Raw genomic sequence first — 72,089 nt, 5'->3', positions numbered from 1 at the left:
AGGGCTGTTGCTTGAACTCATGGATGTTTAAAGATAACTTTTCAAATACAAACCGATAATATGTTTCCTTATTTCTTATTTCTCCGCTAAAATATCCTCAGAAATATAGGCTACTTTAATGCAGTGTTTGGCAGTATTACAAGTATATCTACAGGGGGCAGGTTCCATACTACTTGTTGTATTGTAAAAATGGAAGCTCAAAAAACAAAGTAAACAAGTAAACTGTAAAAGTAAGTACTTCTGATAAAATATAAACCGAGATTACTTAATGCATTGCTTGTTTGTCACCTAAAATGTTTTCAGAAATATATTTTAGCTTAGATTTTGACTGTAATTTGTGATAGTTTGTTACCAGCTGGTGGCCTTTCTACAGCGACCTTGCACTCTGGTAGTTGTAGGTTGTTGTTTTTTGTTGTTTTTTTTTATCTCTAAGGAAAAGCAAACACAGTTTTTTTCTTCATTTTCTCTGATCACACTGTACCAATATTGAAAATATTTGTGTATTTCTATTGCATAGACAGCCTAATTTCACGAAAAGACCACCTTTCCAGCAGTGTAGTACTTCTTTGAGGTAAATAAGGTACCAATTTTCTACTTTTATTTTGAAAAGTATAGGCGGTGGTTGTAACTTTTGTTCATACTGACTTGCCGTAGTTGTTTCGTTTCCTCGGTAACGATACCAAACAACGGTGCAAATCACTTGCTATTAGCTAGGTGAAAGTAGTCCTAATTTACTGTATAATTATTTTTCTTGCTAATAGTTTTGCTAATAGATTTCTTAGAGTAAAATGTCTGCCCAGCCTGAGCCTCCGGAGCAGGAGGACTTTGATAAATTCTTCACCGTGTTTGACGGCTCTTCTCCGGAGGATGTGTCCCACGCCCGGCAGCTGTGGCGCTCTCTGTCCCTCCTGCCGCCGCAGGAATCCCGGCTGGTGTCCGCAGACATCCGTCAGAGACTACCGGTGTCCCGGCCGCAGCGCAGCAGCAGCAGCGGTCCCAAATTGTCCGCCCCGGAGCCGCCGAGTGTCCATGCTCTCCGGCAGAGACGGGAGGAGAGGCAGCGGTACGTGGCCATGGCCGATCAGAGGAGGGAGATCCTGGCTCTGCTGAAGAGGCAGAGGGAGCAGAGGATCCAGAGGGAGCTGCTCTCCGTGGACTTTAAACCCAAGGTGAAGCTCGGCCGAGACAAAGTGGATGAAAAATCCCCAGAGTCTGAGATGGACGAGGAGCTGGTGAGGCAGCTACAGTAAAAACACCGCAATAAAGTGACAATGTTGATTCAAAAAGGTGGTGTAAAGGCTTTTTATAACAGTTAGACGCCACATAGCCTCACTATAATATGGACTGGAAATGTTCAACTACATAGCCTACTGTATTACCACTTGTTGCAATGTCTTCCATGTCAACACTCTTTTGATTAAAATTTGCTTATTTGTTCTAAACACAATGTTAAGGCTGATGGCAATAATTAGAACTCCAGATTATGGCACCAGATAAAAAAGCAGAGGATCACCAAAGTCAGTAATGCTTTTGGGCTATTTTAAAGGCCCTGACATGTAGTCATGTGTAAGTTGCCTGGAGCTATATAGCCTATGTATTGCTGTAAATGGGCTACAGGAAAAGCACAGGTGTACCTGATTATATCGAAGCAGCTGCATTCAATTTAGCTGAGCTGACTAACTCAACTAACTGACAGAACACACAATAGCCACGATCTAACCTATTTATACAGTCTATGGATTGAACTGAGCCACCAATAGTGAAATACAACAACAATAACAATTTGTTTTCACCTTTTCAAAATGTCTGCAATGAAAAATCAGAATCCTAATTAAAATCAGGTTTATTGCCGAGTAGGTTTCCACCTACAATGAATTTGTCTCTGTGTTTTGGCGCATAACAATTGTCTATAAACATAGAAAGAATCAAGTCAAAAATCATTTAAAAAAGAAAAGATGAAGACATAGAGTCTTTCATGAGATGTCACCCAATTCTGTATGATTAACAGGATAATGATAGTATACAATTACAAGTTAACCACCAAAATACACATAGTGACATAAATGAAAGCACCTGCATGAGTCCTGTACAAAGGCTTCCATACATACATACATTTTTTTTTTGCCATGCTTTTGGTGTCTGTTGGTTTATTTCCAGCTTCTTTATTGGGAATTTGCTGCTTTCGTTTGAGTCAAGACATCTGAAGACGAGTCACCTTGGGCTCTGAGAAATTTTTATCTTTACTTTTTGAGACAAAACAATACACTGCAAAAAGGAGAGTCGGAAATATTAAGATCATATGCACTACATACTTATATTTCTCATATTTAGACTGGAATGCAGTTAAAGGAGCTGTGTGTACGTTTTGGGAGAATAGTGGCATCTACTGGTGAGGACCGGAGATTTTTCCAACTTTAAGTTCCTTTAGTGTTTATCGTTGAGGTGATTTTTAAGTGGAAATATCTGCAGAGGTTTTCTTTCCAAAATGAATGGATCAGGTGATTAAACAGGTAAAAACACTGAATAAAGCAGTTTTACCTTACAAATCAGTGTTTCTCAGATGCTGTTTTTGGCATGTCGGAGATGGCCTGCTAATCTGTGTTCACCTTTATTCTCTGATAACCTAAGACATTCAGGAGGTCGTTACTGTGAGCCAATTTATCCATAGAGGTCTCTTCCTCTCCAAAACAAACTGACCCGCTGATTTAAATTAGTAAAACAAAAAAGCAGTTCCATGATTAAAAAAAAAGAAATCAGTGTTTTTTCTCGTAATCTCATTGTGGAGGGGCTGCTAACTATGGTGGGCAATGCAAAAACACTAATGGCCCTAACTAGAGTGTTTGGTTTGTCCATTCTGGGTATCTGTACATACATGACGGTGCACAGCGATCTCCATAAATGTGGACCTGCTCCCTATGTAGATAAATATCTCATTCTAAGGCAATAAAAAGACATGGTTCTTAACCCTGTATGGTACAATGTTGCCTCTAGGCAACATATCCATTTTTGGCCTTTTACACTCACATAATACATCCCCAGTTATGATGCAAAACTTTAAAAAAAGAGGTAGGACCATAAGGAACCAATAGCGGTGTTTAAATTTGTCACATTACTCTCTGGAGGCCATGCTGATCCCTTTCTGCAGGCTTTCTCATAAGGATCAGGTAAGTGATTTCTCTCCACAAAAATTGTCTGAAAGTGTCATTTCTTGGCCTTTTTCAGTCTGGAAAAAAATTATTCACAATAATATATGAGTAAAACTTTATTTGCTAATTACCTATTAGAAACTTGTTAAAATGCAAATGTTGCCTTAAGGCAACAATGTACCATTATGGATTCACCATGACATTTTGGTATTGTGTTTTTAAGTATACATATATACGGTTCAAAAGCATACCAGTCATCATAATTTTCCATCGTTACAATTTAACATATATCAATTTGATGTTGGTTGTGTCAGGAAGGACACAGGAGACTTGACAAATCAACATGTTCTCACTCTGAACTCATCACGCTCCGAAACTTATGAAGTTTCAGATATCCTGCGTCAGCTGTATACGCACTGGGATGCTGTTACAGTGATGTCAACAAATGCATATGGTGGGATGACACAGCATAGTCTTTATGATTACACACCAACGCAGACTGTCACGATGGTTGGGATCAGGCACCAAAGTCACAGAAGGGTAGGTGGCAAAAAGGCACATGGTAAAGTGTAGAAAAACACACATCCATACAGAAAGCGAACTCCAAACTCCTGCATGAAAGTTAGTTGTTTGTTGGACCCATCCACTTCCCCCCTCACCCACCCTATAAACACACTTATGCTCCTTATCTTATGTGGTTACTGGCAGTGTTATTACCTGATGCTGTCCTTCAGTGTTTCAAGTGTTTGTCAAGTGACGCCGCCCAAGCGCGTTGCATGTGGATGCGAAAGGTGGCTTTTTGCGTTGCAAAGCACCGACGGAGAGGCAGTATTTGACAACTCAGAATGAGAACAGGTTGACACTTATGAAACTGAAAACAAGCATTTAAATGAAGCACCAGCAATCAAATACTGGAATTTGATGTAACGTTCTTATGTTGCATAAGGTTATGATAGTTTGCTTTGTAAAATGGTTCATGTTAAGTTAAATAAAACATGCTTAGACTCTTCAACGCTTTCATTCCAGTAGGATGATGGTATGATTCCACAATGGTATGATGTTACCTGCAGGCACATTCAGACATGCAATCTTATAAAAGCAGTTATTTTTCAATTTTTTACATTTCAATTGCATTGTAACCTGTTGAGGTTACTGAGTATATTCCAGGTTTTCTTAAATATACTTTGTTCAAAATTTAAGTAATAACTCTATTTTCATAACTTAACATAATGGTACAGTGTTGCCTCAAGGCAATGCACCCCAAAAAGTTTCCCAAAAAATGTTTTCTTGAAAATTTATTTAGATTATGTTTATTTGGTCTATTTTATGACAAAAAACCCTACTCCAAACATTTTTTTCCCAACTGGCATCACAGTATGTACCATGGAGGGGTGATTATGCCCTGAAGAAAACATACTTATTTTATTGTATTCTATTTTTGCCAATATATCAGCCTAAATCCTACACACTTGACCTTCAACTCTCATCATGTTTATATATACAGTCTTTTAATTACAATAATAGGTTTTGGCTGCAAGCCACATATTTTAGATTTAAATCGAGTATTTCTACCTGCCTTTTTTAGCATGACTGCACTATGATTCCAAGAATTATCAGATTGTAATTTATGTCTTTAACTCTTCCTGGTGTCAGCTGGAGACAGTACACAGTAGTTTGCCTCAAACGGCGTTGCATAACGTGAAGCGAAGCCTGTGTGGATATTCAAATTCCAAATATCCAGTGGAGACGGCCCAACCATAATAGGATAAGAAGAGACCTGCTGACTGTTGACTTTAGCTAATTTGGTTAAAGTTTTCAAAGCACAAAGAGCACACAGAAGCCCGCCGTCTATAAACGCTCTTTAACCTCTCAAACCCCCAGTATCAGTCTAATTCACCCTTAAGTAGCTTTAGAGTGATCCTCCACCTTAAATCCATCCATGTTAAGTATCAACAATCCGTTTTCGTGCCGGCTGTAATAACTTTAGTCCTCGTTGATGAAGGACAGCATGCAATTATCTCAGTTACAATGGATTGGTGACAGGTTTTCATGGGAACAGGGGTATACTTAGTGATATTCTGACAGAAACATGACGGTATGGAACATAATGGCAATATGGACAGGCAGAAAAGTGCGTAACAGCCTAAGAAACTTTTTCCATTCATCCTTTAATGCCAAATTTGTAATCGGAATATGTATGAACAGGTCACTGTTGATTGAAATCCATAATAATAATTTGAGATTAAGCATCAAAACGTCCACGGAAACTTCTTAAATTGTTTTCAATTTATTAACCCTTTAAAACCTGGAGCAACATCACTTTTCTTGTGCTGCTTTCAGATACTTTTCACAAGTATTTTCACCTCTGAACCTTGAAACTGCAAATGTGGACCTGCTGGTGGTGCTTGAGGAAAAAATATTGAGGTACTTCAGCGTAGACTGTCCGCTGAAGTTGTGGACTGACACTGTCATTTAGTCTTTACAGTACGACCAATAATGCGTCATTCTTAACCCTTGTGATGTCTTAACTTTCTGTACACACCACTAAGGGTAAAAAGATGACCCACCTCCACTTAACCCTTAAAATAAAGCAGCTTGATTGAATTTTAGACACCACATCTATTTTGCATGAATAAACAACCTTATTCATCACAAACACAGGAAAAATTCTAGGTTTTCTCTCTTCAAGTGCAGAAAGAATGCATCATAATTGTTTTATTTATTAAAGTACAGGTTTATTATTATTATTAGTTATTATTATTGTTATTATTATTATTATTATTATTATTATTATTATTATTATTATTATTATTGCTAAAGGTATTGCATAGGTGTAAATATAATTTTTAGCAAGATATATCACTTGTGTTGCCTGAAAAAGTAGAAGAAATGTGCATAAAGTAGTTTTGAATGCATTTAAAAAAAAAAAAAAAGAATAGAGAAACAGTAACAGTCTTTAGCAGCATAGTACATTATACTGTAAAATGAGGACAGTTTGCACATTTGTGTGTGTGTGTGCGTGTGGTTTTTGTGGTATCAGAAATGACCCCTAAGATTTTTGCCCAGTAGATGTAGCCTACAGCTACGATATAAGGATATAAGGAAGATATTTACAAAGGCAATGTTTCATTTTTTCTCATGTTGGGGTCATTCTAGGAAAGGTCATTGAATTTCAAGTTGACAAAAGATCATTAAAAGGGTTTTTCTATGCTGTTAAACATCGTGGCGGGTCATTTTTGACCCTTAAGACAACATAAGGGTTAAGATCGTGATACCCTTGAGACCAATAAATATACTGGTCTAGTGCACATACTGGTCTATTTTTTATCATGCCTAGTCTGTGCTGAAGGTTAGTGTAATGATAAGAATTTGCCATAGGATGTCAGTAAAAGCTCAATCTCGGATTCCACTATATCTACAAAAACCTCAGGGTGTGTGTGAATAGATGCCTCGAAGATTGAAACTTTATTCCACAAATAAAAAGGTAAATTCGACTTGTTTACCCTCCAATACATCTGGGGGCTATTAGTGCTCCTGAGTTGAACCCAGACACCCAAATAATTCAGCGTGAAATCCAGAAGCTCTCAGGCTTTGTTGGTGTCTGATATCTCAGCCCAGCAGTCTCTTTTCTCAGGGGTGAAAACAGATCGCTGTAATATCTGTACGCCAGCTGTTGCTCGCTCAGTTTGCTGCACTTCATCACCGCTCATATGAGGGACGGGAGCGCTGGGGGAGTATTATGGTCAGCAGGAACTGATGTTCCTGATATTTAACTGACATTTCATCCAGAGCCTCGGGAGACTTTATGGTCTGATACAGAGCTGATCAGATGAATGTTCAGCTGCACGTTGGCAACATGTTGCTGAAAGTCCGGCAATATCTCTTCTTCTCTGTCGACCTCTCTGATGAAAGAGTTTTTAAAAAATAAATCAGGGTTTCATTAATTCGTAAAAACTTTATAAACAGCATTTGCAGACAAGTCAGATGTTGAACTCCATATAAATATTGTCTGATGTTTTGGATCAATGATGTTTTCTATTCTCTTTTATGTGTGTATGTTGGATGAATGCATGCAATCTGAAATTCTCACTCAATAAAATATACAATGACATAATAATCAAGCTAGTGTTATTTTATATATTTTTTATAGTTAAAAAATCTCATGTGCAGATCCAAACCAGCAAAGTGTTAATCCATCTTGCAATACTTTTACTTTCCTATGTGTGGTTCTCAGCTCTAAGCCCACTGGTTCCTGCAGAATATTTAAATCTTTAAAAACACTGTTCAAATATATTTCATTTTTTAAATTAAAAAAACAAGTTCAGATGACTTCCTGAAACAGCTGGTCACTGTAGTTTTTATCAAACAAACAGGAGGAAATATTGCATTTGTTGGGAACTATATTCAGTAGTGGATTCATCCACAGTAGGTGCTCTGGTGAGCATTTGGGGCACAGGATGGTGTGTGCAGGGTCGAGTCGAAATGCAGTGTATTTCACCCAGTACAATAGTGTTACTTATTGGTGTTTTTTAAAGTTCCTCTCCTGGCTCCTCTCTCCTCTCCTGACCTACCTTAAAATGTCTAAGGTGTAACTTTACGCCTTTATCTTATTTAGTATGTGCTCATATATGAATATGCATATAAGATCTGATATGTAGCTACACCAGGTTTCTCATCTGATATCTCTTATTTTGCAGATTGACAAGACTGGTTCTAGATGTGATGTATGAGACATATGAAGTCACTGATGCACTGCAGGCAGAAATGCTCAAATATGTTGTTGACTGCTTATTTTGCTCATGACATGTCTTGTACAGTAGCATGTAAAAACTAAAGATCATCTTGCAATGGGATGACACAGCCAATTCTCATGCCAAACTTTTTCATATTTGTCAGTGATGTCAGTGGTGGAATGATACACACCTGGAGTGTCAGTTTTAGAGGCAGTGGGCAGCAACACAACTCTTCAAATTCAGCCACATTTTGTAGTCAGCATCAGATACCCTTCACGGTGGTATGATACGCACCAGACAACGGCAGTAATGCCACCAGCAACTACTGTAATATAAGAGTGGGCAAGTCCGTATAGGACAGGCAGGAAGTGTGGCTGATGGGTCAAACAAACTCTGGACTTTCACTGCAGAGCCCAATGTTCACTTCAACTGCTTAACCTGATAAACCAATTCCTATGTAGTTTTAACAAAAATGCATTCTAAAAAATTTTTTTCTAAAAACTCAGTTAAAATTTGTACTATATTTGGATGGGAACCTATAGAATATGGGCTGAAAGCGTTTAAAACAGTCATTGTGTAACAATTTAGTACGAAACTGGGGCTCAGATGCAGAGAAAAGCACCACACACAGTTTGTCAATTCCAAATCTCTTTTTAGGAGATCAGGGGTCATACACGTGTGGGTGGTTAGAAATATTCATTCAGTGAAGTCACACAAGAAACAAAGTCAATAAATCCAAGTAGAATCAAAAACCAGGTTGGCAAACACGAGGAAAAGGCTGGAGAGCATGAAAACATGATGACCACAATGAGTCTGACAACTGAATGGAGGAAAAACAAGGGCTGATTACTAACTATGCACAGGTGAGTGAAACAAGACAGGTGAAACACACGTGGTGATCAAAAAAGGCGGGAAAACTCTGGAAGTACAACTAAACACAATGAGAACACATTTCAAAATAAAACAGGATGTGGACACAAACACATGAACAGAAACTTGACAGAAAATCACACTGGCTGTTACATAAAAGGCAATGATCCATACATCTACATAAACACTACGCCGCTTTGCACACAGTAGTTGTAATTTTTTATTCTGTCTAAATTATTTGTCGTAGGTATTTATTCTGTTTTTAGGAATACATGCTGTATGTCTACTGCCTGAGGCTGTTTTGCACTGTATGTTGAGCCACGTCTGAGATGATTTTCTGTCATGACAGACAATAAAATTTTATAAATCTGAATCTGCCTCCACATAGCCTTTGCAACAAAACAATTTGCAAACAAATGAGTTGCATTAAAAAATCTGTTGCATTTGCAGATGCCCATGATGAACAATAAATGCTGATCAGTGAATGTTGTAGAAATTTATTAACTCAGCTACTTTTTTTTTTAAATCAAATCACTCTTGACTTTATTATGTGATGAACATTAGCAGTGGGGGTATCAGTGTATTTGTTCTATGATCACTTGTTTCTGGCATCTTCACCCCTCAGGGACATGCAGAGAACAATAAGGACCAGGCGGGAAACAGGAAAAAGAACAACCCTGTTGATCACAAACCCTTGATTCCTAAACAAACCCTTGATTCCCACCACAGCAATGGGGCTGTAATTAAAATGGATGGTGTGTGTGAGAGTGTGTGTGTGTGTTTGTGTGTGTGTGCATGTGTGTGTGTTTTGGTGTAACAGTGCTAGCTGTTACTCTGTATATATGATGGTGTGGCAGCTGGTCTTCCAACTGACACTGAAGGGAAAAAAACACATTTGCTGTTATTTATTTTGTTTTTTATAAAGTAAACTCTTGCATATAGTTGTGCGTATCCAATAGACACAAACAAACACATACAAACACACCAATCAGGTATTCAGACCGCCATCTGAGAGACTCCACACAATCAGCTGGTTTTGTTTAGAAATGACAATCAGGCAGTCAGAAGAAACACACACATCTGCACTTCCATACTTGTGAGGACCCTGATTTACATGATGCATTAACTTTCCCTTTATCTTGAGGAAATAAGGACAAAATGTTACCCCCCCCCCAAAAAAAAAGTCCTCACTGTCAAGGTCTAAAGCTCAAATTGGTCCTAAACAAAGGTGGAAGGACAAGAACACACACAAACACAACCACAAGGCTGACAATCAGTCCCTTTTGTGTGCGCTCAATTGATTTATTTGGCTGTGAAGGGAGTGAGTGTTATTTGTTAATGTCACAGACAGAAGACTCTGATTAACAAACTGCCACTTCTCTCCACTTACACACAGTTGAAGAAAATTTCGTAAAAGCACGTAAACACTTCAGTGCCATCAGTGGCTGCAAAATATTTCATTTTAAATTCTAGCTGATGTTGAAAGGAATACGCCACCCACAAAATGATCATTTGTATATCAGTTATTCAACATTACCTTGACTCCATAAAGAAAACTTTGTTTTTTTGCACGCCTCCTTGGTGAGCAAAGAATCCAAAATGGAGAAAATTCTTGATAAATTGAAGGAAATGGGAACCATGTTAACCAACAACAAAACTATATCAAAACATTTGTTATCAATCTCTCAAACAATTTGTGCAACATAATTCAAATCTTATGTATTCAGCCGTATGCTCAGTCAATTGCTCTCAGTCCTTTGGCATCAGGTGGTCACTGGCCTTCAGCGTCTGATTCCGATGCACTAGGCACCATTCAGCGTCTATGAGAGACACACTGGACTTTCAACTAACCCTGATGTGAACTAATCTGCAGAAATGACGCAGTAAAAACACAAAAGTCTGAACAGATGGGTCAAGCAAACACAGGACTTTCACCCAGGGGAATGCTGTTTGGGTCCTGTATGAAATGTTGTATCTTTTTGTGTTACCCAGATGATGTCACATCACATGTGTCAGGTAACATAGTTGTTATCTTATGTCACATCACATGTGTCAGGTAACATAGTTGTTATCTTACTTAAGTTACATAACAAATGTAGTTATTTTATCCCAAACCATGATTTTTATTTATTTATTTTTAAAAACTTCTAATTTTGCTGCCTTAACATATTAATAGTAATTTTGGTGACAAAGCCTGGGTGAACATGGAGGTTTATTTTGAAAAGACATAATGTGTAACGAGAAAAAAAGTGACATGCTGTCCGTAAACATCCAAAACTGACACTAAAAGGGGTACCAAGAGTGTTATAGATTAAAACAGAGGGCCACTGACTTGGTAGTGAGAACATGTTGACTCAGTACTTCCAAACGTGCATTTTCACTTAAACATTACTATTTAAGACACTTCTGCATACGCCTGGACAAGCATGTGTATTTGAATTACTCACCCTCACCACAGGCTACCTTTCGGTGCTGCAGACTGTTTATGCTGAAGTGTTTTTAAAAGTAAGGTTTTAGTGAAAATGCATGCGTTTGGGAGGTACTGAGCATAGAGCTGTATAAATATGTCTTGGAGTGTATGCTGCACGAGCTGAGAGTTTATAGGCACATGTTTGATATAGCTGTTGTTAAACATGGACCTAATTTACTTCAATTCACCAAGAAATTTCTCCATTTCTGGATTTTAGTTCACCATGGAGGATGCAAGAAAAACAAAGTTTTCTTCATTCAGTTCAATGTAACTCTGGATAAGTAATTGATATACAAATTATCATTTTGTGGGTGAACTATTGCTTTAAGACCTGAAAAGGAAATAATGTGTAACACAAACCAATACAGCTTATTTGGAAAAAAAAAGAATTGTTCATTAAATATAACTTACTTCTGTCTTTGTGAAACTTTAATTGTCCAGCTTTCATCCCATCCTCATTACCTACTGGTCCCAACTGCCAAACAGGAAGTGAAAGCATCCAATGGGCTTTTCTGTAGAGTGAATGCAGACTGTACCATGTTAACAAGTATACAGAGAGGGGTTTTCTGTTAGGACATTTAGAACTTTGATTTAGATATAGGATATAGGATAGGATATAGGAGTTGAAGATGCTTCATCTGTCAGCTTTTAAAGCTCTAGTGGCCCAGCTACATATTTGCAGCTTTAAAAACAGCTTTTATTTGTCTGAATCCTATTCTGTCAAGTTTTTTGGATACTGACTTTATGCATTTTCTCTTTTTGACCTTTAATGCTCGTCTGCGTTTAAATAATACAACACTTAGAGCATCAAAGGGCCACTCCCTGATGCAACCTCACAGTAATAGTCCAGTTAAGAAGCTGCTAAGATCTCTGAAGAGTCCAGACTGTTGGCCAGGGAGGCACTGTTGGTCAACTTTTGGGGTTGAGGCCATCTGTTGGGTGACTGGATAGGCAGATGGGGTCATTTGACAAATTTTGAGATGTTTGTTTAATGTATTTTTGATTAAAGAATATTGACTTATATAGTGGATTCAAGCATCTAAGCATGTAAAGGCATGACCATTATCAGTAAAATACTCACAGTTGAAAACAGGGATATATGATGCAAGGGACGAAGGAGCAGGTGTGCAGTTGGATGGGGAAGGTCAGATGATGGGAAATGGTGAGAACGCAGGGGTTACTTTAGGGCAAGAGGGAGTGGAAGGATCTGAAAGGAAAGCAGAGTTAATACATGGCAGAGGAAAACAGCAGACAAAGGAAAATGTGAGGCTAATATTATGACAAAGCAGCAGTAACAAGTGTTTACCGTTTAATATTAACATACTCCTGCATGCACCAGCGCACTGAAGTGCTTTATTTGATCAGGTGGTGGAGAAGACCACTGAGCACTGTCTGTGACAACCTGTTGTGTAACACACAGACGCGTGGGAAAAAAACAAAAAAAACAGTGGCAGTGTCAGTGGCATTAAACTGAAGAGGGACACAAATCACAGGGACACATAAGCTTTCCAGAGGCACATCCCTAAGGTTGAGTTTAAAGGAAGGTGATATACAACTGTCTCCTCTCTCCAATAAAAGCCACGCACCCAGCGGGATGTTTTACAGTTGATAAGTACCAAGAGCAGTCTTGTAAAAAGTCTCACTTTTAATGAACAAGCTTCGTGGCTCCACTGTGACTTTGAAACGTCCTCTGGGATTCACCAGGATGCTCTCATCGCTGTGTTAAAGTGCTTCACTGCTCTTTTCTGTGCTGCATGTTTGATCCTGCAGCCTCACTGTACCTGCAGAGGGCTGTGACAGCGCGGAGACGTGCAGCCAGTAAAACATTTTACTGCTAATAAAGACACATCTTGATATTGTTTTTCTTGCTCTTGTCTCGCACAGTTAGAACTGGCTTTGGCAGAAAACACTTCTGTCTCTGAACAAATCATTTGCTCATTGTTAACATGAGAGCTTAGTGTTTAACAAGACATTTGCCTCCGCTCAAACTAGATTTAATTAGCTTACAACTTTAACTGACTGCCTAAATATAACCATCATGACACATCCTGAGCTCAATCACATGCACTTTTCATTACAGATGCAGGAGTGAGCTCATGTTTCTTTACCAGCACAGAATGCACCCAGGCACGAAGGCTAGCACTGTTCCCTTTCCTCTGAGGAAACTGTGGACTCCATGTCCTGCAGGCTGGAGTTTGTGCAACCCGCACACCATGTTGAAAAATGCAATGTAAAACTTTTTTTTAAAATTACAACCAAACCTCACTACCATCTAGCCCGCTGACCTGAGGCAGAGTCAGGGATATTGATTCTCTGTGTAAAGTTATGTGATGCAATGTGAGGGAGAAAAAAAAAAACCAAAAACATTTTCACAAACATTGCTGAAAATGTCTACTTTTTGCTCTGAATGTCTGGTCTCATGTCCTGTGAAGCATACAAAATCCTGCATTAACTTTTCAAATGTGCATTTCCAGGTGATGTTGAATGAATGAATGAATAAAAAATATATAAATAAATAAATTTAGTAGGAAATTCAACCTGCATATTGCTCTTTAAAATGTTGGGTCTCCTGCAGGACCATCATGCAGTTTTGCTGGTGGTTTGGAGCTCTGTGAGGTTGTGAACGGTCAATTAACAAACTTCATCCATAACTTTTTATCAAACAAAGTGGAGTTTAATAGTCAACAAATGCCAGAGGAGAGTAGTGGGGTTGACAGATTATCGGCATGGCCATAATCACATGACCAAAGTGCTGATGGGAGTCAAGAGGGAGCTCGTCCCAAGCAGTCAAATCAGGAGGCAGGTTGTGGTGGATGGGACACAAAAAAACAGGACTTTTCCCAGGAGACCGTTGTCCAGAACCAATGTGAACTTTTGAATGATTTTAAGGTACGAAGTCACTATTCTTTTGTTAAACCTGACATTATGTTGAGGATGTAACATCATTTGTGGGGCACTTATTTGTTGGATATCATACAAACTGTGGATTTATTGTATTAATACATCTAATATTCTTTGCTATGGTTTGTTTCCAACGTGTTTTCTTTCCCTATTACTGCACTCATCAATGAATTTTTCTCATTTTGAATAACTTCTACAACTGCTAAACTCTCCCAAATATCTTCTACTGGACTGAAGAGATCCAAGTGTTTTCTTTGTGGTCCATATTTTTTAGTTTGTGTTATTTTTGTTGCACAACAGCTTTAGTCGGAAACATTCAGCTCCCCTGACCAGATGCATAAAATGTCATCGTTAATGGGAACAGTTATGCATTGATCAACCTCTGAGAAGCCCAAGAAGAAGTGAATCCGGGGTGAGGGATGGGCAGTTCAATTCATGAGAATAAAGGGTATCGATTGGTGGGATGTCTCATTGGAAATGAATTGTATCATTATAAATGCCTCCTACTTTCTGATGAAAAAAATAACCCTTTTCCACTCCTTCTTCTGGATGTTTTTTGTGGCCTATTTATGAACATTACTCATGCCAGGTTCGCTGCAAACAAAGCCCAGTGATGTATATCCAACCTGCAGTGAATAAAAGCCGTTGTTTAATGCCGTGTTGTCATTAATAGAGAAGGTCATACAGTGAGCCTGTTTGTTCAGACTGAAAAATACAGGTCCACCTTGAGATGAAGCATTGCTATCATCAAGCCCCATTAAGCCCAGGAGCGGCACAGAAATATGCATCTAATGTATTCTCCAAGGACTGAGACGGCGCTGTAGCTCATTTAGTGCCAAACAAGAGGTTCGTGTCATTATTTGGACGCTGTGCAAGTGCATTATGTTCCAAAGAGAAATGTGCTCGGAAGTTAAATTAATTTTTACCCACGTCTCAACCAATATGTGATGTTTTTTTTTTTTAATTTGAAGCTGTACTAATGAAATCTTAAATAGTTTTACTATATGACTTGAAAATTAAACTCAGTAGAGTGCAGATCAGTGAGTTGATCGTGGCCACCCTTGACAGTTCTTGTTATTCTAGCAGATGCACAGCAGTGCATTTCAGAAGCCTAGAAGCTAATAAAAATATGCGTCCTGTCTATTTTTGATGGAGCTGCAGGGCGTTGCACAGAGCAGAGTTTGTTATCCTTCAAATAGGCAGCGTATGTAAAATAAACAGTAGATGATTATCAGGATGAATGCTTTTTTAGTGACTAAAACACCACCACACATCTTTGATCGATGTGGTTCATAACTGGTTTTTTGACGGTAATACCTTTGACTGCAGATGGTGAAATTGTTACTCTCAGCTCCCTTACTGTCAAGATAATGAAATTTGGGATTTATTGCCTAAGTTTAGACATAACATATCAGGTATGGAATTAATCCACAGATAGTCTGGACCAAAAGAAAACTACATTTTTCTATATTTTTGAGCCATGACATAGGCTGAAATGTGGCCTGCAACACACGGCAAGGCTTGTTGTTTTTGACTGATCTGATTTCTTGTGGCCTCATACAAGACAGAATATGAAAACAAATGTTCTTTTATTTTTGCTCATATCCAGGATTTGTTCTTATTTTGTTAGTACCAATTGATTTTTGGGATTCACCAGTGTGTCTTATTTTTGCTTTTTTTGTAGGTAAGAGAACATTTTAGTCCAGAGCACTTGTATCAAAATAAGAGAAAAATATCTCGCTTTCATAGTAAACAAATTATTGTCCAATACAAGGTAAAATACTTTTTATATTTGAGGAACATTTTAAAATGCATTCATTTCATTAATCAAATTTAGATGGGGTTTTAGAGGAATAATAGTGATTTATAGTGTATTATTAAATTTCAGGGGTAAAGGGATACTGTACTCTGTCTATTGATCCAGATTACTGTAATTTCAGTTACTGTGCGTCCCTCCGCTGACCAGAGCTGAACAGTAATAAACATTTAGTCAAATACAGTACTTAAGTACAAACTGAGGTTTCTTTTAGATGATTTGATAATCTTAATCTCACGCCACTTTCTTTTTCTACTCCTCTACACTTCAGAGGGAAATATTGTGCTTTTTACTCCACTACAATTATAAGATAACTAGTTTTTTAATTATTTTTTTTCACACAAACCAAAACTGAAAATATTAGAAAGAAAATTAACTGGCAACTATTTCTGTCTATAAGTCATATTCATACAAAATAAATAACTAATAATGGTTCCAAAAACACACATATATATAAAACACTAATGCTCCAGTGCAATGAAATCACATTCACTTTGTTTAAGTGTATTTTACAGTTGGCCTTCATCAGTTTCACTGCTGCAGAACTTCTTCTTCTTCTCTCAGTCGTTTTTGGTGTCATCTCTTCAGTCTTGGCCATTTGCCAGAGCACAAAACCTGCCCTTATAGTGTTTAGGTGTTAGGTGTTGTTGGGATTCATCATTGAGCACACCTAGTTCAGAACAAATTTGGGTGATTTAGAGCGTTTGGTGTATCTGGAGTTGACTTCTCTGTTTTTTTCTCTGACCAGAAAATTAAGAGAAAATAGAACAACATTTTAAGAGAATGTTGCTGCATAAGGCCCAATGATGTATAAAATAGTCAATAAAACAGGGGTTTTAAACAATCACATCAGTATCAGGAAATCCTTCAGCATACATTCATAAATGTTCCCACAAAAGATTAGGCTGATTGGTCCAGCAGTTTTTAAGATTAGCTCTGAATAGACAGATACACATAGTCACACACACACACACACACACACACACACACACACACACACACACACACACACACACACACGCGTGTGCGTGCTACCAGCTGCATGATCCCCTCCAGGCTTACACCTGGCTGAGATAACAATGTTTTAAATGACTTTTAAGTGCCAAAATCACAAAAAAATATCACCTGATTCTTCAGTACCACTTGGATTTCTGGAGCTGGAGTGTGTTTTGTGTTTTGCCCTGGCATTTCCTTCTGTTTCTGTGGTTCCCTGTTCTGTTCATCACCTGTTTGCCATCAGCCAATCAAATGCCCCGCCTCTCATCCGCTCATTAACACATTAACATGCAACATTTCATTTTTTTTCTCTGTCTCTCTGACCACTCACTGCAAAATTGAATGAATGACTTTATTTCAAACCAAAGATTTAAAAAATATTTTAAACAAGCAAAACAAAGGAACAGTGTCTAGGTAGAAGTAAAACTTTTATGTTCCTACCCCATCTTACTTTTCCCCTTTTAACGCATATTATTTCAACAAATTCCCAAATTTATTTACAATTAGCACATGCAACCATCCCTAGTTTACTAACCACCCAAATAAATTAATAAATAACTATCCTAGGTTCATTTACATTCCCAATATCCTCCAGTGCTCCAAAATAAATACAAAATAAGTAGACACACTCCTAACAACCTTTCCTCTCCCATATACCTGCCAAAATATCTTTTTCTGTATCGTTTTTTTAAATTGATTTATGATGATTGATCAAGATTTACACCGACTCTTTTTTGTTGTACGAACATATGTTTTAAAATTAAATTCTCATCTTAAATCATGGCCCTCCCTCTCTGTCACAAAACACTTTCTGAATGTTGCCTGAATTGAATTATGTCTTGCTCTAAACATGATTATTGCAGTTTAAAGTTTGACCAGATCTATGAATTTCAATGCACATCCCACATGATGTACTATCCTGGTTGCTCTCTTTGGAAGTTTGCATATTGGTTGTAGGTTGCAGCAGCCATTATTACACCTCACAGCCAACTAAGTTCACTCCGTATTATTTTGCTTTTCTTGTTTTTTTTCTCCCTTTATCTTGTGCCTTTTAACCTGTGTTTTCCTGTGCTTTATGGTCTAACTCACCTGCCTGCCAGCTTTACCTGCACCACACCTCTCACTGTCTGCCCACGCCAGCCTCATCTCAGCCACATCCACGCCTCTCAACGGACCCCGGACCCCCACACCTTACATCATGCCCATTTTAATCATCCTTGTGCCTATAAACCTTTTACCATCATTCAGTCTGTGTCTTGCGCTTGGAATCTTCTCCTGTTCATAACATTTAATGTCTTACAGATTACAGTTTTGGTTTGAATTTTGAGGTAAGATGCCAATTTTGTTTTTAAAGATTCTTCTGTTACTTGCTGCTTTAAAATGTGCTACATCATAGCATATTCACCATGTAAACAAAGAAATTAAAATGATTATCACACTCAATCTTACAGTCAATTCATTGCAATTTTTGTGCCCCAGGGCTGGATTTATTCCAAAATCTGCCAGATTGGATTATGATTTTAATGACCTTGATGAATTTAGGTTTAGGCTTATACTTTTTTCTTTTTAAAGGTTTGTGACTGGTTTGGGCCCTCAGACAGCATAATGAGAAAACAATTTCACTGCAAGTTTATTATCTGACCTTTGAAGATTATAATAACTTTCCAAACTAAAATTACAATTAACATAATCTTGTTCCTTATTTTTTTTCTTAAACAAGACAACGTAGATTAAAAGTTCTGGAATTCATCATAATCTGTACAATGGTCCCCAAATGTCAGAGCTACGGTTCATCGCTTCATTTGACCCACTCTGAAATGATGAACTTTATAAAGTGGGTCATGTGGATGTATAATCAATGAGTATATCGATATTCATGCGACAGCCACTTTGGAAAAGATTTCACATTTTCTGGTGTCTGCATGGTCCTGTGAATAAAAACAATCCTGCTGAAGGTGATGTGTTAAATGTTTTATGAATGTTTGATAAAAAATCTCTCTGATATAGAAAAGGCCGACTGTAACAAAAGGGATCAGGCTGTAAAGTATCTCCGCTGCCTCGCCTTTGAGCAGATGAAGTGTCCCCCCTCCTCCTGGGTCAGTGTGGAGCTCTGTATGTTATAAAGGCAGTCGCTCTTTCTGCGCCTTTGCTTAGTTATAAATCGTCCACCTCCATTTACAACATCCAGCAATGCAGTGGAACAGAGGCTTTAACTGCTCAGCTAATCTTCCCACTCTGCATCTCTGCCGACCATTACGACTCAGAGAGTCCATTCATCACGTCCGCGTGTGGATATATTATGGATCAAAGCGAGTCCAGCTGACACATCTGTAAGGGATGGGAGGGAAAGGAATCCATAACTGCAGGTCAGCATGGAGCTCGCTGCATCTTTAGAGGTCTCTACAAACCAGAAAAAATTCAGATGAAAGCCCTCATTTTATTTTATAATTTATGCTTTCAAATTCTAACTTTATTTGCTCAAATTATTGTAATTTATAACAATAATAATTTATGGCCCTCTCATTGCTTAATTTGTTCCCTTTAAGTCATAATTTGTGTGCGCATATTACCAAAAAAGAAACAGACTGTTGTGTTTGAAAGCCTCAATCTGATGGACATCCATGTGAAATGCTGTCATAATTTCCTCCCCTGTCTTTGGCTCGCAGCTCCAGGCCCACTGACTCCTACTAAATCTTTAAAAACACCTCACAAACAAACAGTTTCATCTTTTAAGAAGCTCAGTATTTTGGAAAGCTTAAAGTGGTGTGTGCTGCTGCTTGCCCCAATATGAGTAAGGGAGGAAGCTATAGTGCAAAATTAGCCTGACTTATGGTCATAATGAACTTATACCAGGTTAAAAGATGCTGGAATTACCTTGTAAGCTCCTTATCATGTTTGTTGATATTGTGTTTTGGTAGTGCATGTTAAATGCATGCAAAAAAAAAACAATAGTTGATTGAAAAAAGTACTTTGCACAGTTTGCACACACAGTAAACGTGAAGCTTTTGAACATCCCATTTGAACATACCTACTATTGCTTCCTCATTTATTATCATTTAGAACATTTTATGGCCTAAAAAAGAATCATTTAATTCACAGAATACTCCATTGCTTGAATAATTGTCATCAGAAGTTTCAGCTGCAGTGTTGCGGCAGGTTACAGTTATTTTTGAGACACAGAAAGCAAAAGATTAAACTTAATGAACTGTAGTGATTCTCAGCTGCAATGTGCCTGATGTGCTGGAAGAAAATTTAATCCAGTTGGAAAAGAAGACAGGAAACAGGAAGTGTAATACATAGATAAATATATGTAAGTAAATACATTCAAACAGATGTTTTCCGTCATCACCAGCATGTTTACATCTGCGTACAGAGGAGTCATGACCTGCCACAAACCAGCAGTTTACAGACAGGCAGCACAGGGGGGGATTTAGAACTTGTGTTGGGATTATGTCGGCCCCAAAAACCTCCCCGTTTCTTCTGCGACTGGCAGCCAATTTAATCCCGGCTGTTTACAATCCACCATGCCTTACATAACACGCAGATTCCCAGGCGGAGTAGCACACTGTAAGCATCCAGGAGATGTGACCACAGCAGGAGCGGGAGCTGGGATTCCTGTCCATCATATGTCTGAGTCATACCTCATCCTAAACATCACAGAAATCCCAGACATGACTCATCTGTGTTTGTAAATATTAGATATTTCACAGGGCATTACTTTGTAACGTATAAAACCAAAGTTTAATACTTATACGAGTCTTCAACCCTTTGAAACCTGTATCGTCATCAGTTTTCTTGTGCCACATTCAGGCGCCTTTCACAAGCATTGAAACGTCTGAAACATGAGCAGATTGATTTGATTTATGTCAAAAGCATGGTTAAAAAAAAGGCAAACAGCAATTTGTCCAGAAATGTCAAAGTGGCAAAATACAAGTATTTAGGGGGGCAATTATTACATTTTTTTAAAAACTGGGTAACTTCTAGTTCTAATTATTTTACTTATATTTTTTATTAATTAATTAATTAACGTATTTTTGCACTTTATCCAGATTATTCGCCATTCTCACAGGATCTGCTTTTGTTTCCACTGCTCTAAACCCACTTTGGGGGCAAGATCTTGGATCAAAATTTCAACACTTAATCCAAGTTCCAGTTACTTACAGAGGAAAGAAATGTAACAGCAATACAACGAACATGCCAATTATTAATGCAGAATGAGTTTGAAATGCACAGATTCTTATTCAGAATATCCAAAATGCGTGTTTGGCTGCCTTCTTCTTGTCTGTTAAAACGGTAAATTGTGTGCACAATTTTGGGGACTACATTTATCTTTTTTTTTTCTTCTTTTTTTAGGGTTTTTATTGCCTTTATTATAGCCCTAATATAGCCCTGCTGGAGAGTGAAGGGAAAAGCGGGAAAAGACAGAGGGGATGGCACGCAGCAAAAGGTTGGAAATGAATCCGAGCTGCTGCAAAGGACTGAGGCTGTATGAGGCACACGTTTAACCAGGCGAGCAAGAGGTCACCCCATAATTTAAATACATTTCCCAGTAATGTAGTTCAGCTATGTGCTGAATTGTAACATTTCAAGTAGTAAGCTATTTTTTCATTCCAGGATGCATATTCAATTACACATATTTTTGAGATCTTACAGGTATCTTTTTTTTCTGGCTGAAATGATGAAATATTTGCCTGATTAAAATCAATATTTCAAAATACTGTGCAGTGCCGCTCTGCTCTTTTTATCTGCTCCTCTACCTACGGGAAGTGACCAGTGCCGTCTTTGGAAATACTGAATTAGACGCCACTTTCATCCAAGGCGATTAATTTATCTTTTTTTTTTGATAACAGATTTGTAATATCATGAAAATACCATGGCAGATACAACCCCCTTTGAATAACATTAAATAAAGATTACTATGAAACCTAATTACAGTGATGTATCCAGAACTGTGTAAAATCATGTATATTATTGCGTATCTCGTTGAAAAATCATGCAAACTGTGTGTGTTATGGCAGAAAATCATGTTTTTTTAAATCACTTGTGTCAAGGTGGAAAAATCATGTGTGTTATCACGTATGTTACAGTGAAAAGTCTTGTGTTATCGTGTGTTACAGTGGAAAATCATGAGTTATCGCATGTGTTGAGGTGGAAAATCATGTGTGTTGTTGTGTGTGTTACAGAAGAAAATCCTATTGAGTGTGTTATGGTGGAATGTCACGTGTTATTACATGTATTACAGTGAAAAAATCCAATGTCATCATGCATGTTACATTGGAAAATAACGTATGTTATAATGTATGTTGCAGTGGAGAATCGTTAGTTATTGCATGTGTTAAGGTGAAAAAATTGCTTCCTTATCAAGAAATAATGTTTACATACCACTGTATTATATTGTGCAGTGTATTGTTTAACGGCCTCATCGTTAATGACCACGTTGTATCACCTCTGTGCTACTGCATAAGTAGGTCTATTATAAGCTTACTGATTACTGATTAGGCTAATGTATCATTTGTCCTGCTTATCATTATAGATAAAAATGTGTTGCCAACATCAGCACAGCTAGTGAGTGTCGCAAACTCATGAAGTCAGTACAAGTTACAGTTATATTGAAATTTGAGGTTGCATTGTTAACCTTGGTGTCATTGTAAGAGGGGCTCGTGGCTCATTCAAACTAATGAACACAAGGTAAGGATGATCGTTTTAGGCACATCTACACAATTTCTTCTCCTACCTTGGGTTCTGAAAGAGTCTGATGGAGGAGATGGGCCAAGCTTGGAGCTCTTAAAAGTTTTAAAGGGTTCAAGTTATGGAAAGCTCCAGGTTACAGGCTGTTAAGTTCCCACAGTGGAAAAAAACCCCTTTAGATTGCTGTATCTCTTTTGGCCTGGACATCACCATCTCAGTCCACTAAATCCATTGTCTTTTAGGCCGCTACCTTCTGAACCATGGACACAATTTTAAGCCTTTCATAGATTATCTTTAAAATATTCACGGAAAAAGAAATAACACTTCAGTGTCCGTTCAGCTGTGATGTATAGGTGTCAGCTGCCCACACAGCCGCTCAATTTCTGCTCTTTCTTTTTGAAATCTGGAGCGCTCACTTACTACCAGGATTTATTTCATAAGTACAGTATTCATCCCCTTGAGACACACATGCAGCACATTTATGCAGTTAATTTTCAGAGAGGTCAGAGGTGAATGGTTCCCCTGCAGCAGGCGGAGGTTCGGCAGAGTCCCCAAGGACACTGTGCCGCTGGAGCACATTAACTTTCTGAGAGGATTGACCTTCTGACCTCTGGGTGATGGAGCTGTCAGTCATGGGTTTGGCCCGAAAAATATGTATGACCCTACAGGCCTGCCAACAAACAGCACTGTCAGGATGGGGACACTTTCCATGAAATATGTTTTATGAAAAAGAATGAAGTTAGGACAAGAGTGAAAGCCTTTATCATTTGCTTTGTGCTCTATTCATTTTTTTTTATTTTATTTGCCTAAAGCCTTTTCAAAACTGTCGGACTGCTGCATGTGAAAGGATTGTTCCTCTTGACTTCTTAACTATATTTAAATATACACAGACAGTATGAATAAAGACTCATACCAGAACTTTTTCACATTCTTATCATGAAGCTCTCTTACTGTATTGCCTTCTAAGGGTGTTCAAAGTGGGATTCTCTTGTCATAAATTGTTCGTTTCAGCCTGATGAATACCACCTGTTCGTGAGCAGGTGCGCAACTGCGTCGTTTGATCATTAAGGTAATTGATGTCCTCAAATTGCTCCATTTGTGGCGAAGTTTTAATTAACAAAAAAAAAAGTCAACTTCACACAGGTCCTGCTGTCTGGAATCAGCAGACAAAAACAGAACAAATTTAGCAGTGACAGTTGTAGGAACCGTTACTAAAGCGAGGATGTTTTGAAGCTAAATCAAAGTGCTCAGCGACTAAAATAAAAGGCAGTCCCGTTAAAGTAATGAAAATAAATAGCGACTGGTATAAAGAGTTTGCAGAGGCAGTTTGAGGGTGAGAATCAATGCTGACAGCTATTGAACTGCGAGTTGTCATTCCAATTAAATATTTTTCCACGACTTATACAACAGACTGGCACTGTTATTAAATCTTGCTTGTGCCCAAGAGAAAAATCTAGATGCAATGATGAACTTCTTAAATCACTTGTACTTGCCACTTAAAGGTACCTTGTGGAGGTTTTGACTACTAATAGCGCTGGTGACGTACTTGCCAGTGGTTTTATGCTATCACCACATAAATGCAGAGAAGGGAAACTGTAAAAATTGATGTTCTGTAAACACAGCAGATTTAAATGTTTTATGTGGAAGGAAAAACACTGAGGAATATAAATGTGTTTGTTTAGTGGAAGAATCCACCTTTAGAGTGCATTTGTTCGTATACAGAAAGGGATTCCTGCATGAGGTCCAGTGTGAACTTATTTTTGACAAATCGTGTAGTTTTGTAGTTTTACAGACAGTTTGAAACACCTACACCTAGAGAAAAAGCAATAGCCAGTACAACTGTTATCATGCCATTAAATGGTTATTATAAGTGATTCTAAGCATCATAAATAAAGCTTAGAAGGGGCCACACCTACTGTTAGTTCAAGAAGGCCATAATCAGGCCATTAAATGGCCATTTACATTTATTTTTAGGCGGCAATCTGTTGTGTTGGTAATAATTAGGACGGGAGCAAGGGAGGTAGCCAGGTGATGTAGAATAGTTACAAAGTCTGTGGTGGGTGAAAAAGGCAGGTGCTGAACGGGTCAAACAGTCACAGGAATTATGCCCTGGAGATTGGGGTTCATGTTCCGTCTGAAACCAAAAGTCACTGTTGTCACTTACAGCGTCAACAGTAGTTGTGTCACTTATTGTGACTGATGTACCATGAAATTATAAAGTGAGATTTACTTTTGTGAAGAGAAGTCTGTGGATAACCTTGTTCTATTCTCTGGTTTGTTTGGACAGCTGGGTTGAAACTGGAAACTACATAATGTGGTGCACCTTCCCTTCAAGGTCAAGGATGGTTTAGATCATGGACTGATATGAGAGATGTGAAGTGACCAATCACCTTGCTTTGTGTTCAATTGACTAGTTGTTGTTCTACTGATGAAGCAGACATTAAGGTGACGGAAAAACTGAGAAGACATTGTCCCTCTGCTTTTCTTCACCATAGCCCCTACAATATATTTCTAAACCTAATCAAGTTTTTTTTTTTTCCACCTAAACAGGTAAAAAGTCAAACTAACAAAACTGCAGATGTTTCACAACGCTGGATGTGTAAACAGTCATTCAGAGGGCTGATAAGTCTGAATCTATCAGTAGGTGTGGCAAGCCCCTCAAACACAGAAAAAGGTAACTTAATGGACTGATGACACCCCAATCAGTCCTCGTTTTGCCCTTCGGAAATGACCAGGCTTTTACTTTTGTCACAATTCATCCTGAACCTAGAATAAAATATGAAAACCGTCACAAAGCCGCTATGGACTAAAGAAGGACATTGTTATTCCAAACTTTTGTCATTACACTCCAGTTTTCACCATCAGCAACAACACAGATGAAAAAAATGAACAGACATGTAGTTTTAATAACTTTTAACACTAGTTTCCACATTCAGCGTCATAAATAGAGCATAGCCCGGACCCAACCTGTTTAAAAGGGCTATGTGTAGTATTTTGTGTTTATGAGAAGGTTTCTGTCCTGAGGCAGATCATGCTCCTTCCTTGTTCCCTGTTTCACCACCTCTGAATCAGTCTCTGTTTGTTCTGAAGAACCAAAAAAAAAGGATGAGAGACAGTAATGGACTTTGTGGACTTTAAAGCCAGTTCTTCTAATGGCTACAAGGTGCTGGTGAGAAAACAAGAAAATTCATAAATAAAGCCGAAGTCCTGACATCACATCTGGGCTAGCTCCTGCTCCTCTACCTCCTCTGTAAGTTTTTCTTTTGTCTCCTCCTGAAAAAGTGACACATGTTCCTTTGGTTTACTGCCCATATTCGGGTCTCCTTTGTGATGTTAACAAAGTTAAACAGTTAAATTCTCTGCAATTAAACTACAGCTCCCATTAATTTCAACCTGCATGCATAACACTCGATTGTAATTGTTGATTTTTCTCTTATCCAAGATATCCACCCAAGCTCTTTTCTAATGTCATCTCTCTGACTTTTTAGTTGTAATCTGTCTAATTATATCTATGACATAAATATAACATATTCCTCCTGTAACAAACAAAAGGTTTAATATATAAGCAATATATGCTCCTCAACTCAGTTCACTAATCTCAGGTGTGGCTATAGCCTCGGTTTGTCTGGTACAACTTGCACCTTATGGTAGCTAATGTTAGCAACTTTAAGGTTGGTTCCTGTAACACTAACATTACAATGGTTCTCTAGTTGTGCTACTGATGCGCTACTTTTCAGCATTCATCATTATTTCGTAACTGCCACTTCTGGCCACAGCGGCCTACTTTAATGTATCAAAATTGATAATATTGATGTTGAAATACTACACATAGCACCTTAAAATATGCTGGAGAAACACCTGCTTTCCATCCATGAAGAATTGTAATTCTCAAAGTCAAAGCTGTTTTTCACACTTTATACTGGTTTTCATTTAATATATAAAGAACATATCCACCTAATTTAATTAATTTCTGTGACTTCATGTGTTCTTTTCAAGTTAACCTTCTTCAAACAGAAAATAAGGGCTGCTGTGCTTTCGTGTTCGGTGGCGGAACTTGTGGCAAGTTCTCACCTAAAGGAGCAGTTCGTCCTGTCATCCCACATGACCCTCACGTTCCCTGGATGATTCAGCACTGCTCCTCCCCCAGTGAGTCTGTGTTCTCCCCCAGGTCTATAGAAGCCGACGCGGCTCTCATCTTGCCCCTTCCGGGACCAGGACCTGGACCTGGTCCTGGACCGGGACCGGGGCCACCGACGACAAGTCCGGTTCTGGTCCCACCGTGGCCGGGGTAGACCTCCACAGTGCTGGAGATGGACTGGAGGGAACGGTCCCGGAAGTAGTGGAAAGCTTCCTGGTCCAGGTAGTTCTGCTCCTCGCGCAGGCCCTGCTCAAACAGCTTGCGTTTGTGTCTGAACTCGATCACTGTCTTGGTGTAGGAGTTGAGGGTGGTGACGGAGGCCGCCATGCAGCAAGTGAAGGAACCCCAGGCCATGCTGGTTGAAGAGACACAAAGAGGGAAGAGGAAGAAACAATGAGTCTTTAATGTATTATGAAATATTTTAATCAGACTAGGGGATGTGACTCCATTCTTCTGTGTCAGCTGTTTATGCTGCAGGATGCCGTTTCCGTGATTTCAACAAATGCACATGTTGGGATGAAGCAGCACAACAACAACAGCGTGGACAGTCATGATGGTTATGGCATAGAGGGGAAGGGAACACACAAGCAAACTTTACACCACAACATGCTTTGTTGACTACATCCCACTTTGGCATGCACTTTAGCTGTGTCCCAATTCAGGTTCTGCATCCTCCGGAGGTTGCATTTGAACACACCATGCGAAGGCTGTCCCAATTTGATGGCTCCTTCAAATACAGCCCACAAATGCGACCTTCTTTTCCCTCTTTTTGGAGGATACACCGCTACTATCCTTCGCAGCCTTCCATATCCCAAGATTTTTTGTGCGCCCCTGCTCAGTTTTCAGAGATATTTTTCATCATGGTGGCACAGAGCGGAGACAACGATTGGAGCGTTGATTTCACTTTTAAATGTAAGTTTCTTTAGTTTGTCTATGTACTTTTTTCCTTTCTCTCTGTGTCGCGCAAGCCTGGGCAGCAGAAATCAATTGTGACGTGAGGGTAAGAGCAGGAACATCTGGTGACGCAACCAGGAAATCCTTTGAAGGCCAGACTGTCCTGTTTAACAATGGTTGATGCGGCCTATGGAGGTGCCTTCAAAAGAGTCGCCTCCATAAACTGCGTAGGCTGTGTCCTTTGAAGGATGCAGACCCTGAATTGGGACACAGCACATTGTCTATCATAATGATCCCTTCCAGTCCTTCTAAAAATCTCAATAATTTGATCACAAAAAAAAGGATGTTGGCTGGCGGGAGTTTATCAGGATGTTGGCTGGCTGGAGTTTATCATTGATTTATCACTGGATATTCACCCAAACGTCTATGGAAATCAGGCGAATAGCTGCCAAGATATTTTCCTTTTGACCAAATTGTTGGTGCATTAGGGGACAGATTGACAGACAATGTCGCTGAGATACTCTGAGGCAAGACTCAAACCACTCAGAGAAACATCTGTGGTGATTCAGTGAGTTCTCTGGGCTCTTCAGCCTCGGCCTCTGCTCCAGTTAATGTTAGCGGGCACATAACTGATGTGCTGCTAATTGAGAACGTGTCTCGGCTTTGACAGGAATTATCAGGTAGATAATAGGGAAGCTAACAGTCCCTTAGAGCAGACTCAAAATACTGAACACCAAGAAAAATGTCAAGCAACGAGCTGTAAACATGCTGCACACGTAATCCATGAAAAGAGACAAGAACAAAAGTCCAAAATGGCAAATGCAATACATCGCTCTTAATCTAATAAAGCAAGAATCCAAACTATGGTGTATAATTTAATATCACACTGTTTAATGTCAGTGGCTTTTTTCTCCACTGTAAATAATTTAAGGACTATTCTCACAGAGGAAGCTCAATGTGCTAAAAGTCAAGCACAAAAAAACAGAATAAATTTACTATAATAAATCACAAAGTACCAACAAGATCAATGACACTTAAATAAATAACTATTGTTCCAAAAAGTGAATTGACTTTCTTTTCTGATATGATATGATGCAGTTCATTTGATTATCCATCTATTAGAGAATTTCTTAATGTGTCAGCTATTGTTTCAGGCTGTAAATGAAGCTAAGGTCAGTTTCTAGAGAGCATTAAACAGAATATGTGACATTGCACATCTCTCTGTCCTCAGAATAGACCTCATTCACACTTTTTATTCATCCTGAAGGAGCTTTTTGGCCTCCCGCTCTGCTAGAAATTCATCATTCCTGCTGATTTTATTCATCTTTAACGACATTGAACGACTCCCTCGTGGTGTTAAATGAGAGGCCTTCAACTGAGTGACTGACAGAGAAAAATCTACTTTTAAAAGCTTCTTGTTACAGTTATTTCACTGTTTTGTCGTCATGCTAGTGTCAGAAAAGCAGCCCTGTTTTCAGCTGTGTGACGATGCATTTTCCATCTGATCCAAGAGGGTTTTTAAAGAGTTTATTTAGCTTAAGAAGTAGGAGAATCTTCTCAGCACATATAGGAAGACTTAATCTGGCAGTTTATCACAAACACTCAACATCAACACATGTGGAAATACATGCTTTTCACTGGACAAGAGGGGAATGGAAAACTGTAGTCTTGAGAGTCTTTTTGAAATTTGTGGTTCAGCTTCGGAGCCTGTGTGAATGTGAAGTCCTTACGGTGCTCTTCACTGAAATACCCCATTTTTGATCCACAAATGAGCAAAGTGAGCTCAGACAGCAGCTGCAGCTCGGCTTTACCTTTGAGTACAGAGCCGTTGGAGGTCAAGGTGCATCTTGTCTGGCTAATTATCCCAGAAACAACAAGCGTGTCGCTCCCTGTGTACCTCAACACGCTCCAACAGCAAATGCCTCAAGCAACATCCTCAAGAGATGTTTTATGTTGACTAGATGGAGGGATGATGAGACTGTTTGTTCATCTCTTTGTTTATCCACATCGTGAGTGTAACTGTGCTGGATAATTATATATTTTGTCATCTTAAAACAGGTGAAAATACAAAAATTAAATCATTAATTAAGCAGGGGACTTTAACACAAGTTTGATCAAATTTAGGGGCATACGTGTGTGTGTGTGTGTGCATGTGTATGTGTGTGGTGTGTGTGTGTGTGTGTGTGTGTGTGTGTGTGTGTGTGCGTGTAGGTGTGTGTGTGTGTGTGTGTATTTGTGTGTGTGTGTGTGTGTGTGTTAGTGTGTGCGAGCGCACTGACCAGAAGGACCAGCCATAGTCCCAGCTGTGTGGCCTCCAGTCTTCAGGACCCAAACTGACTGTGATCTGGAACACCTGAGTGTACATCATATGAGCCACCATACCCAGAAGACCTGTGACACACACACACACACACACACACTCATTAAAGGCAACATTTTCTTTAACAAACACAGTCCCCAACAGGAACAAATAACTATGAAAATGATTCTCCGTAAGTCTGTGAAGCAGAGTCATAAAATCCTGAGATGCAAACAAATTGCCCATGTTGAACATTTTAAAATCACATGGACATGTCTCCATGTCTGGAATGGCATAAAATTTAGTAGGCATATACATTTAAGGTCCCCTGGGGATAAATCCTACTGATTTTGGTGATCCTCTACCAATTTTTTCTTGTGCCTTCATCAGTTCAATATTTTATTTGTCCATTTTTGGCAAACATCGGCATGCTGACATGCTAAACTAAGATGGTTAATATGGTAAACATTACACCTGCTAGAACATCAGAATATTAGCACTGTCAATATGAGCATGCTAGCATGCTGAGGTTAACATTTTCCTCAAATTACAGCTTCACAGAGCTGCCAGCATAACTGTAGACTCTTGCTTTTTTTATTCTCGCTGTTATAAACTCAAAATCATCCCACTGGCTTTGCAGTTTCTCTCCTTGGATAGCCTCGGCTGGTTGAAAACCATTGTTTTGTTGCGGACTGTAAAGCCAACTGACATACATCTGTAATATTGAGAAGACACAAATAACATTTGTATTGACATTTTTCTGTGATTCTGCCCTTGCATAACTAAATTAAATCCCCCCTTTTGTCAGGAAGTGGTTCAGTGATCTAATGTCTGTCCAGGTGGTGAATTTAAAAATCCTAGGACGGCCAAAGAATGACACACCTTACTCTGCTTTACTTTGCCTCTGATTGGCTCATCCTGGCATTCTAAATCTAACCCTAACTAAACCCAGTCCTCTTGCCTAAACCTAACCAACCCAACCAATGAAGGCAGCAAGTACCGGCCACTTATAGGAAGAGTAGGCCGTATTATTACTTCTAGCTTCCTGGTTGATGGTTAGCAAACAGCTTGGTCTGCAAATCTCCACAACTAGAAAATAAATTGCCATTGCATTTGTTATAAATATTCATAGTCCTATGATGATGATCCCTGATTTTTCTTCTAGTTTCATCATCAGGTCAAAATGATCCCTTCACCATGACAGGATATCTCAAAAAGAAATAACTTGATTTCCATAACTGGTGCTGTAAGTCAAAATAAAGTAATTTATGTTTTAAAGTGTCATGCAGAAAAAGGTACCCACCCCACATGGGCTTACATGGCACTAAAAACATTACAAAAATGAGAGGAATAGCATAATGAGAGTGACAGAACAAATACACCTGCATGCATGCCAAACAAAGTCAAACAAGTCAAAGCAGCTATAAACACAAGCCTCCTTAGACATTTGTGCTATAAAACATAATTTAGGAACATCTGAAGCACAGTCTGTGCTTTTAAGACATCAAAATCAAAGTGCCCTCCCAAGCTGTTGGTAGGCATTTAACACAAACTGAGGTGAAACACTTAGTCTGTAAACAAGAAGTCGACATTCATTAGACAGAAAACACATCTGGACATTCTGCGGACATTTTAAGAACTCTATATCTTAGATTGTGATACAAAGGACAAAAGAGCACAAAAAGTATTTCATTTTTGACCTCTCAAAGATCACACTTTCAATTTCACCCTGGAATTGAGTCTAGTTTCTTACTGAGATACTGAAATTCATACTATGGTATCCTCCAGAGGCAAGATACCACATCCCAACTGGGCACAGAATGATCTCTGTGCTCTGGTTGGGTTAATGGTGACATAATGCTGGATGTTAAATATGTTTAATTAAACTGTATGCTCTCAAGTTGTTTTGACAAAAAAATCTTGCAACCATTTCTGTTCATATTTCGGAATGGTATCATTTTATTTGACTACAACAAGATCATTTATTTCTATATATAGATATATCATATTGGAGATCTGCCTTGCCAAATATTTTTGAAAACTCCCTTGCCCAAGGATAATTATTTGAAAAACCCTAGGAAAATGTGTTTGTGTGACAGCCCCTCTGCTAGGTTCCTCTGCTTGTGCTTCGTTGTCTCATCCCAGGGAAGCACATTTGATTGAGTGCAATCAATGGCACAGGACACACCTGGGCCTGGTGTGTACCATGCACACATAAGACAGATCAGTAGTCAGCTGATGCTGGCAGACCCTTTTTCTTTGTGTCTCTTTTACTGCACAACACCTCCTACAACACATTTTTACACACCCGATCCCTCCATAAGTGACTCTACAGATTTCTCTTTTTATTTTTTGATTAGTTTTGATTACTATTTTGGTTAACAAACCACTTAATTTGTTAACTGACATGTGTGTCTCTTTTTGTCCAGCCTAGGCTAAGGTTGTGAATCTATTCCACAGTCGTAACATGTCACCCTTGTGCCACACTTCAGATGGCTCCCATCCCGTGCCATCACATACTGTAAGCTTTGGCGTCATATTCTGTACATCGAGAAAACAGTGCATATCTTTGTTCATAACCATGTCACATTTATTTTGCTTGCAATAACCCCAGACCCCTGCAACATAATCTAAAACAGGATAGACACAAGATCGATACAGCTATGTGTAGGTTTAATAACCAAGATGTCTACATAGCGTAACCTTATCAAGGACAGCTCCCAGTGCCCTACCTGCACAGTCTGATAAGACTTTTATTCCTTCTTCAAAGGTAAGATGCTTATCTAGAACAAGTCTTAAGTATTTGTAAATCTCATGCATTTATTAGTCCCTGCAAAGATGACTATATCATCTGCACATACGAGAGTGAAAACCATAAAGTCATGTGATGTAAATAGCCGCTTGCTTCATGTCAAGAGCTAGATTGTTTCTATATACTACTATAATAACAAAAACTTAAATGCAACAGTTCTTTGTTGTTTTTTTTCTTACATTTTTAGAGATTTATGTTGAGGATCTAAGACTTTTTTTTAATGCCACAGATGTTTCAGATTTTTAGGGAGTGTGCCATTGGCATGCAGACTTTCAAAATGTCCACCTGTTGCCCATGAACTTAATGTGTATTTCACAAGAAGCCATCTCCAATGCTGGTCAGTGAATTTTGGCAATACATCCAACCAGCGTCACAACAGCAGACCACATGAAGCCACACCAGCCCAGGACCTCAACATCCAGAGATTTTACCTCTTAGATCGTCTGAGACAAGCCACCTGAACAGGTGACGCAACAATTAGTTTGCACAACCAAAGAATTTATGCACAAACCATCATCCTGCATGCTCATTAAGCTGACAGCTGTTCATCGTTATAACCAACTTGTGTTGTTATGAGGTTGGTTGGATGTAATGCCAAATTCAGGGCAACAACACAGGAAACATCTTACAGTTGTAAAATGAACACAGAGTTCATGGTTAACAGCTCAGATAGACATTTCTGCAGTCAGCATGCTAATGACATGCTCCCTCGTGACTTGTGACATCTGTGGCATCGTGTTGTGTGATCAAAGTGCACTTTTTAAAGTGGCCTTTAACTTTGACCATCTGGTGCACCTGTTTAATAATCACACTGACTAACCAGCATCTTGATATGCCACATCTGTCAGGTGGATAGTTTGGATAATCTAAAAAGAGAATTGCTTACTAACATGGATTTCAACAAATCTGTGACTAAAATTGAGGGGAAACTATTGAGTACATAGGTCAGTCTTAGATCTTGATCTGTGAAAAATGGAAGTAAAAACAAGTGTATCTAGAAAACAGTGTGGGAGAGAGCATGCCCCATTGTTTTTCACCAAATGTGGCTGGGAACCTACCTGTTCTATAGTCACTGACCTGCACACCTGCAGCTGCGGTTTGGTAAAGAGCTGAGGGCATGATGAAATTTACCACCTATACTGGATTTTAGTCATTTGAAACTGAGAAGGTCATCTTTTATACAGGCAAAAGCCTTCTGAAATTTTATGACACGGCTAAAAGGTGTTTCTTCTTGTATAGCAGATAAACCACATATGTTGTCAGTAAAAGCTCTGTTATTTCAGAAGCCATTTTGTTCTTTTACCCACAGACCAAATGTTTCCAAGTAACAAAACAATCGCTCATTAAGATTATGAGAATAGATTTTTATTAACACAACTGACACACAAGCACCACCATCAGGATGAACCCACACTTTAAAATTCCACTAATCTTAAGGCTCTCAAATAGTGCAGCAACACCCTCAGTATGTTTTCTTGTTCTTACATAACACTAACCCTCAGCACAAGATAATCTGACAGGATAATTACCATTAACAAAACAACAGTAAATCACTTCACCTCTAAGTTGCAGCTCAACATATTATCAGTAATAAATCAGAACACGTGTAACTGTAATAATTAGTCATTATACAGCACCAATTGATTTAATGTGAGACGCCCAATCAATTAGAGATGGGGACACAATCACTCATAAACATACAGTAAATCAAAAAAAGCCACTATGTAAATAAGTGAATTAGAAAGAATGACATTAATGCAGCGGTTATACATCAAAACCTTTCTATGTGTGCGTGTATGTGTGTGTGTGTGTGTGTGTGTATGTGTGTGTGTCTCACGTGGATGTGTGTGATGGGTTAGAGCCACGTGTCTGTGTTTGTAATCAGTTTGTGTGTGTATGTGTGCAGCATCGTGCCACAGTAAATAAACCTCAGCTGCTCCAGATTTACAGTTCACTATAAAGGGAGCATAATTTCTCCCTGACCTTGACACCCTGACGGCAGAGATTTCGAGGAAATATGTGTGTGTATTTATGTGTGTGTGCATGTCACACACTAGCAAGTGCACAAGGAACCCTCATCATCTTTACTGCATTTGCAATTGCAATTTGTCGATGATATGGCTTTAATCATGGATGTGTGTGTCCAAATCAGCTGCTACAAAAGTGTTTAATGTTCTCACGTTTTGCAGTATTTAGCATTTCATACAATATTATGTTGATATATTTCACTAAATAATATATCGATTATAATTCTATATCAAAACAGACAACTTTAGTGGCACTACTTTGGCACTATTCTAGTTTTATAATATTTATTTTTTTAACTTTCTGAACTTATATTGGTTCTTGCACTAAATGCTACAACCAAGTTTACCCACATAATTTCTCAATAATTACTAATCAAAGAAATTGGTGACTTTTGTTATCACCTACTTTATATCACATCACATTGGTTTACACAAAGTCAGGACGGGTATGAGAATTGACGGGTATCATACCGTTTTTCAACACATAATTTCTTTAAAAAAATAGTTTCAAGTTTTCAAATGTAGTAATAAAACATTTGTTGCAACTGATTATATTAATAATAACTATTCTGTAATACTACGATTGAGTGGCATCGCAATATTTTCTGAGATGGTTATCATAACATGAAAGTCTCATACTGTTGCAACTCTACTAACAACATGACATGGTACAACATAATTACAGCTGTAATTTCTTAGGTTATAGTTATAACTAATGGCCTGTATTTATTGTTCATTGTGTAACCTCAGTTAATGTACAAAACATTTTGGAGGATATTTTTTAAGTCACCAAACTGATTTATATGTTACACAATAATGTGGAAAAATGGATATTTTACCTAAAATAATTCCACATTGGTATTTTTGACTTAGTTCCATTGAATTTTTAAATAGAGTAATTATTCCTTTAGTATTTATAGCATCCGTACTTTCAAATGTACTTTTCACTTGTAAGTTTGTATGTTTTTTTCTGTCCCCCAAGCCTCAAGTGAGAGTAAAAGTAGCCTAACTATAGTTCTTACTGCCATTGTTTGCGGGAGTCAGGTGTTAATGTAACAGACTCAGGTTAACTTGATGGAGTTGAGAAACAGAGAAGCTGAATGTCCGCTGTCTTGCCATATTTTGGCTTGAATTAAAGAAAATACAAAAAGAGAAACTGTGGCGGGGTCCGCCATGCTTACTTAGACACAGGGTGTTGACAGGAAACTGTGCAGTATGTAATCCAATGTTATTGTATTTAGTTTCATGTAACAGTTATGATAACAGCTTCGATCTCCTACAGCTGTATTAGAGCTAAGCTAATGCTAATGCTAACCCAACATTTCCTACTGATGCTGCACATTTAAAGCAGTCAGCTGGTGGAACATGGGGAGTTGTTTCCTGTGCTTTTTTTTATCTCCAGATCCCGTTAAATATTTGCAAAAGAAGAGATGAAATAATGGGATGATGGGAAACAGTTAATTATTGCCTTTTTTCTTTATTCCAAGAAGGCAACACATTTAATCCTTTCACCCAGTTTGTGTGCAGATACACAAATTGCTCCTCTTATAAATGAGACATGCTTTGGTTAAAGCACTTGTCACTGAAGTATTAGTGTTAACCAGCATTGTAATGTAAATATTGTAACTGTACCATGACAGTCACTCAAAGAATGGAATTTTTTATTTATTTATTTTTCACATTAAATAATATATCATGAAAGTTGATGGATCTACTGAATACAGTTTTAAGTTACATGCATGATTTTAAAAAAAATGTGTACAATCAGCAAATCGTTCTTTTCAAAGTGTGAGTGCTGTAGTATCTTTAAGAATTCATGTCTTGATCCTGTTTCAGTAATATAGGCTGGACTCCCCACGCTGCCGCGATATTGATTTTTCAAACGTCGATTAACATTTTCCTGATGAATGATATTAGCATCTCATGTCATTAGATACTGTAATACAGATCAAATCTATCACCTGTGGCATGATGGGTAAGAAATAGGAATTATGATCACAGCTTCACAGGTTAGCGGGGGGAAACGGTGCTGTAAAAGAATCACTGGTCAGCTGTGAGACATCCTCAGAGAGGTCTGAGGAGGTGGAGAGCAGTGCCGCACACAGAGCCAACTTCTTGTGTAAGAGGTTTAACACGAGTTGGGAGAAAAATCCTACAATCCTACACAGCGAAGGCTTTCAGGATAACCTCTGACCCCGGTCAGCCTCTCACAAATCTGCATCAGTCTCCCTCCTTATCCTCAGGGCATTTCTAAATGTTTCCAGGGAGAAGGTAAATAGGCCTAAAAGGTTTTGGGAGTTCTATCAGGGGTCACGTCTTACCAGACAGCACGGTGAAGACGGCGGCGAAGGCGTTGAGTTTGAGCCCGTCGATGACGTTGCTGGAGTGGAAAAGCTCAAGACACATCAAGCTGAAGCCGACCACCAGCAGCAGGATGTAGAGCACCTCCGACACAACCGACAACCACAACACACCTACAAACACAGACAACTCTGTTAAACACAGATATTGATTAGAAATTTGTGATTTTTCGGTGCAGTGTCCCTTGGATGCCTGCTTCTTACAGTCAGGTACCTGGGCACCACACTTTTATAAAGACCTATTTTGCCTGAGCATTGAAGGCACACACCGCCAAAAACATCCTTCACAATGAAAATAAGAGGATAATAAGAAAATACAGGCAAAGGGGAAGAAGATCTGCAGATAAAGACACCGCCACATACTGAGAGTGGGTCAGAAGTGATGATTGAGAGGGATTACCTCTATGTGAGTCTGAACTAAATATTGTTTAGGAAAATCCTGTTTATCTTAAAGGTACAGGTTATTTTTTTAACAGCGTTTTCCAAACCTCTCCCTGAATACCACTTGTCCTGCACACTTTAGATCTCCCCCTGCTCCAACACAGCTGATTCACATGATCAACCCGTTATGAGCTCCTGAAGCTGCTTGATGACAGGCTCATCATTTAATTCATCTGTGTAGGGGAGGGAGAGATCCTGCAGGACTAGTGGTACTGGAGGACAGATTTGGGAAACGCTGACTTATTGGCTCCCATGTGAGAAAATTGTCTTGGATTCCAGTAGGCTGTATTGCAACAAAACACACAGGCGTTATAGCATTATATATAAGCCCATGTGCAAACATTAGCCTGAAGTAAAACTAATACCATGTTAAGGACTACAAACATTTAAAGAGATAGTTAAATTGCGAGGCAGGTAGGGTGCTGGGTGTCTTACTGACCATTTTCTGACTCACAACGAAAATAAATTGATTCAAACTGGGATTTTTTTTTCTCTCTTTTCTTTTTGGTTTTGCTGCCGGAGTGCATAAAAAAAAAAACATCAAACATAAGCTTGTTAAAAATAAATAAATAAATAAATATATAAATATATAAATAAATAAATAAATAAATAAAAGTGCTGGGGAAGGCTCCCCAACAGAGACGTCTTTGTTAACCCCTGAACATCCTCAGATCCTTTAACTTAGTAAGTCAGGAAATTTAAAAGAAAGATGAGATGTGGCCATTTTATGTTTATTCATTTTAACTGATAAATATTATTAATTTGTTAAGCCTATCATTTTGCAAAAGTGGCCCCCGGGAAAAGCAAGCTGACCATCCCTAACATAGGCTACATTTCACAACATGCACTCCTTAGTACATAAATTACAAGGAAACCAACATGTCTCACTTAAAATGTTAACAACATCGATAAAAACCTTCAGTTATCTGTCCCCTCACCCTTCTGTCTTTCCTCCAGGAGTTTCCCATTGATCAGTTTAATGGACAGAGGGACAAATGAATGCTTCTAATGACTGTTTTAATTAGCTAGCTAACTTTAGCTGATCAAATGCACTGCTGATTAGAAACAAGAAGCTGCTTCTGTTGACTTCTGCGAGCACACAAAGACCTACTGTAGCTTAGGATTTTGCTAAATCATCCTTGTAAACGGCATGTGAATGGGGAGCTTGACAGGTGTAGCAACAGTAAATAGTGAATGGCCAATTATGACGTTTTTTTTTGCTGACCCAGAGGTTCTTTCACAATAAATGCAGCTTCTTGTACATTTATGGTCAAATGTGAAGGTATCAAATAGAGCTAAAGGAATTATTTTGACACTTGCCTTCATTTTATGCACCTTTTGGTTTAAAATGCTATCTTTATGCCTGTTATACAAGCATTTACAATTGTTTTCCCATTCTCTGGAAATTATCATTTGAGATCACTGCAGGAATTGTCGCAATGCAAATTAAAAACAATTTTCAGCATTACTTTAAAGTGAACACATTCTTAAGTAGAAGTCTGTTTGAAGCAGGCGTTGTCTTTCAGATGACACAAAAAGACTGGGGTTGGTGTCAGAAGAGGAAATACATCAAACTGAATGCAGCAATGACTTGTGGGATAGCGCTCCTCTTATTCCGACTATATTTTTTGCCTTTTTGCTCTTTCTGCTCTGTGTCACTCTCTCAGAAATGCGCATTGATACAGAAGTTCACGAAAAAGAAACAAAAAGTTTTGTTGAAAGAGCTCCTGGACTCTGGAGGTCAGGGTTTCAACTTGTCAAACATCTGAGGCTTTTTCTGCTCGGCACTCAGGGAGGAAAACCACAGAGACCCTGCTGAAGAACCATGAGGCGAGATGTGTCTGTGCTGATGATTTCAGACAGAGACAGGATAGAGGGGGCATATTGTTTAGACTGAAGGAGGTCATTTGTCAAATTACAGGAAAAACACAGTACGCTCCGATGAAGCTGGCTCACCTGTAGCTCAGCAGTGCATCACAACATTGAACACAGTGTAACATAAATACTTTAGAAACAGTAACACAAAGCTCTTTTATCATTTAAAAAATGATTAATGACAAACTTCTCAATGCATCAGTGTGTAAAGAGGTCTTATCATGAGCTCCGAACCTAAATAAAACATATCTGAAATAAGCAGAGTTCTGGTTTCTACCCTGGGATCAGGGAATATGCAATCAAAGAATGTGATGCTGCGTGCGATGCCAACTTTTAATGTTTGATACTCACATTTGCAGTCTTTTTTTCAGGTTCAAATTGCCACAACCAGTGTTTAAATTGAGTCTAGTCTCACTAATACAGAGAGTGCCTTTGACATATGTAAAAACTCATACATCATGCAGTAACAAACATACTTATTTCAACCAAAACCCAGATCTTTTCTCTAAATCTAACCAAGTTGTGACTGCTTCATAACGTTAACCATATGCTTAAAAATGCAACTGTAAACAGTCAAATAGGACCTATTCTGTCCTTTGAGCATGATGATGTGTTTACCTCCTGCAGAGTAAGGGCAGTAGTAAGAAACTCTTCTGTGGATCATAGAGGATACAAACAAACAACCTATTTGGTTGTGTTAGTTGGAAGACTTGTCTGAATGATTTACTGCACAATGAATACTTTACTTTTCATACTCAAAAGGTCCAGTGTGTGGGATTTAGGGGTATGCATTGGCCGAACTGGGACATACTACTCCTAACTATATTTTTGTAGATAATCACCCGAAAATAAATATGGTGTTTTCATTATAAGGCCTGGAAATACCAAGCCAATGGTTGATAATCAGTTAATGTTGGGCTGTTCTTGACCTGGTTTTTGTTGTGTGTCCCACACCATTGGCCCTTGTCATCGTAGGCATCTTTTTTTGCAGCCATTTCAGGCCATTGAATCAGCATTAGAGATGGCAAAGCCTGTGGGTGAGTGATATTACTCTGATTGGCAGTTTAGCTCAAATGGAGATGAGAAAAGCAAACAAAGGTCACATGATGGTTTTCCAGTTTCCCTTTTTGAAAGATGATTACAGGCAACTGCTGTCTGCTGGTATAAAGGGTTATTTCCTCTCATGCAGGCACAGAACGTATATTCTAGTTGGCCATTGCTTGTAGTCTTTGCAGTGTGTTCATGTGCAACATACTGGCCGAGACATAGGCATCACAGTCACCGCTAGCTCTCTTGTGTCAGTTTGGTGTGTCAGTACCTTTAGAAGTAGTTAATAGGTCCTCTCCCACATGATGTTTCTACAGTAGCTCAGAATAGACAAACCAAACACTGGCTCTGAATAGGGCCATTGCATCTTTGCCTTAGCCACCACAATTCTCCTGCATATTTGGCACATGGGAGAAGTTCATCAGTTCTCAACTTCATGGTAGATGCAACTATATTTGCCACACTGGGCCATTAAGTCAGGTGTTCTCAAACTTTTGATGACCGACTGCCACATTAGGGAGACTGCATATGAATGCAGGCCACCCAGCAAAATGCAGTAGCGAGTTGTGCACCAGAATTGCTAACTTTAGCTACCAGCACCAACACTGATCACCAAATGGGATTTATGTGACACTCACAAGGTGCCACTAGTTGCTTGTCGTGCAACCAGTAGCTTTCTACAAGTTGTCATCCCTAACCTGACAGATGCTTATTCAGGGGGCACAGTTTGACACATTTATTAAGTAGTGTGTGATATGTAAATATTTAAAAGTACTGAAATGGACCATGGATGAATAAAATGGAATGCACTCTTTCCCTGTTATGTCATGATCAGGGGCTGCACAGAATATTTCTCAGGGCCGTCTTTGACAAGCAGGCTACAACTACACTTTAATTACATTTTGCTGAAAAAGAAAATGTCTGTGCCGACCTTCAATCCTGGTCCTCTCCTAGAACAATGTGAATATTAGATTTCCATTTTTGTCGTAGTTTTGTCCTCCAGGCACAAACTGAGGGTGGGACATTGAATTGTCCCTTTATTCTGTCTTCATATATTTATCTGGTATTCAGTTATCCACAAAATACTGATGAAACTCAGGTGGATCTTTGGAGGATAACGATACGGTCTCTCCTCTGCAGGTAGGACATGACACTTAAAGCTCAAAACAAGGTGAAGTATTTGTTTCTGATTGGGGACGGGAGCATGTGTTTGATATCAACGCCTACTTGTTTGACACACACTGATTAACTCTTTACTGTGTCGACATTGCCCTCTGGTAATACAGTGCTGTAGACCGAAAGAAAAAATGAAATCCCATCAGAGCAGAGAGAGACATTATGCAGGATGATGAACAAGTTTTACAACCCTACTGTACTTTTACACGCTCCGGAAATGTGAACATTTTTAAAGCAGAGAGGAGTTGTCATCCTGTAACCGAAGCAGCCCTGAGGGTCCACTCTCACCACCACAAGTCACACGGCTCTGCAAATTTAGAATTTCTAAAAGGCAGAAGCTTCTCTTGAATCGGTGAGGCTCACAACACAGAATTTAACAGGATTATCTTCTCTGTGGCTCCGTACGACCTCCAGGCTGAGTTTTCAATTTGAACATCAGTGAGTTAGGGGGAGCTATGGGATCCCTGAACAGCCAAAATTGGTCGCTAATTTTGTGTCACACTTCTCTCCAGGCAGGCAAAAGCAACCTTATTGCTGCATTCAAAGTGTTTTCCAAAAGACATTGACTGAAATAACATTATAATGGCAAAATTAAAAAAAAACAGAAGGGTAGAGCCAAAAGTTTAATTGAAAGCAATGGCAAAAGACGATTTAGAGAATAGCATCAGGAGACTGCTTCAGGCTTGTGCAGCTTTGTTAGGTTGTGTTTTAATTCTAGCAACAATAGGCAGACCAGTAGCAGATGATATGTGATGTCTGCAGGGTTTACATTAAAAATACGTAAAGTAGAAACCAAATTAAAAACATTAATACACATGGGCAGAGCCACAGCTTCCTATCTGAGTATTTCAGTTTTAAATTGTAAAATTTTCTATCATTAGAGGCATGTAACAGGAGGTAAATGCATCTCTGGATTCAGTTTGTGTGTTAAGTTCTTCCTAAATTCCTAGCAACGACTAACTTGTTTCAAATTAGTGATTTAATTAGCCTGCGTCATTAAAATTTAAGAAATGTCTTATCTTGTAAAGACTTCGGTAATGTGTGAACTGGTTGTTAAGAATCCTCTGCAGAGCCATGCAATCAAAGGCAATCAACGTTGTAAACAGAAAGTCACTGTGGCGTTACAAGAATTTCAATTTGGCCAAAGTATTGGATTTAACAACAGTAGACAGTTAAAGGACAGTATTCACCATATAAAAGCTCAAATAAGAGCTTATATAAGGACTCAAAACATTCCTTTTTAGCAAAACTTATGACTTTTAAGTGACTCCTTGCTGGCTGCTCCACTTGCTTTTCTGCTTTTATTTATTTATTTGTAAATATGCTTTTGTTTTTGTTGTTTTTATCTGATTTTTTATGCTGTTGTTTTTATCTTGTAGCACATTAATATTTGCTGGAATGTCTGAATGTACAATCCATTGCAAATTATTATTATTATTATTATTTTAAAGCTGGCTAAGGCTCAGTATTCATTTCAGGGGGACATATATTTGGAGGTCCTGCCCAGAACATTTTGAGCATCAAACACTGAAATTCCTGCCTTCTGGTGAATTCTTTTTCACTATTTTGTGCCTTTTCTGCATCAATCTATGGAGTAATTGTCTTCAATTTGTCAAAAACAAATGTCCTCCGCTACTCTTATGTTATGACATATGCTCTGTGTCTGTCTCCCCCACAAATATACACCTATGTTAGCTGGGATGTACACTGCCTTCCCGTAGAAAGCTCATATATACAGTGTTTCCTATGAGGCCATGAATACATGTCAACAGACTTCCTGATGGAAGTGGACAGACACTCAGAGGGAGCAGTGATGGGTCTGAAACAGGCATAATCTTTAGAAAGTTGACATTCAGTTTAAAAACTTGAAGCAAGCTAAAGACTGAGAGCAGAAGAAACCACAGAAAAACAGAAAAGAGAAAGAGGAAAGGAGAACAGAGAGGAGTAAGACGATGAGCAGAAATCTCAGGGGGGCATCGGTGATAAAAGCAGCACTAACCACTTTACGGTGTCAAGGTGCTAAATTAATGTGATGGCTTCAGATCATCTGAAGGAGAAACTCAGAACTTGCAGCCTCTCAGCAGCTGAAACCTTCAGGATGACAAACACCAAGTAAACTGGGCAGAGTTTCCTCATGGTGTTGTTTTCTTTATAGAACAATATGTTCTGCCGCCGGCATGAGTCAGTGGAAGGCAACGTCAGGCTGTTCGGACTGTAATATCTCAACAACAACTGGATGGAGTGTGATGAAATGTGGTTCACACAGTCATGTTTCCTTCAAGATGAGTTGGAATAACTTTGGTGATCCTCCGGCTTTTCATTCAGGCCATCAATCGGTAAAAAATGTATAACTCTGTCTTTGGTGCCATCGTTGTCTGACAATGACGCTCAAGGCATCCTTTAGCCCCTGTTGGTTAGGTTTAGTAGATCAAAAAGATCATGGTTAGTTTTCAAAAAAAGGTAATTTTTTTATGGGTTACTTTTGACGTAACTTGTAAATACATGACGTCACGTCACGGGAAGTAAAGTGATGTCACCGGACGTAAAGTGACAGGACGTAAAGTGACAGGACGTAAAGTGACGGGACGTAAAGTGACACAACCCAACATCAGGGAGATGAAATCTATGTGAAATGCTTCCTTCTACAATAACAGGTAAGGAAGAGGGGAGTGGTATTGTCAATGGAGGTGGGGTTGTTTTCGGACATTACAGGTGTATGTGAAGCATAAAGAAGACAGTAATTTGGTGTTTGTCATTTGAAGGAGTGGTGGAGTGGTTTTGAGATATTGTGCTCCAAAGTTTTTGCATTCCAAATTGCAAACAAGACACTCTTTTGTTTTTTTAAATACAAAGTCCAAATACAACTTATAAAACAAACAAAAACCACCTCACATAATGTTAATAAGTAAAATACGAAGATAAAAATAACTCAGATAAGGTCATATAGAACCTTATAATTCCAAGGTGACGATTTGTCAAACACTTCGGTTTATGACCAAATACATGCAAAACTTATGACATTTCCATCAGTCTCAACTGTATTTTGTGTTTACAGCTAAATTAGCTCATATTTCCATGCTAACATGGTAAACTTTTCAACCCCCTACTGCTCCTTCACCATGACAAGTGCCTCTAACGGGAACAAACTCATACACATCACACACAATACCTCCAAAATTATTAGCCTCCCAACCTGTCAGACCTTAACAGCAACGCCATTGCATGCAGAGCACACGCCATGTAGCACACAACCCCTCAACCCATTTTTCACACCGCCTTCATCTGGTCGCAGATACAGATCTCTGGCCTGAAAACAGGCCCGCAGTGGCAGGAGTTTTGTCCCCTCTGCCATCATCACTCAACAAAACACACCAGTAAATGTCATGTGTGTCAGTGCTGCGTGTAGAGTTGTGTGTATAAACGTGTGTTTTGTATGTAGTTAGGCAGTGATGTATGATGTATTCATGTGTACTTTCCTATCCTCTATAACAGACTATGGCAACATATTTCCTTGGAAAGGGAAAGAATCTAGAGAATCTATCTCAGACAGTGATCATCGTAACTGCTAAAATCATCATGTTAGCATTACAACACTCCCTCAGACCTAGAATAAGTAGATTACCACTCTTTTCAAAAATGACAAATATCGATCTCAGTTCTTAACACGTCCTTAAGGTTATGAAACGGTCACCAATACACTAATAAATTTTGGAACAAATCCCAGTAGTGAAATGTCATTTTGTGGGGTAGTGGTACTAAAATGACTGTATCAACTGATTCATAGACATCTCTTTTACAATGCAAGTCTATAGGAAAGTATTTTAGGGCCCCATGTCATCACGTGACAAACATGGGCGATGTAAATCCACTTTTGGCCATCAAGAAAAATTAGCCTCAAAACTTGGCGCTGGTCCTGAAGGATTGCTTTTTTACATTACATGTCACTTCGTCCTTTGCTCCTGTAATAATTACTACCATCTCTAGAGGGCGCTGCCTTACAATACAGACAATACAATTACATTGCTCGCAATAAGTTTTTTGCATACCCGACCTATATGACCTTTTTTTGGTGAATGCAGCCTGTAGCATTGTCATTGTGTGTAACATTCACCTTATACGAAACAAAAGGAAATTTAATATAAAAGAGTATGACCTGCAGGACTTCTTGGTATAAACCCTAAAAGTTAAATGAATTACATATTTTACGCCTCTGATTGTCAAGGAGTCTTATAGGCCAAGATTTGGACGAGAAGTGCGCTACTAAAAACAGAAATGTTGTTCCTTTGAATTTAAAAAAAAAACCTCTACATTCATATAATAATGTGAGAGCGATCCCCGTGTGCACAGATCCACAAAACAAACCAAAAACAGTGTAGTGTGCATGCCAGGCCAAAAGTTGGCGGTGTAACTTTGTATTGACACAGCACAGAAGGGGTTGCCTTTTCAAAGAATTGCAATCTGAAGCCAGGTTTAATAAGTTTGTGTTTTCAGGCTCCCAAAATACCGCTGTCGTGTGAATGAAAGGCCAAACCGCAACAAAAGCTTAACATTTCATGTAAGAACCGTTACCATGTAAACGGCCCCTTAATAATCAGATTTTTTTTTTTTCCAAGTATCGCTTTGATACACCAACCTCACTCTCCGGTTTCTGGTTGGCTGCAGCTTCAATTTCCAACCAGTCGATGAAAACAAATTCAAGAGGGAAACTTTCCTTTCAGGGAAACTCACGGTGCAACAATATTGACCAAAATCATTTTCTCCCATTTCTGTTCATATTGAATATGTATCAGTAGACAGAGGAGCAGAGTGAGACTTCATTAAACAGTAAATAAAACACGCTTTGAGCAACTGATAACAGGAAGGAAGGAGCTCATCAGACCGAGCCTCATCTCAAATAATTACATCTTTAATTACTCTCGGTGTGTGTGTGTGTGTGTGTGTGTGTGTGTGTGTGTGTGTGAATGGTGTCAACAGTTTCTGTCTCCTCTACACTCTTGACACCATCTTACAAAACATTTCCATGACGAGAACCCAGTTTTATTAAGATTTAGACCCACAGGGAACCTCAATGACAAGATTATTGATTAATTGATTGAATGCTTGATTTAGGATTAAATATTAAATCAGTAGTCAGTTTAATATACTTAAATAATTTGTGGTGAATTAAATGAAGGCTCCAACTAATGATTTATGTCACTACTTTTAAATATTTTACTTAATTTTGGGATCACTTAAAGGATTTACTTTCAGAGAAATGTCAAATAAAAAGCTAATGTGTCCATTAAAAGTTCTCTGAGCACGAACTGAAACTCCTCAAATTGGTCAATTTCAGCCAGTTATAAAAACTCATTCAATTTGCACTAATATGAAACAGAGGAAAGGAGCACACTTGATAAATGAGAGAGAAAGAAAACCATTAAGAGGTTCTTCAAACTGTCAGATTAATATTCCTTCCACTGATTAATTAGCTAATCGTATTAGCTCTAAATTAAACAACAGATCAGATACAAGCTGATTTAATATTAGACTGTTTCTAATTGAATTTTATTTACAGAAAAGTTTTCAGAGCTTCTTTTCACCTTTAGTTCACAAGTGCACAAACGTGACTACCAGACAACACTTTGTCTCCCATGCCGTCGCTCCACAATGGATGGATGGATCTTTAGTTTAATTTGGGATTACCTGATAATCTCTTCATCCTAGTTTTAGTTCTTAAAAGTTTTTCGTCTGGTTTTCTTTAATTATATTTGCCAGAGAGGCTCTGCTTTCTGCTTTCTTGTTTGTTTTTCTGCAGGAGTTTTTAATACCTGCATTCAAATTTAATCAAAGTTTGGTGAAAAGAAAAGCCAGGGGAAAAGTGACTTGTTTGCATGTGCATTTTAAGATTTGCAAATTTTGGTGCAGATCCAAATGAAATTAAAGCATTTTCAAACATTTTCTATGAATTTGGTGAACACAAACAGACATCCTATGATCACTCAGTGACTCTATTTTCACACTATATATCTTAAAGCAGCACTTATCATTATCTTTATTTTAACAGTGGATCAAATGACAAAGCACACTGTGAAGGGTGGAGTGATAAATCTCCTGACTGACTTGACTTTCCACATCTCTACAGAGCTTTACAACATCCTTTAGCTCATTGTTTTGGCTTTACAGCACATTTACTATTGTGGCTCAGCCTCACCACTCTGATCAACACTTCCAGCAGCAGTAGACACAAGTCTTCAGCAATAAAACCCTTGTACACTTCCTGCTCTGCAGCAAACAGCAGACACACAGTAAGAGACAAGCTGGTGAACATAGTGGAGCATTTTACAGCTGAAGAGCTAGATATTTCCCGCTGCGGTTGGTAGAGCCCATAATCAGAGCTAAAAGAGATTCATCAGGTGGATATAAACACCACTGGGATAATCATGTTGCTCTGCATCTGCTGTGTAAGTAGGCAACTGCTAAAATATTTACCACACTGAGAACTTTATGAGTTGATATAAGGGGTTCTGCCTCAGCCAAGTTGCCAGAATAAAACGCTGGCATTGTTTGTTTTTGCAAAACCAATATGTTACATTTGCACGTTTTATACCTGTCATATAAGCATTTCTAAAGAGACTGCAGACCAATGTTCAAGACCAAGGAAGAACAAAACTGATTGTTTTTTTTTGGTGATTCATCAGTACGTCTTCCAGTGGGTTTTTTAGCCTCCAAATGTGGTTGTTTTTTGTGACCCATCACTGAGTGGCAACCGAAAAATGAATGTTTGCTTCTTAAAATTTGCATTTCCTGCCGGGATAGTGCCAGGTGAAGTGGTTGTTTTTTACCAAGATATGTGACGTGGCTCTGTCATCTGGAGGTCGATAGAATGGTGGACGGCTTGACAACAGACAACTGTTCAAGACCAACCACAACAAAAACAATTTTAGTAAGTCATTGCTGAGTTTCTGGCTTTTCTTTTCTTTGTTTTTTAGTGAGCCATTGCTGTTTCTAGTGATAATGCCAGGAAAACTGGTTGGTTTTTTTTTAAAGAAATATTACTGCCTTTCAAGTGGGGATTATGCCCCCCAAAATGGCAATTTTAAATCAAAACATTATCCTTCCTTAACCATAACCAAGGGATTTTTGTGTCTAAACCTTAATACACTAGCATTGTACATAAAGTGTCAATATATTTGTTGCATGATAATGTACAATAGTAACGTATCCTTGGTTAAAATAAAATGTACAACAAAAAAAACTTTTTTCAGGCGATTAGGTTGGCTGCCTCCAAGGGGGCATAAATCTCTTAATGAAGGTTTAAAATTTGAGTTAAGGGCAGACAACTAAGTAAAACAGATATAATTTAGTCTATCAGAGTCATATACTGATGCTGGCAGTGACCAGGGAAATAAAATGTACAGAAACTGTAATTGAACGTTTGAATTAATAAATCCGAGTACTATTTACTGGTATTTTAAATACTGAGAACATGATACAGAGTTGAGTTGGTGGTTAGTCACGTGTTTCTCAGGTGGGTCTGACTCTGCTGGGGGACTCTGCAGTCATGACAGCATATTTCTAAAAGCCTGGCTATGACCCTGACTCTTTGAGTGTTTCCCTCTAATCAAATTGGATTTTTTTGTTTTTTGTTTCAGTTTTCATTAAGAACGATCTTGGATCTGACTGAGGAGCAGCTGTGTGTTATAAAACACAGCAGTGAGCATGTAGGGCTCAAAGGAAGGCCGATTAACATATTGTATCCTTGTGTGAGAAGCAAGGTCGCTCCACTCGATACATCATATCATCCACCACTGCTCTGTGCAAAACACTCTTGCTCTTCTTCCAGATGGCATTAACAGATGAAACCTTCAGAGAACTTCCATTATTAACTACCGGCTCTGCATGAAACAGCGAATTAGAGGCTACGCCCACATGCACCAAAATATTCCCTTTCTTCTGGACGCTCAAATATTCCTTTTATGAGCTGCAGGATATAAACACCACGTGTTAGAAATAACCTGCTCTCATCTGCAGTTAGGAAGAATCTGTAGGAGGTAACTGAGAGGTAACTCATTATCCAGCTCCTCATACATGGAGATATATTCTCTCTGTTTTTCATAAGGATCATATTAAAAAACAAATAAAGAAAAGTTGAAACAAAGGACAAAGAAAACAGTTTCTTGAAACATTAATTAAGACAACAAGGTAACGTTAGCGATAAAGATGAATATGATACTTTGAAAATGAAGACCTTCTGATTTGTTATGGTTTAAAAAAGGAAAACTGATTAAATATAAGAGCAACATGTGAACACAGCTTCCTGAGAGGAAATCAGGTCATTCACGAAGGTAACATAATATCAGCAATTAAAGATGATGGAATGAAGATGTGCTCCTCTGAAAAGATACGTCCTGATGGAAAAATACAGTGATTTTCTTCTGTCTGGGAAATTGGCTTGAGATTTACTTAAATTTCAATATGAACACAAGGCGTCATCTTCATTTTTATGAGTGCAGGGTCCTATAACTTCCATAAATCAAAACTGACAACACACTAGAAAAGACTGAGCTTGCTTCATATCAATTAATACATGTCACTTTCTTTCTGCTTCCTCCTCCGTCAATATAACCTAAATGAAGGCCCCAGGATGCTGCAAATAAAGTGCTAGTTGAAAAAAAGAGCATCTAAAACCAAATTTCTAATAACAGATAAAAGATTACATGAGAACAAAGAGTACCCCAAAAATGAGTCCTAAAACTCAAATCTGTTAGCATTTCAGCACCTCTGGTTCCCTCGTCTGAAGCCAATGAGTTTTTTGAATGTGTTTTTGGTTAGATGCCTGAAAAAAGGTGTGTGATTAACACAAGCTCGAGAGACTTTCATGTTTTGTTCTACAACACAAAATACATCCGTAAATATCTCACACAGGAACTTCGGAGCTTTGTCTTTGTCATTAAGTCAGGGAAACCAGAAGACTGACAGGGTGGATTCAAGATGCCAGTTAGCACATTAACAATACAACCTGATATGAAGTATATTTTCTCATGAGCTAGCAACACAAAAAATTACAAATTTGCTAGAGCTCAATGGCTAAAAACATAATCTTGCCTAACATAACAAGTTTGTATTGATCTCACGCCCTCTTGACTTTAGTCGTTTGTTTGCTTTCCTGACCTTTGTTTCTCTTTTAACGCGCTGAGGTAAACTGGCAAGTAGAGTGATTCACTTACTGATGGGCTCTGCCAGCTCCGACACCAATTCAACATGCTGAATCAGTCAAAAATAAAAAAAAAGGGGCGAACTGATGCTAATGGTGCAGGACACACAGCAAAAACAAGGGTGACAAATGCTAACAGCTCAACACTGATCAACCGTCAATTTGGTGTGTCAGGGCCGTAAAGGGGCCGGGTCAACAGCAACTCTTTTGATTTTGCCTTTCACACCCCTTTTGTAACCTTCTGTATCTTAAAAATAATCATCTGTTATGTCATTAACAAGCATAGTACACAGGCAAGCAGGTGCACAATACTGTTCAAGAATGCGGGAAAGCTAGTATGAATCTGGCCTTACCAACCGTCAATGGACCAACAATGATTTCTTTTAACCAGGGCTGACATCGTTCTTTAACCCCAACATTTTTAATATTTTAAATATGAAGGTACCCCAACCTTAACAAAGTTCTTATTTTTATGCAAACCACAAAATTTGCTTTACCGAGTCATTTTTGTTCCGAAACCAAACTGAATCTTAGTGTGTTCATCATAAAATGGATTAATGAGCAACTTTTGGGGGCAAAGACGTCACATGAGAAAACACTTTCATGTGTCGACATGAAGGTTACAAATGATTCATATTGTGATTTATTTTGGAAGACTTGTTGAGAAAATCACCTTTTTTACCTTTACCTCGCAACAGCAAATTATAAGCAGATTAAGACTGCTGTCCGTCAATGAACGTGAATAACCACCGTATCATGACCACCGTCTTTTACTGGTCTTCACCAAGAAACCAAACCACAATCTGTCATTAAAATAATTCATGTTTTTACTTTAAGCTTCACCCTTAACTGTCACTTCTTGTTTTGGCACTCATGCTCTGAAGTCATTAGACATGACCTTGATTTCATTTACATTAAGGACATGTCACACTGTTTCTTTACGATTAGATGTCCTTCTTACAGCCTGACACAAAAGTACCCACTGCTGCAGCATGAATTGTCTCATTGTACTTGAATAAGATGACTAGCACAAATTTATCAGAAAACTATGTCTACATTTATATATTTTTGAATTGTTAGAGTGTATATTGTAAGTATAAGTAGAGGTTTGGGGTGAACCAGTAGATGAGAGATTTCCAAAGAAATCTTTTTATGAATTATGACTTTAAAAATTGCATATTCTCCTCTGCAGGTAAATGTGTCTGAAGAGTGTTAAATGCAGATGAAAATAAGCTTCCTAACAAATGCAAAAGAGCCCAATAAAGAGATGTGTATTTCTTTTGTTTTTTTTCTATGGTTTTCCCTGGGCCCAACAAACAGGTGGGGAGCAGCAGGGAGTGGCGGCGATGCCTAATGACGGTCATTACTCACCCCTCTCCGACGCCGGGGCCAGATCAATGAAGCTCCGACACTTCTCACCTGAGAGAGAGAAGAGAGGGGAGGGAGGGAAGGAAGAGGAGATGAATGGGGAGCGGAAGAGAGGGATGTAAAGAGGAAAAGAGGTGAAGAGCACAAGGTGAAATAAGCTGGGAATGAAGCAGAGAGGAGATGAGAAAGGGAGGGAGGGGAGGAGAGGAAGGAATGCAAGGAATGAGATGATTAATGAGAAGGAGAAAAGGATGAAGGGATGAAAAATAATGCACAAGGTGGAAAGAAAGGGATAAAATGAGCGTTAGTGTCAGTGCATGAAAACGATAATACAAACTAATAATGTGTCAGGCCAGCAAACAGTGACACAATGAGTCATTGACTTGGTTGGTATTCCAGTAGCAACACACTACGTTGTAATATTCTGCCAGCAGGAAGGAATTTGCATCACCTTTGCTGACATTATATGACAAAACCATCAGCCATGATGCCACAGGATGATAGAATTTGCCCCCCCCCCCAGCAGTGATTTCTTTGGTCCATCACTTGGTTCCAAATAGAAATACCTCAACAACTAATGGATGGATTGCTATTTATAGTTTTATATTCATGGTCCCCAGAGGACAAATCCACCTGACTTTGGGGATTTTCTTTTGTTCCAACGCCATGATGAGGATCACATTTGTGGTTTTGAAGGAAATGTATCAAAAACTGTATGTATTGTGTTGGCATGTGGTTCAGACATGCATGTTCTCCTAAAGATGAATTGTAATCACTTTGGAAATCCTCTGACTTTTCATCTAGCACCATCGTCAGGTCAACATTTTAATGTTTCTTATACTTTGGTTAGTGACCAAACACTTGCAGAACTAATGACTTTTCCCATGAGCCTCAGCTAGACACTGGTTTTCAATCCCATCAGCAATATAAATATTTGCATGACACATTTCTGGAAACTATTGATTTGTTAAATTTGTATGTTATTACTTAGCAGATATGTTGAAATTTATGTTTTGACAATGCTGTGGTAAATGTCTGGTTACGTTAAGGCATAAAAACGTATTATATTTTGACTTAAAATAACATAGTTTCACTGGCATAATTTCTACTGCAAATTCAGCGAAATCTCGGTTAAAGAAAAACACGCTGCCTGCTGTTTTCAGTAGCACTATCTCAGCAGAAAACTTCTTTTCTTAGCACTATATCCTGTTTGAAACCATATAGACTGTATAAATAATGGATGTAGCTACTGTTACATCACCCATTGGTTTGTGGACTTTTGAAGCCTCAAGTTGGGCATTTGAGCCACCGCTATCTTGGATTTTTGGAACCAGAAGTGACCATATTTGGATAAGAGGCTGGAGCTGTGGAGGAGTGAGGGGTGGATCTGACATACAGATGGTGGCACTCAAGCAGCCCTGCCATCAAATATGTGTAACTTTTGGCCTTAATAATATGTTGACAAGTGAATCATTCAAAAAATCATCCATACCCATACAGCTGTCATGAATGTTCAAAGTAGCTATAGAGACCAAAACCATTTTTTAAACCAGGCTGAAAACATGTTTATTTCTGCTTTAAAATTGGGCATTTTCACATGGCAGATTATGGGGATTTAGTCTGTTTTGGATCCAGCCTCATGTGGTCATTCATCAAACAGCAGGTTTTGGCACTTCTGCTTTGGCTTCAGTTTTTATCCTAGGAGAATGCTGTATGATGAAAACACAGCGACAGGTTGCTAAAAAAACAGCTTTTTTGTATGTTGGTCTCCAACACTGGTTTGCTGCTTGGCAGGCTTCTCACCTATGTGTCATGCCATTCTCTATTCCCTCCTGATGACACACACATACTACGACCCTTTAGAAATAATGTAATATGTATGAAAAGTACATATGTAATATATCAGTGGTTTGCAGAACCGTACAATGCCAACGGCTGCTAGCTTTGTTGGACACTTTGTGTGTTATTTCTTATTTCTTCAGGCATTTTTTTTCTTGTGTATTATTCAGCTGTTGGTGTTGTGGATCTTCATCCCTACTCCTCACAGGTGGAATTTAATTCCTGCTGATTGTTGATTGCTTTGATGTGTCTTTTTAAAAAAAGAACTGAAATGTGTCCTGTATCCTCTGGTTAGGGCTTCATGCAAAACTGTGTCAGCAGATCCCGTTGTGAATAACATTAGTGACAAAATTATCAAGACATTAGAATTACCTCTTAGTTATTTTTGCATTAATGCTATCACATTCTGTTTAAACTTATCAGTATTTAGTGGGTTTATCAAACCTTATCCTACCCACACCTGTAACAAACTCAACAGTTGTATTTAATAGTGGCTTTATGGTCTTTTTAGTCCTACATTAATGTAGTAAGTGTTTTGCATAATGCACTATCAACGTGGCTTTTGTTCCATTTTTCCTGCCACACTCTGGCAGCAGAGAGTTGATCAGAGCTCGGTGGGACCATGCAGGTCACAGATCAGCGACCACAGGCTGAGCCATAACTCAGCCTCTGCGGTGTCACAGGCAGCAGGCAGGCCAATCCATAACCAGCCTGGTTCACACTGCCATACACACTCCACCCCAAGCCTACCCCGCCAAACAACAGATGAAGATACTCTGTTTGTCTCCTGGATACCGAGGATGATTTAGTTTCAGAGGATAAAATAGACTTGAACTGAAACTTGAGTCTTTGGTGGCCAAGTTCAAAACTATATACAAAATAGGAGGTTTTGGAAATAAAGTGCAGCAGAAAACTGACCAGATTGTAAATGATCACAAAAAACAACCAAAAATAAATACAAAAACCTTTTTGCTTTCTTATTGTCAATGCCATGTCTTTGAGAGTTACAATTTACTGAGATCTATTGGCGCTTGTACAATACAATGAATTTTTGTGCAAAGCAGTGATGCGTTCATATTGATGGAAGGTAGAGATGAGAAAAATTCCTGCATGTGTTAAGTTTTGAGATAAATGCTGTCGACAGAATAATTGTTATTACTGTACTTCTCTGCAAACAGACGTGTTGCATTTGTATGTTGTCATGCAGCAGATATGTTAAAATTTTTATGTTTCAACAACGCTGGGGTTAACTTGTAGTTATGTTTAAGCACAAAAAACACCTGGATGGTTCGGAAAAGATTCCCCTTTGGCTTAAAATCCTTGTTTTTTTTTGTGGCACAATCCTGGCAGGAAACGCAGACATGACAACGTATAAAACAACTGCTTTTTGTGGAACTCTCCTCAATAAAAACATAGTGACAACTCGCTAAATAGCACCCACGTTTGCTCATAACCCCCTCCCCCACCCCCCCAAAAAACGGAAATGCAGCAATGACTTGCTTAATAGCTACTGGTTTTGTTGTTGTTGGTCTTAAAGTGTTCTTTAGCTTACTAGATGTCTCGTGTAGGTGACATATCGTCCATCTCCACCTCCTGATGACAAAGTCTGCTACAATACTACATCACTTAAGAAAAGTTGATACAATACCCATGAAACATACAAATATCACATATCCAGAGTTTGCAGAAATGTGCAATACCAACATTATATTGGTGATGTTCTAATACCTTGGAAACTCAAGACTCATACTGTACAATCAATCCAGCATGCACTGCATTTTTGCAACATGCATCTACATCTCAGAGGCAAATATTGTGCTATTCACTCCAGTACATTTGTCTGCTTTGTTGATTCAGATTAAATATACAAAATATAATCAAAAATCAATTATGTATCACTGTAGACAGACAAAACTATATTGAACCCTTGGTGGAATTCAAAAGCTACCAAGCATTATATAAAGTATTTCAAATTACCTCCAACTTTACCTCCTGCAAGATTCATGTGATACATACTTAAATAATTATAGACCAAGTATATAATATATATGATTCTGAAATAGGCAATTCTGCATTATTAGTATGTCAACTTTTGTACTTCTGTAATATTTCAAAGCTGGTAATTTTGTTATTGACCTATCGCTAAGTCCCACTGGGCGAGCTCCCTAAACTAACAATGGCAGCTGTCAGTGTCAAAAACATACCCAAAGATGCTATACAGAACTTTTGGGTACAGAAGCTCCTTATTTCATAGCACATAACTCATCACTTTGCAGTAAATTTTGCTAACACTATGTTGCCTTACCTTAGAACGAGTGTAGACATCCTTGTTTATCTTCTTTACGTTGAGCTAAATCCCAAGGAGACACTTTTGCTCTGTTTCTGTGAGGTTTAGGGAACAGGATAAAATAACCTCCATTCTCTAGCCTCTCAGGATACCTTGGGTCAGTGTTGCATTTACCTCATGCACATTGTTGGACCATTTTGTAAGCTATTACTGCATAAATTTTTATAAAACCAGCGGAGAATCAAAATTTGGTGATTATTTTCTGTGGAGGTCCACAAACAGGAAGTCCAAGTGCAGCTGCAAGAAATGTGATTGGCTTGTGGAATTCGAGGGCAGGGCTTTGCGATAGGTCACTTCAGTGCCATCTAAAGAGAATATGTGTATAAAATATATGTATCTTTACGGTACCGGGTCAATTGTACTCAATTCTGAATGCAGCACTTTACTTATAACAGAGTATTTCTACTCTGTGGTATTACTTTTACTTAAATAAAAGGTCTGAGCATCAGTTGCTGCTGTCAGTATCTAAGTGTCTCTACAAACACGGCAGTTTCAGTGTTTTTGGAGTCTGCAGAGGGCAAATGTGTTCCATCTTACATTTTCTTGTGAGTGGCTGCAGGCTCCCATGGTAAAATGATGGAGGGCCAAACACACTATCTGCCATATCACATGTGCCCTCAGGTTTTCCTCAATGAGTTTCCTTCACATGGAGATGATTTGGTCTTTACACCTTTTTGCTCAGCTGTCTGTCATTCCCTCATTTATGTTGTGTTTATGTCTTCTCTTTGTTTGTTTTCCACCTGTCTGCCAGGTGAAGACGAGAACATAAACCCGTTTTAACCATCTGATGTCTAAACCTTTTGCATCTGAGTCCCTCTTCTTGTTTGCCACTTCCCCAACTTAACCTGAAATAAAATATTAATAACCCCTGCTAAAATTTGGTTCGTGACTTTCCTTCCGTTATGAATGCAGCGTTTGACAAATACTGCCCAAAAACTCATCTGAAGCACTATAATTCATCTTTTCCAAGGTTAAAACTCGAGGGAAGTGAAGAAAGAGAGAGGAGGCAACGGATGAATTGGTGAGTCGCAATGAAAGTATGCCACAGCCAAAAGGTGAGCAGTGCAGCGTCTGATTAGGACATGAATCTAAAATGTAATTAAAGTGAGAGCGGGCTTGTCTGTGACCTGACGACAGCACTAACTAACAGAACAATCAGTATTCCTACACCTTCCCACGGCACATGGGAGAAAACGCTCCTCTAATATGTCAATTAACCAAAGAATCCCAGTTATCGCGCTCCCAGTCCATCAGGTTGTAATGGAATCGATTTATTTTAAAGAGGCTTCAGGTGGTTTAAAAATTCTTTCTCTTTTATTTTTTAGTTCACAGTCTCAACTCTCGCTCTCACCACACTCATTCGTTATTCCCTTGCCTTTCAGCCAACAGCTCCGCAGTCTGTTTAATCAGTGATCCGATGTCATTCGGGGCTAATTGCAGCTGTAATGAGTATGAATTGTTTTGTGAGACAATGGCTAACGTACCATTACTTCTACAGTGGTGACTGCATTACTCAGCCGCATCAGGTACAGAGCGCACACAGAGAACTCACCTCAATCAGAAGAAAAAGTGTCTGTCTACTTGCAGACAGACACTTTTTCTCATGTGCCTTTATTGATTCACATACAAACAAATATGCTGAACAAATTTTTATGGTACATGCATTTAATATCTTTAACCCTTTGAAATCTGAGAAAATTTGCAATTAGCAACTCACAAGAAATTACCAAAAAAATTAGTAAGAAATTAATTTTAAAAAAGTAACAAGAAAATGACCTCCAAGAAAGCAAAAATTAAAAAAAAAACAAAAAAAGGAAAAAGCAAATAAACAAGGAAATAACCTGGAAAAAAGTGGAAAAACATAATAAAATACTGATAATAATGAAATAAAATATATCTTTTTCATATTGTCTTTATGTAACATAACTTAAAATACATAACGTTTTATTAAACTGTAATGATTCTCAAAATGAGCAAGAAATTAGTAAAAAGCTAAGAGAAAATTACCTAAAAAAAAAGCAAAAGGAATAAAGAAAATAAACAAGTAAATGACCTGGGAAAAAAAGTGAAAAAAGTATAATAATAAACTAAAATATTCATACTAAAATTATATTTTCAAACATTTTCTTTATGTAACATATTTTAACACCAATTTGCTCACGTTTCAGAGGTTTAAATGCCTGTGAAAGGCGTCTGAATGCAGCACAAGAAAACAGTTGTCAATCCAGGTTTCAAAGGGTTAAAAGAGTACGTCACTGACACTCTTCCATAACACCATCTGACTTTTAAAAAGGATCAAAATCAAACAGAAACAGAAATATAGTCTTTTTTATTCCATGTAAACTTCCACCATGTCAAAACCTAGTACCTATATTACCCACAATGCAACTCAACCACTAATATTTCAGTCTAATATTCAGTCATGTTATAGCCCAAAGTCTGAAGCAGAGATGAGAGGCTGCAGAGGTCTGGTGAGCTCACTTCTTGTTAACTCCACACCTCCAGACTTCACACATTAGCTCCCTCTGAAGGCACAAAGGGCTTTGGACTACTTCTTTACATATGCAGCCGTACTACCCAACACCTGGAAACACACTTTGATGTGTAAAATCAACAATGTTCCCCTTTAAAGCAACTTCAAGGACCAGACTCAACTCTGACATGGGGTCCAGACTTCACCTCAAGGCCAGGTCAGGTCAGACTGAAATTGCTCAGGCTTTCAAGTCTGTCCTAATTTTGTTCAGACTCAACGCTACCTGAGAACAGTCGCATAACATGGAGCATTAATGATTCTGCAGCTTGCCATTTTATTTCAGAGTAAACTTTCAGGGCCAGTGCAGCAAGTACAGTGCCCTTTACCACTCCCATGTCACTCCCAGTATGGTAAATATATAGCTGTAGCCCATTAGCTTAGCACAAAGACTGGACACAGGAAGAAACAGCTTGTCTTGTCCTCTCAAACAGAATGTGGCTGCAGCTATACATGTCTCAGTTAATACACTTTTAATTTAATTGCATTCATTTTGTTCTCCCTAAGTAAGCGTGTGTTCCCTTTGGGTTCTCCAGTTTCCTTCCATAAGATATGTAGGTTAATAGCTGACTCTAATAGGTGTGGATGTGCAGTCCGTCCTCATTCTAAAGTTATCAATTACAGCCGCTTTGACAGTGCTTTCTGTGTATGATCCTGTCAGCATTATACGTCGGTGGCATCAGCTGAAAACACGGCCGGACAGAAATGGTCACAGTGTTATTATACGATGCCACAAAGCACCTGCTGTGGCAGCATGATACGCAACTGGGTGGTGTCACGGTCAGAGATCCATAGAGATCCAAAATCCTGTCCCAGGTCTCCTTGCTAATCAGCAGTTATTGGGTGCACCTGTGATGTTCTCCTGAGTTGCAGTTATCAGCCAGCTGGGAGGTTTTATAGGGAGGTTGGCTTTTCTCAGTTGGTTGTTTGTCTCCAGATTTAAGCCAAAGGCAACCTGTAGCATCTTTATGAGACGCATCAGTGATCATGTTGGAATGTGAGCATGAATGTTTGTGTATATGTGTTGGCTCTGTGATATCCTGGCAACTTCTCAAGGATGCACCCCGCTTCTTGCCCAATGTCAGCTGGGATAGACTCCAGCCTTCCTGCGACCCTCAATAGGATAAATGTTATGGACATGAATAACGAATGAATGATTCCATTAATTATGCCAAACTTGGAAACAATAAAACAGCCAGTACTGCACACACAATTAATTGTTAAAATTAGAGAATCAAAAGCTGCTGAAAGATGAATAAAGTAGCATGAAGAGTTTACAAACAGCTTTTTGATGTAAAAATGAATTTTCTGCAGACTAAAGCCTTCAGACTCTGTTCTCATTACTGCTGTTAAAATAGTATGGAGCTGAGCTGCTTACGCGTCTCTCTGCCCGTCGTGCCAGATTGTAGTGATGTAATGAAATAAGTAAGCCTCACTGAAGTGACCATGACAGCATTACTGTTTTTAAACTTAACCTTTAATTGTTCAGGTAGCGCAGTCGATGTCTCTCAGAACAGATGTGAAAGCAGCAGGATGAATCATATCACAATCAAACTCCTGCAGTCAATCTATCTGTAGTTACAACAAAGGTTAAAAAGTCGAGCAAAGTCGGAGAATCAGACTTCTCTACACGTCTGACTCAAGTCGTTTCATCATCCTTTTAAATTCTTGAATCTGCAGCTAGTTTCACAGCAGGCTGCCTGTAGAAGAGGAGATCTGGGACTCTGAGGAGCAGCACAGTGAGACTGATAATAGAAGCAGTAAAGTTGTACGACGTCGATCAGCCTGGCCAGGCTTCAATAATAATGGGACACTGAGAGAAGTGTGGAGACTGAAATAAGCCCTGGATGTCTCTGCACCCGAGGCCAAATATCATTTTGTGCCACATCCCACAAAAAACTCATCAGCCTTCCCCCAACTTTTTTTGTTCACAGGTTTTTGACAGTTAAGTTATTTTCAGAATGGCTGTTGTTGCTGTCAACAGCAGTCATCTGTATGTGAATGTATGAAGGGGATTGCCAGTGTTTCATGTTAGAGAGACGCTCTGAGCCATAATCATTTAAAAAAGTCTTTGGATGCAAAATCAAAAAACTGATATTCACAGTTTTGTCACTTGTTCTTTTTGCTACTTCTATTTACTACATTTTTCTGAGTTTTGGAACTCACTTTGAGTTTTGGAACTACAGTTCCCAACATGCTTTGGGGGATATAAAAGAAAGTTTGGTGAGGGAAAAAAGGCTTTGAATAAACTCAATTTTAGGATCAGCTTGTTTTGTTACTTGTTGTTTATGCAACATGAAATGACTGGTTCTGTCAACTGATTACTTTTATTTAGTTAAAGTAAATGTTACAAACAAGACACAACAGCTGCTAACTTACATAATCAATTGGATTTCCAGCATTTGTTTTTTACTTATTGTAGCTCTTTCTGGTTGATTCCCGTCACAACTCCCTGCTTTAACATTACCACTTTTTTTGCACTGTTAACGCCTCCCTGTTCGAGTGTAGTAAAGTACAGAACTCTGAAATGAATTACAACTAAAGATTTCAGGACTTTTGTTGAATAAAAAAACTGACTTGGTATGCTGCAACAAATGGAAGTTATTTCTAAGCAAAAAAAAAAAAAACCAACTCATAATTTACAAGGATTGAGCTGGATGAAACTAAGAATGATATTGTATTAAGTCCGAGTGTAATGTGTCAATGTCCGTACTCGTGATAAAAGAAAATCTTCATTTAGGTAGCTGTTTTCAATCTGTTCCTCTTGTGATTCCTCAAAATTATCTGAAGGTCAAATCGGAGATTGTTCTGAAAATAGTTATATATATATTATAATTAAGAATATATACCATAAATTTCAAATATAAGCCTAGTCACAATTAATTAGTTAGAATAAGAATTCAATAATTGCTTGCCATGCACTTCATTTCTATAGAAGTTACCTGTTGAAGGTTAGTTAGCTGCTTAAATCATACATATAAATATTTATGTTTAAACTTTTGTTAATATGGACATGCTACACACGGTTAGATTCTCTACAATTCAGTCATTCAATCATTTTACTGAAACCATGAGCACCTATTGTAGCTCTTTCTGGTTGATTCCCGTCACAACTCCCTGCTTTAACATTACCACTTTTTTTGCACTGTTAACGCCTCCCTGTTCGAGTGTAGTAAAGTACAGAACTCTGAAATGAATTACAACTAAAGATTTCAGGACTTTTGTTGAATAAAAAAACTGACTTGGTATGCTGCAACAAATGGAAGTTATTTCTAAAAAAAAAAAAAAAACCAACTCATAATTTACAAGGATTGAGCTGGATGAAACTAAGAATGATATTGTATTAAGTCCGAGTGTAATGTGTCAATGTCCGTACTCGTGATAAAAGAAAATCTTCATTTAGGTAGCTGTTTTCAATCTGTTCCTCTTGTGATTCCTCAAAATTATCTGAAGGTCAAATCGGAGATTGTTCTGAAAATAGTTATATATATATTATAATTAAGGTATATACCATAAAATTTCAAATATAAGCCTAGTCACAATTAATTAGTTAGAATAAGAATTCAATAATTGCTTGCCATGCACTTCATTTCTATAGAAGTTACCTGTTGAAGGTTAGTTAGCTGCTTAAATCATACATATAAATATTTATGTTTAAACTTTTGTTAATATGGACATGCTACACACGGTTAGATTCTCTACAATTCAGTCATTCAATCATTTTACTGAAACCATGAGCACCAAACAATCACTGGCATAGCAAACAAGAAAGTTGCAAAAAGGAGTTTAAATAAACAAATGAATTGTATTTCCTATCTTTGCTGAGCAACGGTTTTGTAAGAAAGTAAATAAAAGCCTGTCCCATGAACTATATTCCTGTTGAGTTCAGTGATTTGAACAAATAATAGCCTGGGCTATTGAAGTTTTATGATAAGCAACTTCTGATCAACCCATGTCACTTTAAGGCTTACAAAAAAATTGGGTTAGGTCCCACACCTCCAGTTTAAGCCTTATACACTTTCTGTTTAAATTCTGCCCCTTCCGAATATGGATGCATATACAGATTTCTATCTATTATAACCACTGACAATACTACAGTCTATTTAAAGTATAAATCAAACTTTTCTATTTAAAACAACATAATTATTTATTGTATTTTGGCCAGTCATCATGGATGTGATGAAAAAATAACTTTTCTCATGCTGTGTCTCTTTCACGCAGGCAGCCAGGAAACTGGCTACATTGTGAAAAGTGGCATTAATTAGAATCACCACATGAAAATACTTTAAAGACATGTCAGCTGAGCATAATAAAATGTAGACTCGTTTTGAGTTTTACAATATTTCCAATAAAACAGAGAGCCCCGTTAAAATGGACCTTGCTAAGACGGCACACTGATGAATAATTGCTGTAATGTTTTTTTAGGCTTGCAGATAAGCTTCCTTTCATCAGGAGTCAGCAGGAATAATTAAAATATGTTAAATATTTAACCACAGAAATAGCTAGAGCAACCAACAGCGCTGATCTAATATGTAGATGAGTTGGTTCAGCATGCAACAGGTAAATCTTTACAAGATTTAGAAAATAGCTTCATCAGTAAAAGACAGTTGATAAGACGTACAGTGAAATTCTCGTAAATATCTACAATGAAATATAGAGGAGGCATCAAGTTTGACGACAAAATATCACAAAGAAAGATGTCAGAAGCAGCTTTATCAACCAACAGGAAAGTGCGGCCACAGAGGGAATCAATCAAACCAGGAATTTTCTTACTGTAAGCTCACAACCCGCCCAGTGTAACCACTACATAAGCTGATTTAAACCAGCAGCACATACTTCTCTAAGCAGAGGTCTATTTAGTGAAACAGCATACACCTGTGTGAGTTGGACATGTAAAAGTAGAACCAGGTAAAAAGTTCTTGACTATGTAGGATTTCCAAAGCCTTCCTACCATTGTTTCATTCTCACTGTTCGGTAAAAAGCCAGTAGTCTGATGTCTTTTGTCCCATAACACCTTGTGTCTCTTTTGGTAAAACACTGTCTCAGAAAAGTGTTTTTGCTCAACAGAAAGGGATAAAACCAGATTGAGCTGCCCAAATATTCCAACTATTTGCCCTTCATGCCAAGAGACTGAGAAACTATGTGCTGAACTCACCGAAATCCCAACAATTCACATGCTCATTCATTTACATCATCAGCTTTGAAAAATTCTGTATGGGGTAGGTGTAGTTTAATGAAGAAATGGGGGAAATTGCTTTAGAGTTATGTTCACATGCAGCTAATTGTGCTCGCTGACATGTTTTAGTTAATGTAAAGCCCAAATTTTGTTCATCAACATTGACAATTTAGTTCGACATCACATCTCAGTAAAAAAAATTAGAAAATTTTACTATTTCAGAACTTAAACGAACACATCACCCTCCAAATGATCATTTGTTGATCAATTACTTAATGTGTGTCAAAATTACTTAATCTGTGTTGAATTTGGAGAGAAAACTGTGAAAAAAAAGAAGAAAAAAAAAGAAAAAAGGTTTTCTCACACGCCTCCATGGTAAATGAAGAATCCTAAAACAGCAAATATTAATTCGGGTCCAGGTTTAAAAACAGCAAAACTATTTTTAAAACATGCATACAGTATATGGATGTTTGGATATAGTTTTGCTATTTTTAAACATGACCCTCCTTTTACTTCAGTTGATCATGAATGTCCCCTGTTTTGGGATTCTTTGTTTACCCAAGGCAAAAAAAAAAAAAAGTATTCATCCCAAATTCAATGTACCCCGGGGTGAATAATTAGCATACAAATAATCCATTGGGGAGTGAAATACTCCATTATGAAAGAACACAATCTTTTCCCTTTGTTTAAACAACGCTGATCTGTCTAAATAAAATAAAAATGATCCAAGGTAAATGTATTGTATTTGAGCTCAACATTAAACATGGAGTTGATGCATAACGTAAAGTTGCCGGCCTCTGTACTTTGTGCGGCCAACTGAGGAGACAGTCAACTAAGTCAGTAAAAGTTGGAATATCAAACGTTTTGTTTGTATTCTTATATAACTTGATCAGACAGGTTGGAACCAAAATCCTCAGACACAAAGGTGAGTGGCAAAATTATGCCCCAAATGGTCATTTGTAAACATCCATCACATCACACCTGCTTCAGCCTTGACCTCCTGTAGTTGTGCTCACACTGTTTTATACAATGAAGGATTATTTATGACATTTTGGGTGCGTTCACTTTTAGTTTGACCCCTAAATAAAGTGATTTCGATGGTTTATTTACAGCCTGTAATGTGCTCCCAGATCTCAGATATAACCTTGGTGAGTACATTGTAACCATTACTGATAAAAAATGATGGAGAAATCTGTGATAATTCGACCAGTGTGTAATAAATTCTGAAGCACCAACATTTCCTCTGCAGGCTTGACTGTAAAATTAACCCTACAATATGCACAGTCTTGATTGTGATTTCTTTTCTATGACTTCTGGTGATGTACTTTATGTCTGTCTAGAGTTAAATGAACAGTCTGGTGTTATTTCATATTCAGAGTGATGATGTTTGTTAATTACTGAGGCTGAACATGTTTGGAAGTTAATGAAAGTTAATCAGCGATTGCTGGTGGCTCAAAGTGTCTGTCATCTCCTCAGGATGTGCTGCCTGTCATCCTCACAGGGAACATTAGGGGCGGCTTTGAAATTAGTTTTTTTGTTTTGTTCTGGGGGAGGGGGGGTTGCACTGTAGGATGTTAATTAACATAACTCTCTGCTCAGTGATATATGTTGCGACGCCCCTCCCACTGTCTTGGAGGTTGTCCTCATCACGCCGTTGGCTGACATGGGAGGGTCGTTGGCTTGATTGAGCTTACCAGGGACTTCCAGGCAATAAAAGCTGCCCCATGTGTGAACCCACTCTCTCCCTCGCTGCAACAGACATCCACCCTGCACCTTCAGCACCTCCACAGCACACCTGACACACAGCCATGCATGGCTTTCATTACTGACGATGCCGATCTGCACACTTTGTTGTAAGAGTTAATTTGTGCCCTACACACACTTGTATTACTCTGCGCACAAAATGTACCTTTCCAAAACAAAAATATCATACATTGATATTATTTTTTTTTAATTTATATAAGTTACATTTTTTAACCCACATCAGTCCTAATCATAATTATGAAATATTCATTAATGTTCTGAATTTCAGCCCTTTTAATGCCCGTTTTTTGGCACTATGCCACTATGTTTTTAGACATTAGGGTTGATCCTACAAAAGTGTAAGATATTATCATGTGAGCAGTTTCACTAGATGAATTGTCCTTATGACATAGCTGTAAATGTACGTATGATGAGACCCTAAACACGGATTTAAGAAACCTGACAGCCACACATAAGTCATTTTTTAACTTGTGCAAAAACACTGTTATGTGTCAAACAATTCTACTTTTGAACCATTTTTAACAAGAAATATAAAAAAGTAGTGCAGCTGAAAATATTTATGGTCACCAAAATGGCAGTTAAATAAATGCCATCATCTTAAGTCTCACTGACACCACATGGTGTGACTCAACTCAACTCAACTGTGTCATGATCCTGGATTTTTGTTAATATTGTTGTGTTTTGGACTATGTTTTAGGGTTTTCTGTTTGTGTTTTTCCTTTATACTGTATTCATCATGCCCAGTCTGTTTCCTGATTTATTTTGTAGATTCACTCCTCCATGTGCCATGTCTTGTGTTACTTTCTGCCTTTGTGTGTTTTCCGCCTGTTTTCTCCGCCTGCATTTCATCCCCTAAAAGGCTGAGTCCAAGGGTGTGTTGGGATTTTTAAAACTAAACTTAGTCCAGTTGTCTCAACATCATTTCACTTTTCAGATCACTGAAACTGGAGACAAAATCCACAAACGTCTGCTCCATTAACTTAATCCTTGATGCAAAACAAAAATTCTGCTGGTGTAACATCCGGGGTGCATGACTAGGTTAAAAGTCATGAGGTGGGAGAACTGCTGAGCTGTATGATTCAAAAATATATCAATAAACTATATATGTTTGCTTCATCACAGCACAGACAGCCACCATCATATATTTTGAATTTGTTCCAAAAAAAGGAGGCAAACAGCTAAATAAAACATTGAGTAAAGTAGGAAATCCACCACAGTTTGTCCTGGTGGGTCTTCCTGTAGAGTTTCTCACTCAACCAGAATTCATTTCACAAATCTGTGGCATTTACAGGTAAAAGATGCTCAAATGCCCTGAACTCCAGCACAGGTGTTCTCAGTCATCCTGGCTGACCTGATCTCAGGATTAAGTTGAGCTGTGACGATGTGACGTAAAGGCAAGAAAAATATGGTGCAGGTAGAATATGAGGCAGCAGGTTTTTTTTCTAATATATATTTTTGCCATTCCCTACCTTTATTTGAGGAGTCACTGTGGAGAGATGACAAGAAATGAGAGGAGAAAATGGAAAAGGAAATGACAGGCAACCAAGTCCCAGACCGGACACAAACGATGCAATCACATGGTCACTGCACTGAAACCCCCAGACTGCCGGGGTCTTTAAAAAAAAACAGTGACCCGCTGAAACGCTCTGCAGGTTTCAGTCAAGAATCCATAAAAAAACACACAATGACCTCTCAAAAATCCACTACACTCCCTGCAGAAATATAACCACGAGAAATATTTCTTTTGCAAATCACAGCTAGCATAAATTATCAAACAAGACTAACAGTCTACAGTCCTGCTTTAATGTTCATTACAGCCACAATATGTATGATCACACACCACACACTGCTGATTCAGCTGTACTAATAAGTAGTCAGTACCCCAGACAATTTTTTAGTTAAGCTTCTTACACACATCTGACAGTGGGTTTGACTGTTTTTTGTTTTTTTTTGGGGGGGGGGCATCCTCTTAATGTTCCTCCTGGTTTCAGAAATCTGTCTGGCCTGCACCATGACGCAAGCTCAACAGAACCAGGCTCTCTCTGTGTCATAATGAGGGATACATAAAAATATCACTCTGGTTTCTAGGAATATCTAAATGAAATTAATTTTATTGATTGAATATTATCTGTGATAAATATCAATACTTTAATCAATTTTGTGATAGACACAGTAAGCGCTACTGTAATTGCAGAGCTTTGTTCAATGGCATATATGTAACGTTGGGGCCCAATAAGTTGGATGAAATGCATTTATAATGTAACTTGACCCTTCAGCTACACTGTAAAATCTGACAAGTTGATCTTATTTTAAATAAGGGCACTGATCGCCTTGAAAGAGGACAGTAAAGTTAACCATTAATCTTAATTTATGTTGTTATTGGGTTTTTAAAAAAAATTAAGTGAAATCAATTTGTCAGATTTTACAGTGTAAGAATTGGCATTGGTCATGTATTGACATTGACTACAGAGCGACACTCAAACTGTTTTTTTGCCGTTTAAAGGCGAAACTCCTAAGATATACTAGTTTTGACCAGTTTAGGTCTGCAGCATAAGTTACCATGGTGATTTAGCCACCATCAGAGCATGGAAAACTCTACCTACCCACCCACCTAGCTAACCCACTAATGTCACTCTGATGTTCACACCGTCTCAACACTGTCATGTAAACACTTGATCCTCGCTTCTGATCTTTGTTGGTACAGAACATTGTGACTGAGGGGCCTTTTACATGGCAATGCTTCTTGCATGAAACGCTAAATTTTTGTTGCGGTTTTGCCTTTTGCTCACAAAAAATGGACCACTGGGGGCCTAAAAACGCAAAGTTTTAAAACCAGGTTCCAGAGTGTAATCTTTTGAAAAAAAAAAAACATTCTGTAACCGTGTAATCTGGCAATGTACAGATCCTGTGAGAACAGTGACGTCATGGCCGCACTTCGTGCATGCACATGATGTTCTTCTGTGTTGTGTCATAACAAGTTACACCACCTACTACTGGCCTGGCCTGCACACTACCGCATTTTTGTTTTGTTTTGTGGATTCCTGTACATGAGGATTGTTTTATATTGTTTATATGAACGCAGATTTAAAAAAAAAAAAAAAAAAAAAAAAAAAGATATTTCCATTTTAGTTGGGCCGTTCTCGTCTAAACATGGTGAATAATAAATACAAAACAGCACACAGATGATCTAAAACCCATACACTCTTATGATCATGCATATTGAGAGATGAATAACCAGATTACGTATGTTCTATGTAAGAAGCATACCCTGAATATGATTAAAAGAAGGGAAAAACAGCATCCTGAAGTGACTCTGAAGCAGGACTGAAGGTGCGGCTGTGCAGACGTGCTCCTTCTGCTACACAGCTGGTGTAGACAGGGAGTCAGAGCGCTGCTAATAATGGAGCACACCGGCCAACTTATTGAAAGTCGCTCTGGGCAAAAGCGTGTGCCAAATGAACGTGATGTAATGGAGCTAAAAAGTTTGCCTTGAGGCTAGAGCTGTAGGTCATAGTTAAGAAAACTAATAGGGTCGATCCTGTTAATACATTATAACGTAATCACCCGTGCACCTGTAAACCTCAGCAATTATGTAACTGCAGCTGCTGTAGCCCTTCGTTGATAATTGCCTTGTTGCTCTGCCATCACCAGATAGCCAACAGATTTTAAAAAAGCCAAAATAACACATGCCAAAATTTCCTCACTGCCAGTGCTCACAGTTGTGTCTGTTGGGGATTTGGTTCATCCTCCGAGGGGCAGGATGTGGTCAAATGTACAGATAGTCAACATCTGCAGACGTCTTTACAGCTCGAAACATCAGCATTTGCCTTCAAGACCCGAAAGTGGTCAAAATACACATTGTTTGTTACACCCATTATTCCCGTCTGTCTCACTAAACTGTTTATTTACTCTCACAGGCTGCCAGAATACGTCTTAACACACACACACACACACACACACACACACACACACACGCTGGTTGCAGAACAGAAGCTGCAGATCCTGTTTGTTGTTTGTCGGGACGTGACTGTTCAGCTTTGTCCTCTCAGATGGACAGAAACACAGAAACACTTTCTACAGTCTAACAGACCATCACAAACGGCTAAACATTAAACGTGGATTAGTCCGCTGCTGAAAATAGTCCCCCCAAATGTAGACTATTTCCTTCAGTTTCTTTGAAAAAAATGACAGTTAGTTCACAGTTCACTCACTGAGCCTTTTTCCCTTTTGTTTTTTTTTTCCATTTGTTGAAAATAACAACATTAATATTGATATATTTTCATAAAATTTCAGGGTAAGTGACGAGCAAGGCTGAAAATAACATATTTTCATTATCAATTCCACAAATATTGAATTGTTGAGACTGCAAAATGTCAGAAAGATCAGGTACCCAAAGTGATAGGTGACATTTTGAAATTTTGTTGTTCGGTCAGAATAAAATCCAAAACCAACATCCTGTCAATTATAGGACTGAGAAGCTGTAAATCTTCATATTTGAGAAGCTGGAACCTGAAAATGACCATCAAAATAGCCGCAAATTATTTTTATGTCATTCAATTTATCAATTAATTTTTCACCTTTAATGAAAATTATTCTTTTTTTCTTTGGAAAATCAGTACAGTGAAGTCGACACAGTGTTTAATGAACCCTAAACGCATCAGAACAACCTTCATAAACCTCCTGAATATGTTTTCCAGTCACGATTAATCAAAACACAAAAATACCAACTTGGTTTAAAGAAACTGAAGTCATGTCGAATTTACGCACTGAGATTTGTGCGTAAAAATGACATTGCTGGCGTGTTTCTTTCATTTATCCAAGACAGACAGTTCGCGGAGCCAGACGTGCTCTGCTTCAAAAGCAAACTAAACTTCTGGGCACAAACCCAACAACTGCTGACAGACAAGATGCTGAATTATTTAAAGTAAGTGTGTTTCGAGCCAAAACTGGTTCTAAACGCACCCAGGACACATTTTTAGCGCTGATAAACAAGAATATTTACCTATTTTGGAACAACCTGTTGTGATATTTGCCGTCTTTAAGTGCATGATAAGTCCTAAACTCGCTTTATTTTTATGGTAACGACACCTGGATTGATTTGCCCACCTGCTTCGTGGATGTTTTCCTCGCAGGAGTACCAGATGCCGGTGTGGAAGCGGCGGAAGAGGAAGCGGTCGTCCCCGGTCTCCCAGCTGTAGTGGACTTTGTTCTGGTCCGTCTCGTTCACGCCGTAGTCGATGCAGTTGTGGCGCCGCTGCTTGCTGCAGTTGGGTTTGGGGACGCGCTGGGTGCCCTCGCACCAGTACGTGGTGATGAAGGCGGTAGTGGAGAAGAACAGGGCCACCAGGTTCAGACCCACCGATAGCAGCGCGCGACATTTCCGCGTCGTCTTCATGATCTCTATGCGAGCGGCCGCGTCCTCGCAAGCGGCGAGAAAGTTCATCCAAGAAGGAACAGGCAGGAGGCGGTCAGAGGAGGTCGAGGAGAAGGAGCGGGTGATGCATGGCGCGGCAAAGACGCAGAGAAATTACGCGCGTCTCTGCCTCTTTTCTCCTCTTTGTATTAGTTTGTCCTCAGAGAAGTGACAGGTGGTCCGGACTCTCCGACAGAAAACCATCAATTATAGATCTTCCATCTACTTCAGCACCACATTCCACACCTCCCAGCATCACCAACAGAGGACCGTTCACTGTCAGAGAGCAGGACGCTCACTGAGGAAACGTGATCCTCACAGCGGAGTCTCTCTCTCTCTCTCTTTCTCTGTCTCTCTCTCTGTCCTCTGTCTCTCTCTCTTTCTCTCTCGCTCTCTCGCTCTCTCTCTCTCTCTCTCTGTATCCCGGTTCCTCGTGCGTCATCACCGTGACCGGACTGTTCTGATTAAGAAAAAAAAAACCCTACAAGGCACTCAGAGCTGCTACAACCAACTGTCATGATCATTATCGATTTGTAACTTAAAATACTGACAAGTGCGCATCAGAGGTTCCGTCACATGTGACCTTCAGAATGTCTCGTGGTTTATTATATTCAGTTTATTGTCATATATGACAAAAAAAAAAGTTTCACGTGTGAGAAGCTGCAACCAGTATATTTGTAACATTTTGGCTTGAATGATCATTAAAAAGATGAGTTGATTAGCAAAATATTTGCCTTTTTAATTGTTGACTAACTAATATTTTTTGCTCA

General features: G+C 38.6%; 2 protein-coding genes across 2 annotated transcripts; one reads left to right on the top strand and one right to left on the bottom strand.

Moving 5' to 3' along the window:
• The first annotated feature begins 690 nt into the window (after positions 1 to 690).
• On the top strand, positions 691 to 1,313 carry hoatz (HOATZ cilia and flagella associated protein). The gene has a single exon (XM_042504242.1). The coding sequence runs from the start codon at positions 789 to 791 to the stop codon at positions 1,248 to 1,250; it is 462 nt and encodes a 153-aa protein (XP_042360176.1). The 5' UTR covers positions 691 to 788; the 3' UTR covers positions 1,251 to 1,313.
• Positions 1,314 to 26,209: 24,896 nt separating this feature from the next.
• gsg1l (gsg1-like) lies at positions 26,210 to 71,591 on the bottom strand. The gene is made up of 5 exons (XM_042505100.1): positions 71,013 to 71,591; positions 52,254 to 52,301; positions 37,112 to 37,264; positions 29,932 to 30,043; positions 26,210 to 27,113 (listed from the first exon to the last, which is right to left on the bottom strand). The coding sequence occupies exons 1-5, from the start codon at positions 71,347 to 71,349 to the stop codon at positions 26,747 to 26,749; spliced, it is 1,017 nt and encodes a 338-aa protein (XP_042361034.1). The 5' UTR covers positions 71,350 to 71,591; the 3' UTR covers positions 26,210 to 26,746.
• Between the last annotated feature and the right edge of the window lie 498 nt (positions 71,592 to 72,089).

This window comes from Plectropomus leopardus, chromosome 17 (genome assembly GCF_008729295.1).
Source record: "Plectropomus leopardus isolate mb chromosome 17, YSFRI_Pleo_2.0, whole genome shotgun sequence".
Classification (NCBI taxonomy): domain Eukaryota; kingdom Metazoa; phylum Chordata; class Actinopteri; order Perciformes; family Serranidae; genus Plectropomus; species Plectropomus leopardus.
Note: the sequence above shows the minus strand (reverse complement) of the source record. Positions and strands in the feature narration are given on the sequence as shown.

Bases quoted from the DNA above. Each gene is read 5' to 3' on its own strand.
- hoatz (XM_042504242.1), top strand. From the start codon at position 789: ATGTCTGCCCAGCCTGAGCCTCCGGAGCAGGAGGACTTTGATAAATTC.
- gsg1l (XM_042505100.1), bottom strand. From the start codon at position 71,349: ATGAACTTTCTCGCCGCTTGCGAGGACGCGGCCGCTCGCATAGAGATC. The intron at 37,265-52,253 runs GTGAGTAATGAC...CTGTGTTTGTAG, and splicing joins GGCCCCGGCGTCGGAGAGGG to GTGTGTTGTGGTTGTCGGTT. The intron at 27,114-29,931 runs GTCAGTGCGCTC...CTCTTCAACCAG, and splicing joins GACTATGGCTGGTCCTTCTG to CATGGCCTGGGGTTCCTTCA.